At 35.2% G+C, this 72,089-nt stretch overlaps 2 long non-coding RNA genes across 2 annotated transcripts; one reads left to right on the top strand and one right to left on the bottom strand.

Moving 5' to 3' along the window:
• The first annotated feature begins 14,528 nt into the window (after positions 1-14,528).
• Positions 14,529-23,338, top strand: LOC129277360 (uncharacterized). Its single transcript, XR_010295919.1, has 4 exons — positions 14,529-14,743; positions 20,426-20,534; positions 21,362-21,556; positions 22,730-23,338. It is a non-coding gene; the product is annotated as an uncharacterized LOC129277360 (long non-coding RNA).
• A 9,999-nt stretch (positions 23,339-33,337) lies between these two features.
• LOC129277841 (uncharacterized) lies at positions 33,338-56,825 on the bottom strand. Its single transcript, XR_008586199.2, has 8 exons — positions 56,686-56,825; positions 55,961-56,097; positions 49,373-49,529; positions 47,778-47,948; positions 42,070-42,226; positions 41,146-41,306; positions 40,252-40,407; positions 33,338-39,440 (listed from the first exon to the last, which is right to left on the bottom strand). It is a non-coding gene; the product is annotated as an uncharacterized LOC129277841 (long non-coding RNA).
• Positions 56,826-72,089: the final 15,264 nt, after the last annotated feature.

The following is a 72,089-nucleotide window of genomic DNA, read 5'->3' as shown; positions in this document are numbered from 1 at the left end:
TGAAACTTGCCTCACCTATACTTTCAAATTTGTAGTACAGTTATTATTTTAAAAAACCTCCATTGAAACTTGCCTCACCTCCTTTTATATTGGCTTCACCATAATACAGTTTAATTCTATTTAAAAACCTCCATTGAATTGTCTCACCTTTTAAATTGGCTTCACCATAATATTCACGTAAGGTATATTCATTCTTTTTTTTAAACATCATTGTTACTTCCCTCACCTCGATCAATTGGCTATATAATACCTTTTATTCTACACTATTCTTCCCTTAAAAAAAAACCCTGATTGTACTCCTGCCTCCCCTGATCTGACATTTGCCTCTCAACGTATTAGAGTGTTATTATCTCTTTATATCGGAAACTTCGTTTTACCGAATAGCAAGTCTTAGACAGCATGGAATACTACCAGCCGATGGTACACACACACACGTTATTTGACAACTGTCTCTGGAGCCAAAGTTCCTTGCATGATATATATATATTATATTATATTATATATATATAATATATGAAAGTTCAAAAGAAGAAAAAAAAATCGCTCGCGCTTCGCGCTGCCACTTTTTATATGGGGCTTATGAGATTATTTCATATTTATGTTATTTTATAAGAATAAAGCTAATAAGTGACTGATTGGGGAAAATAAAGGGCCCCATCCCCTATTGGCGAAAGTCATATCGATCCACCCTTGTTATGCATACACACATACAGAAAAAATGGTGCCCCCCCCCCCCCCCGCGGAAAAAAATCCTAGCTACGCCACTGAAAAAGAGGCGCCAATTATTGTCTCGCTCTGCTATGTAGGCGAGAAAAAAAATTATGTTCTGCATGTCCTATAGCGACTTTTGTAACATGTTTTAGTAGGGGGCACGTAGGCAATTCGTCAATATTTTAATGAGTAATTCGTGAGCTCCACGAGCTTAGCACTCCATAACTCTATTCCTAACAAAAGTCGCTCTTGATTATTTAACGCTAAGAAACAAAATATGAATATAAGAGTTGTGAATTCTTCTTGCAGGAAGGGAAGCATTCTGCACTTTGACAAATGTATGAGAAGCGTCTGATTTTAACTGTTGTTTTTATATTGCTTGCAACACTTAAGCCACTAATCCCAAACGGATTGGAAAATATAATGTTAACAAGTGGAATATAATATTATATATAGGTCCCATGTTTCAATTGGACGGTGAATGGAGTACACGGCCAACAATTATATAACTTTAGCAGTAGTGAGAGTATTATTCTTCAATCTGAGCAGATTGAATAACCGATTCTCTTTGACATTTCTGTTAGTTTCAAATTACATTTTATACTGACACTGTTTACATTTTGTACTGATACTTGATATTTATCAGAAGAAATGAGGATTTCTATTCTTAGCTGAATATTCTCTTGTTATTTCTCTATTGGAAAGCCGTCTGAGTAAAAATCGGTCTAGTAGTAAAGTCACTAGTTACTAGTAAACGTTTTGCATGTTCAAGGTGGGTAGACATTCATACCACAACGCATATCATATTCCGAAATAGGATGTGCATTATACCACCATGTGAACTTAATTGTGTATGGATATATTAATATATATTATTTACATAAATGTTGAAGTTTGCTTGCAATATGTAAAGGAATAAATTAAACTTTCATTGTAATGGTGAAAGTTTCGGATGCGTTTTTTATTTTTTTGACGAATCCTCAAATACTCAAATAACTGAAATAACTCTATGGTTTATATCGTTCCTATATTTTCGTTTCATGTGGTAATGCGTAAAAGACAGCTAGATACAGTTGATGATACGAAACCTTTTCGTACGTTGCCGACCTACAGTGGGAAATCACGTTGTATTTTTTTAAAGCGAATTCCACTGAAAATCTATTTGGAGTATATACAATTTGAGCAAGATTATAAGATACATAACCTTTTGATACTTGATATGATTGTTGCAAGAGCGAAAGAGCCAGTGGCGTAACTACGGGGGGGGGGCATGGGGGCACGTAGCCCCCCCCCCCCCCCATCGGCTGGCCAAAAAAAAAAAACGGGGAAAGGGAGAAAAAGAGGGAGAGAGGAAGAGAAACGTAATGGGAAAGAAGAAATTATTAATTTTATATTATATCATAATAATGTTATATCTGTATATTACATAAATAAACATTTTTTGTCTTGACTTTAAGAAACATAATTTGCTCAGGGGCTATGTCTTCATTGTTCTTGGTGCTCGCATTGTATGTTTAACTAGATATAATAGATCTTTTTTTTCGGAATACTATAGTTTTCTAGTAAATTTGAGAGACGTGACGTTGTCAAATCAAGTCAATATACACCAAATATGTTTCCTCGCACTTCGAGCTATTATTGTTTTATGTAGTGACATACGCTTCTTTTTCATGACTACTAAAAGTGATTGCCCCATTATAAGGTCTTAATGTAAAACATTTCCTGTCCGTGCTTACGTTCGCATTAAAGGATTAGTGAGATATGTCTGCTCTTCATGAATACCTAAAATCAGTCCTTAAATGTCCCTTTTTCTGATCTGAATATGAAAAAATCTTCAGCTCGCACTTCGCGCTTGCATCATTTGGTTAGTCAAATACGCATGGTCTTTCTGAATTCCTACAAACGAGCTTTAGAATGCCCCTCTTCTGGTCTTAATTTCATATATTTTCATTAGTGAGATGCGTATGATAATCATGATTACAATAAAAGTGCCTCATGTGTTTAGATGCAATTCTAACCAAATCAGCAAGCATTTGGCACTCGTAATAGATGACTATGGTGAGGCATGTATACTCTTAATGGATTCCTTAATAATAGTCCTCAAAATATATCTTTTTCTGATCTGAATATAAAAAATTTGCAGCTCGCGCTTCGTGCTCGTAGCATTTGCTTAGTGAAATACGTATGGTCTTAGTGAATTCCTACAAACAAGCCTTATAATGCCCCTCTTCAGGTCTGAATGTCCTAAATTTCAGCTCGCGCTTCGTGCTCGCAATATTTGATTAGTGAGATGCGTATGTGACTACAAGTGCTTATTGTGTTTAGATATAATTCTAACAAAATCAGCAAGTGCTTGGCACTCGCATTAGATGAATGTGGTGAGATATGTATACTCTTAATTGATTCCTAAAATATAGTCTTTAAAATGACCCTGTGTGGGGTCAATATATACACAAATTTCTGCTTGTGCTTCGCGCTCGTATTGGTTGTTTAGCGAGACAGGTATGTAACAGGTATGTAACTGAAATGGCTGTAATTGATTTACACGATTATTTAATTAATGTTTTCAATAAAAAACTTTACTCTATTGGGGTATTCTTAGACTTGAGCAAAGCTTTCGACACCATTGACTTTTCAGTACTTATATCAAAACTTTATAATTATGGAATAAGAGGATTACCTCTTCAGTGGTTTCAAAGTTATTTATACAATAGAATTCAATATGTTTCTTTTAACAATATTTTGTCCAACCCATTAGAGATTTCATGCGGCGTGCCCCAGGGGTCAATCCTCGGGCCCCTCCTTTTTCTGATATATTTCAATGACCTTCCTTTTTGTTCTGATAATTTGAAATTCATTTTATTTGCTGATGACACCAATATTTTATTTACTTCAAATGATATTACTTCTCTATATGACACATTGAACATTGAATTATTGAAAGTTTCGAACTGGTTTAAATGTAATAAATTGGTAATTAATGCTGATAAGTCTAACTTCATATACTTTTGTTCCCAATATCGTCGTTTATCAGCAGATATCCTCGATTCATTTAAATTGGAAATGTCAGGAAACTATATCAAACGTGTTACCTCAACCAAATTCTTGGGTATTATACTATTGATGAAAATTTATCTTGGAAAACTCATATAGCTCAAATTAACAAAACAATATCTAGAAATGTTGGTGTCATCAGCAAACTTCGCCATGTCTTGCCTCAATCCGTTTTACTAATGTTATACAATACTCTGACTTATTTTACCGTATCTCAGTTACTGTAATATTGTTTGGGCAAATACTCATCCAACCAAACTCAAATGTTTATACCTCCTGCAAAAGAGGGTCGTCAGAATAATTACACTTTCTCATTATCAAGCCCATTCTAGCCCACTATTTAAACAACTCAATATATTAGATGTATACCAGTTAAATGACTATATGTGTGCAATTCTCATATTCAAACATGTAAACACTCAACTTCCTAAATACGTATCGGATATGTTTGTAAAGAACAGTTTAATTCATACTTATAATACTAGAAACAGGAATCAATACCACAGATGGAATGTGAATACAGAATTTGCTTTTTATTCATGTAGGCATCATGCTCCTATAATCTGGAATTCACTCCCTACATTTATAACCTCTATTTCATTTTATAACAGATTTAAGCACAATGTAAAGCTATATTTGATCAAACGTGACTCTCGTTGAATTTTAAATGATTTTTGTCTTCTTTCCTTTCAATCCCCCCCCCCTGCTTTTCATTCTCTCCTACCCTTTTCATGTATGTTTGTTCTGGGTTAGTCTTGGTGCAAGACGCAATTCATTTTTATTTACTGAATATTTACTGAATTTGTTCTCCGCTTTTATTAATTGTTCAAATATTGTGCAAGACTTGCTTAGTAAGGGAGCTGTCTTGACAAGACCTTTACGGTCTTTTACAGCTATACCTAATTTCAATACTTTTCTATTCAATATGCATGTACATACCATTCAATTACTTTATTTTATCTTGAATTGCATTTTTTATCCAATGTGTTGTTATAAAATGTTTTTAATATTGGAATTGAATAAATTTGAAATGAACTGAACTGAACATGATAACAAAAATTGGCTTATAATGTCCCTTTCTAGGTCTGAATGTCAAATGTTTTTGAGCTCGCGCTTTGCGCTCGCATGATCAGTGAGATACATATCCGTTTAATGGCACAGTCCTTAAAATGTCTCTTTTAGGTCAGTATACCTTGGAACTGAGTGCGCTTCTCGCGCTCAATAGGTTACTCAAATTTTTTGCTGGTGCCCCCCCCCCATACCGTGACCCACGGTACGCCACTGGGAAGAGCCAATGTTTGTTGAATAGAATTGACAAGACAACTCACTGTTTTGAATGGATTTCAAGCGAATAACAAAAGATTATAATATATTCAAACACTTACAGATCTAAGTAGGCAGTGCACTCCCAATTAGTAAATGCTGAGTGCTGACTACTGAGTCTACCTCAACTTTATAATAAAAAGCATGTATATCTTTCGAAGAATATATTACCCAAAATAAAACATTAATTTTCTTTCATGCAGAATATGCAATTTAGTTATTGCACAACCAGTGTTCATACGCGGCGATACGGGGGCGTCATCCCCATAAGATTTTTCAAGCCCTGAAACAAAATGTAGAAAAGAAAAAAATGGGAGTACCCAGAAGAACGAAGTATATACAGTGTAAGAGAGGTTTCTGTGTGAAGTAAATAGACATTACCCATTCGGCAATGGGAGTCAATATTTTGGCACGATTATTACTTGACTTGAAATTAGGGCCCCCTAAGAAATCCTGGATCCGCGCCTGGCTCCCGCTCACATAACTCTAGCAGGGCCTACTCTGATGAGAAGTTAAACGAGATTGAAAGCATCAAATGGTTCAAATAGAAATCGCTCGCGCTTCGCGCTCGCATTGATTCTTTTTAAAAAAGTGATATTACATTTATTCATGAACATATCATTATAACCATGGTTCAATTGCCTCTTCTTCATGTGCCGATGAAATAAGATGATTAAACACGCATTTAAGGCACTTATGATTGCCTGGGGGAGGGAGGGGCCGCTATATTTTTCTGAAAAGTACACAGGGGCGCCAAAATCAGGTCGAATTTGGGCCCCCTCCCTATGAAATCCTGGATCCGCGCCTGGGTGCTGTATCCAGGTTCCATCAAGATTACGATACTTTTACGACATAATACCAAGCAAGTGATGGAAAGATAACTGTACAATGTATAGTACAATAATTTGTAGAGAAAGCTAGACTTAATTCATATAGGGAAGACATTTTATCTCATCCACCACCCTTTCATTTTCAAAACTATTACAGGGGTGAGATACCCGGATTACATCAAGATTAATACAGGGAATAAAACTCTGGTAGTGATAGAGAGATAAAGAACAACATTTAGGAGGCAGAGCTGGATTCCATATCTTTCTCTTTACCCACTGCCCTTTTAGACGGGTCAATATATGGTTTGACCCAAAACAAATTGCAACAAATGATTTTTCAACTGTTTCTGCCAGTATTTGACCTCGGGAATCACATACTAAAAATCTACAAAAATCTGCATATGGGAAAGTAGTTATATTGAAGATGGCGTCCAAGATGGCCGCCATTCATTGAAAATGGATACAACTCACTAATTATCCTCCCTAGAATCCTACTTCGGTTCATATTCCATGGTCCAGTGGCAGTGGCAAACCTAGGATTTTCCAAAGGGGGGCAAAACCCTCCGTCCGCAAAAAAAATTGACAAGCAAAAAAAAAGGTTTTCAATCACAAATAAAAGATTTCGTACCAGAAAAAAATTGACAATGAAAAAAAAAAGGTCTTCAAGCTCGTCAGGGGGTCAATAAAGGTCATCATGCTCGTCGGGGGGGGGGGCAAAAAAGGTCTTTCAAGCTCGTCAGGGCCGGGGCAGGGATACGTCCTTTGCATGGGTTGTGGCTCGTCAGGGGGAGGGGGGCAGAGTGCCCCCTTCCCGTAGGTACGCTAGTGTCCAGTGGGTTAACGTATTTATTGATAAAGTTAGAGTGAATATTAGCACTCCCGTGTACCAGGAAAATCCAAGATGGCGCCCAAAATGGCTGCCGTAGGCTAACTACTGTTGTGCCTATCCATCAAAATCTATTGATTATGTTTGCATCTAAGACTTCTCCACGTCTTGTCATCAGTGTCTTCCGAAGACAATTATTAGTCGAGTGACCGCTTCGGTCGATCGGCAGCCTCTGAGAATTAGATTGACCATTTCATCGTCATGAAGTATTGCGCTCATGTTTGTTTTTGTTGTGCTTTTGGGAGTTGATGATGATTTAGCAATTAGAATTAATGGTCGCGCGGACGTTCAATAATCGATATTATTTAGTGTTTTTGCCAAATTGCGGTCTGTGCAGAAGGCTTTGAATTCATTAATGAGAGTGACGTAAAACTCCAAGAAAAGCAAGAACGAAATATGCAGAATCAGTTAAAAATGGTTGGTTTTCTTTATGCCATCTGACAGCAGAAGTAAATCGCCTGTATCGATCTTCAACTTTTTCTCCTTTTTCTTCTTCTTCGTGTTTTGATTATTTAAATGCAAAACTTTTTTCCACTTTATCCATTTACATCTGACCTTAACTTTGTTTTCAAAGTCAGAGTTCTTATTTTTCCATTGTCTTAAGATATGATTAAACACTTTGCTATTGAATGCGTATGATTTATATTAATTCATTTCTGCTCCATACTTATAACAGGGTGTAATTTCAAAAAAGTATATATTTTCGTTTTGTGAAATCGGGCTCTCGCTTGAACATCCCTTATACATGATACGTCATTTTAATTTACCATTATTTTGCTCTCTACTGCCCTCTACAGGTGCCTTCGTGGGCTCAAGCAACGGACAATGCACATGCTCAAAATTGCGGCTTGCTCACCCTTCAATACACAATAAGCGGACTTCCTTTGCCTCTTCTCTCATCACGCTCGTAGGTTCCTTGAACCGCCTTTGTGTATCGTGCTTTGTATGTTGTAAGTTCCCTTTCTGTTCGTTTTTGCTTCAGTACCTCTTCTCATTCATGCACGTGACTGTTTATCTGTTCCTGAACGGGACTTGTATTTCAGATTTCACTGTTCCTGTTATAGACATTTTAATGTCTTCTAAACAAAAAAATGCGTTTTCTGATTTTTCTTTAATATGGCAAATTCGGTAGATACACCATTCAATTCAATTAACGATGATGACTTTCTTGACCTGTTTAGACCACCATTAGTAGAAAGTGAATCAAACATAAATCCCTATCTTACTTCCTTTGAAAATCATGTTACAGACAAATTTAATTCATTGTCACAAGAGTTGAATTATGATTTTGACACTGATAACCAATTTCAAAGTCCATGTTCTGAATACGTCACCCATAACCAGTTTAATAATGTTGTTAAGGAATTTGATTACTCCTCTTTTTCTCTTATACACCTTAATATTAGGAGCATTAACAAACACTTTGATGAATTACGGTTACTTTTAAATAATACCACCATGCAAACATTTTCAGTAGTAGGTTTAACCGAAACATGGCTTTCTCATGATTCAAGCCTTCCATTCGCTCTCGATGGATATGATTTTTTAGTTAACAACAGACAAAATAGGGTGGGTGGGGGCGTTGCGTTATATGTTTCACAATCCTATGATTATGTAGTTCGAGACGAGCTTAACAGCATGACTGATACAATTGAATCTCTTTTTATTGAAATTACTATCCCTAACAGCAAAAACATTATCATAGGTGTTATATACAGGCCTCCGAGTTCGAATATCAAATCATTTTTAGATCATCTCTCAGACTTAGTTAAAAATCCAATTTTTGATAATAAAAATTGCTTTATAATGGGCGATTTTAATATTGATTTATTAAAACAAAATAATGTCACACAAGATTTTTTGGAAACATTTTTATCCGCTTCTTACTTACCTTTAATATCTAAACCCACACGCATAGTCAATGAATCCGCTTCTCTTATTGATAATATTTTCTGTAACGTTCTTCCCCCACCCGATTCCTTCATATTACTCTCTGATATCACTGATCACTTCCCTGTCTCGACTAATTTCTCTTTAAAAGACAGATTCAATAACATATATAGCCGTCCATTAAAACGAAGAATAACACACGAAAATATAGCTCGTCTGGGTGCTAGTTTAGACGATGTTGATTGGTCTTGTGTCTTTGATAATAATGACGTAAACTTGTCCTTTGAAAATTTTATGAACATTTTTAATTTACACTTTGACACTCATATTCCAAAACTTAGAGATAAGACATCTAACTACAAAAAATCACCGAAGCTCCCATGGATTTCCAAATCGCTCTTGCGTTCGATAAATAGGAAGAATAATTTATATTATAAATATAAAATGAAACGCTCTGAGCAATCCAAACTTAAATATACTTGTTACAAAAATACATTGACAAAAATTATACGTTTAGAAAAGAAAAGATATTTTACTAATCAGTTACAACTTTACAAGCGTGATATGCAAAATACATGGAAAGTTTTAAAACAAGCAATGAATATATCAAATAACAAATCTAATATTACAAAAATTAGATCTGGCGATGTTATTTTTGAAGATTCCCACCAAATTTGTAGTATCCTGAATAATCACTTTTCTTCAATTGGGGAAAATCTTGCAAGTAATATTCCTCCCGCAACAAAACACTTTTCTGAATTTTTAGGCCCACCAAATTCTAGTTCAATGTTTCTCGCTCCAACTTATAATCAGGAGATAATTAATATTGTCTCTGATTTTAGTTCTAAAAAAAGTACAGGACATGATGACATCAATAATTTTCTTCTTAAGGGGGTAATATCGTCAATTGCGGATCCCCTAACTCATATATTCAATCTGTCACTTCTTAACGGCATTGTCCCCGAGAGCATGAAAATTGCAAAAGTCATTCCCTTGTTTAAAAAGGGTGATAAATTAGATGTTAATAATTACCGCCCTATTTCTTTGTTATCTACATTGTCGAAAATACTTGAAAAGATTATTTATAAAAGAACTGTAAATTTTTTCAAATCAAATAATATTCTTTCAAATTCCCAATTTGGATTTAGGGAAAAGCATAGCACCACACATGCTTTATTGAGTTTCATTGAAAAGCGGCACATTCAATCGATAAATCTTCTCATTTAATTGGTTTGTTCCTGGACTTCTCCAAGGCCTTCGACACCATTAATCATGATATTTTACTTAACAAATTACATCATTATGGAGTGCGTGGGAAGGCCTTGGAGTGGTTCAGGAGCTACCTCTTTAATAGGAAGCAATATGTCTTTTTAAACGGTTGCAATTCTCAAATGAAAAAAAATAATTGTGGAGTTCCCCAGGGTAGTCTTTTAGGCCCGATTTTGTTTATAGTTTATATTAATGATTTTTGTAGATCATCAGATGTTCTTTCTTTCATTCTCTTTGCGGACGACTCTAACTTATTTTTTTCACATAAAAATCCTCTTCACCTTGCTAATATAATCAACTCTGAACTAGAAAATGTTACCGAATGGATAAGAGCAAATAAATTGTCACTAAATCTTCAAAAAACAAAATACATGTTGTTTAGCAACTCCATAAATACACTTCCTGTTGATATTATTTTGGATGGAACTCCCTTGGAAAATGTATCCCATATTAAGTTTCTTGGAATAACAGTCGATAATAAGCTCTCATGGAAATTTCACATAGATAACATATGTAAAACTATTTCACGCAACATTGGTATAATTAACAAGCTTAAATTTTGTTTACCATTATCGTCCCTGCTTACATTATATTCATCCCTTATATTGCCTTATTTAAATTATGGAATTTTAGCGTGGGGTAACACACAACAAACACTCTTAGACAAATTACTCCTATTACAAAAGAAGTCTCTACGTATTATATGTCACACGGCATATTTGTCTCATACTGACCCATTATTTTTTTAACATAAAATATTGAAAATTAAGGACTTATATTTGTTTAATCTCGGTCAGTTTATGTATAACTATAACAACAACAACCTCCCAAATGTATTCAATTCAATGTTTCCAAAAAATCAATCCATTCACAACTATCCAACAAGGCGATTGGGTGAATTTCATTTACCACTTTTAAGAACTTTGCGGGCTCAGAACACATTTATGTATGATGGACCGAAGTTATGGAACTCACTTCATAATGATATAACAAATGCAAAATCTTTGAACTCTTTTAAGACTAAATTCAAATTATCTCTATTAAAACCTTATAATATACTCCAAAATTAAGATTAATTCAAGTCATCATTATTACTTTAAACTACAATTAAAACATAAAATAATTATTATCCTTTTTTTTTATTAAAAAAAAAAAAATCTGACACAAGTCCTTCTCAAATGTGCTCATTATTGTGTCTATCCTCTGCTCAATTTTCTCCTCTCCTGTCCGCTTATCCGCCTTCCTACCGGTTATTTGTTTAACGGCATCAATCACATTTTTCGTGCATTATATTCTTTCCAGGTTATTTTATATATTTTTTCTCCTTTACACACATCATTGAATCCAGTTTGCTTGAGTCCACGACGGCATGTGTTCTAACTACGTACAGCAGCACCCATCCATCTTCTCAGGGCATTCTCCCCTTTTTTTCCTTCTCTTTTTCTGGGGGGGGGGGTGGGAAGGGTAGATATTTTTAGGACCGGTTGTTTTGTCCTTCACCAAACTATATATTTTTGATAACTTTGTATCTATTTTGTGAGTATTTCCCTCACATTTATTCATTCTTTTCTCATTTGATTATCTGTATTTATACTTTGTTATTTTTTTATTTGTTGTGTTATCTATTTCTTGAGGGGCCCACATTGTACAAGCATTGCTTTTTAGTGGGTCCCTCCATTTCCATCTTAATTTAATTTCTATTGAAAAATAGTATACATATTTAAAACCTACAATGTGTTGCCCAAATTGTCTAAGTGTTTTTTTTTCACAACATATGTATTATTAATTTTGTTTGCAACGGATACAAATATTTATGTTTATATATGGTATACAATTTGTTTTTGTTTTGATGGAAGTGAATAAATAAATTTGAATTGAATTTGAATTGAATTGTTTTTTTGTTTTTTTTTAACAATCTCCTCATTCTTTTCCTATTCTACTTCTTCTTGTTGTTTTGTAGTCATTAATTATTATTGTTGTCGTTGTTCTTCTTCTTCCGCTTCTCATTTGTTCTTATTCTTCTACCATAAAAAGAATAGCATACTTCTTTGCTTGTCAGCACATCAACACAAAACAAATTGTCAAATCTGACATTTTTTCAGATGACAAATGTTGATATAACGCCTCCCAGGTCATGCAGGTGTACATTTATACATTTACAAATAGTAGCCAGAGATATAAGAGACTGTTCTCTCTCTCTCTCTCTCTCTCTCTCTCTCTCTCTCTCTAATATATATATATATATATTTATTTATATATATACATACATACATCTTGTTCGATGATATGGCCCTTCTGACATCTCATTTCACTTGAAAATAATGACTAAAATTTTCCATACCACTGCCTTGGCGACGAATGAAAAAAAGGAAAGAAGGAAAGGGAAAATAAAAATAAAACATAGTGTTGTGTATACTCTGAATTAATTTACTCGAATTAATCATTAAGGCACACAATTCAGTTTTCTAAAGCAAGTTTAAGTTTACATTGACATAATGGCTGACATGAGACAAGGGGTGGTATTCTGATAGCCATGATTAGTTAAACCACACTTATATAGAGTGCAAATTGTCAACTGATTAATTCCTGCTACACAAAACTTGTCACACAGTTATTACAATTGCCACAAATATTGAAGAAATATTATGAAGCTCAGCTTTCCACGGAAGTGTGATTTCAAATTCTATTTCAGACCAGGATTATCAGAATACCATCTAAAATGTCTAGAATAATAATTAGACTGACATATAGACAGGGGTGAATGCTTTGTTGATTTGTCGATCGATTGAATGGCAGACTGACTGACAGGCAGAATGTCTGACAGACAAAAAATCTGACAGACAAAATATCAGACAAACTGACAGATACAATTATTGACAGATAAATTGATAAATATCTGACAGACTTTCTTACAGACTAACCGATTCATTGATTTGGTGATTGCTTTGTTGATTTGTTTAATTTATTGATCGATTGACTGCCAGACTGGCTGAAAGACTGACTGACAATATGTCTGACAGACAAAAATCTGACAGACAAAATATCTGACAGACAAAAAAATCTGACAGACAAAATGTCTGACAGATGACAAACAGACAAAATATCTGACAGTCTGACTTACAGATAGAGAGACAGGGGTTGATTGATTTGTTGATTCGTTAGTGGATTTATTGATTGACTAACAGACTGGCTTGCTGACTGACAGAATGGCTGACAAACAGAATGACTAACAGATAACATGACTAATTTATTGTTATACTGATCGATTACTGATTGATGTACATGGTCAATGCTACTTGCATTCTATCTTTGTTCACATTTGCATTTATCAATTAAATTAATAAACTTCATGATATAATTAGTAAATACAAATTTATTTATATTTTGTTCTATTAATTCATTTGCAATCAATAAATTGGGGTTATTATCAAACCCGCAAACCTTTCATATTTTTTCATGTATCATTATTCAATTATTTAGAAAATTTAGCTTCTAGGTCTAACTCTAGAAATTTCAGCACACGCTTCGCTCTCACAAGATAATCGAATCTTGTGATGGATTTTGACATAATGTTTAGATATTTCACCCTTTTTCCATTCCATTTTCTTTCTTTACCCTTTTTTTTTCTTGGTGGTGAATCTTTGTTTGCCCCATCCCATCTGCCCGGGGGGGCCACTTACATTGACGAGTGGATACCATGCGCGACCAAAAAAACACGTAAAAAGGATGTCTTTTTCACGATAGGGCACGTTACGTACGTAACGTGATAAGGGTGTCAAAAACACAAAAATAATGAAAAAAGGGTATCTATTTCGCTATAGGAAAATTACGTGTTTAGGGTCGAATTCGCGGGGATGATAAAACAAAATTAAAATGTTTTATAAAGGATGTCCTTTTTGCCCCAACACTTCGTGTTTAGAGTCCGATTTGCGCGAGGTGTAGAAGGTGGGGTCGTACTAAACCAAGTAAGGTAAAGCCGACGACCGAAGGACCCGTAACAATAAAACATTCCTGTACTTGTTTAGGGGTTCATTTCAGGGAACATTTGCCAAGAGTATCGTTTTGTTACCAATACTTGTTAAGGGTAGGGTTTCACACGCCAATACTTGTTAAGGGGCGCATTTTCAGAATATGGAAATTACGTGTTTAGGGTGCTTTTCGAGACCCCATGGTCGCGCATGGTATCCACTCGTGAATGGAAGTGGCCCCCCCGGGCCCATCTGTAAGCCAATGTGACCCTTTGATATCTAGTAATAGGCCTATTGATGTTTTGTTTTTTCAACTTGAATATGAAACAAATTATAGAGGCCAATGCAAACCGCCAGTCGATTTTACATGATTTCAGTGATGCATTTGCTTTCTGCTCATAAATATTATCATTGATCAAAATGAAGTCCAAACAAGAAGCATGGAGTTTCTTCAAAACGATGCTGACAATCACTGCTAACCCATAAACAATACGCCGAGTGTTCATTCACAATAGGTCCATGTGGTATATGCACTGAGGCGAATGAGCAAATAATGGCGGGAAATTTTGAAAAGCTGATGGGCAGCCGAAAGTGAATGTCTTTTGTCGACGGGAATGCAAGCCATGTGACAACAGTAATGGCGTATGAGAAGGCGCCTCAGCGACCATGAGGACGGCAAATTTATAAACAGCGGGAATGTGTTCTCAAATAATTGGACATCAGACAGATTTTCTTTTCCCGATATTACTACGTACATGGGAGGAATAGACGGAAGCTGCCGTGATTTTAAACATGATTTTGGTGATGACAAGGTAGGTGAAATAATTATCTCAATATTCTCCAAGGCAAGGAAGGAGCTAATGTCAAATCTTGCTTGTTCTGTTGTCCACATAATGCACTCTTTCAATGAACATGCACGCGAGTATAAAAATCGCAAAAATCACGGGTAAATTTGACACTTTTTACCAGCCTATAATCTGTGTAGTGAGTTGAAATAGGGTTCATAATCACCATATCATGAAAATACAATATTTGTGGCAATATTCAGGGTTGTGAAACGTGACAAAATGTTTGTTTCAGTAGTGTAATCTGAAGTCGAAGCGAAATTTCTTGTTTAGGGTCCATTTTTAAACTGGTAGTGTCCAACTTGTGATGACAAGCGACCCCCTGTGAAATGTTCAAAACGGTGATAAAACTTTTGCTACATTTTAAAAATGGTTCAATGCGATCCACTTGTTCCTACCCTTTTATCAATGACGAGAAAATATAGAATGTGTTGTTGGTGTTTGTCAATATCAATTAAAATGCTAGTGTCAGTTAACATGCAAAATTTAAGAAAATCTAACAAGATTGAAAATAACTTCACTGACATATGGCACAACCTCGTTGCAAAATGACAAACTGTCAGTCATGGGTCATCGATCGAAAGGGGGGATATATCGCCCCCAATTTTTCAGGTGGGGATGGCCTGTGTAAAAATCCCCAATAAATAAATAAATTAAAGTCGAAGATCATATTTTAATATGATGAAGAATCATAAAGTATAATCATGATGATACTAATATTATTATCATAATCGTTATTATAATAATTATATTGATAATTATTATCATCATTATCTTAATAATGACATTGATGATTATTATGATGATGGTTGTGATAGTTTATCATATTTGGGTTTTTACATATATAAGGGACAAAATGGGCATCAATCACGCAAGGGGGATATCCCCTTTCAAGCGGTGGTGGCGATCAAAAATAATATTTATTATGAATCATATGACAGCATCATCATTATACGAAGAGTACATGTATATGCTGACCAGTAGCGTACCGTTAACCGCAGGAGACAAAGCATTTGGGGGCACTGCATTGTCTGTGAACAATGCTTTGCCCCCCCCCCTATGCTTTGTCTCCTCCGAGTCACGGTACGCTACTGATGCTGACGGTTCGTAATGGTGATATTGATTGTTGTATACATGCATTTTTTTCTCTGAATTTACTTATTTATTGAATAAAACCATTCCTTACAGATATTGTTAAAAACAGATTGATAGAGTAATAAAAACAAATCTAGGACAAAATAGAATAGCATTTTCATACATGACATTATCGCTTGGGGTGCATCCGCGCACCCTTTTGAATGTCACTTCAATTTTTTTTTTTTTTTTTTCTTTATCCCTGTTTATGTTGCAAAATAAGTGGAGAACATATACATTTGTACATGACTGTAAAAAGAAATGAGACTTGAAATTTAGAAGAGTGCATAAAGGGTTAATTACCCCTAAAACCGATAAAATTCCTTAAAATGGCTAAAATTTTCAGGTGAAAAAAAGCTCGGGATTCGGGCTCACATTGATCTAGTACATGTACATAATACCCTTAGTCTTCATGTAGATATAAAGCTAACTAGTACTTAAAACTGTAATGTTAAGGACTACCCCCGGTGGCGTACAGATGTGGGGCTTGGGGACCAAGGAAGAATTTTTGTTTTAATATTATGTCAAATTCTATTACATTATTAGATTTTTTTTGCATTGAAAAAAAAAATCAATGCTGCCTTTTACATTCTGTCTGGCCTCTCAGAATTCTAGACTCATTATTCAATTAACAAAAGTTGGGTCGGTCATCCCATGGCCGTACGCGGAGCGGGGGAGTTGGCAGAGGAGCAGCTACCCCATCCCGCGGAATTTTTTAAAATACTGAAAAAAAATCACAACATTAACAAGAAGTGTGCACGAAATCCTTCCAAATCACTTTAGAAAATGCAAAGGCGCCTAGTGACAAGTTCGGTCGCTTCGCTCCCTTTCGAGTTTCTTTGAAAATTTATACCCTCCCCGGAAAAAAATCTGCTTACGGCCATGGTCACACCCCCCCCCCCCCATCAGCCCACCATGAATACCGATCGACACCCATGGTATCAGAAGATTTTATATTATATGAAGAAGTTAAAGTACATATTAATTTTTCATCATTGAAAGTGGGTGTCTTTTTAAAATGAATTATTTCATACATATGTTTACAATTATTGCCACTTTGCCAGTAGTGTACTGCAGGAAACTTCGAATTCGATTTACAGCTGAGATGATATTAATTAGATCCACGGTTGTCATAATGGCAAACTTACTCGATTGTAATTCTATATGAAACGAACCTAGGAAGATATAGGAAGATTATGCGAAGTACTTATAAAGGCCAAGTCCACCACATTAAAAGATGATTTTAATGAATAAAAGAAACAAAAGAAAAATCATTAAATTCAGATTGAGCTTTAGGAAACTGACATTTTTAAGTTTCGCTTGATTTCAAGTAAACAGTTCAATGCATATCATGGTTAGTATGCAAATGAGGGAACCAACTTCACCATTCTTTATTTCTTTGTAATATATGATATGAAAATCTTAATGTATTTTTTTTTCTTGAAGTATCGACATATGATAAATCCAATGTCAGCGGCAAAAGTCATCATTAGGGTGTCAGTAACCTGAAAAACACTCCAAGTGGTATTCCGGGTTGAAAATGATTTTAAAAAGAAGAGTCAATTCACTTAGCAAATAAAAAAATAACGAAGTTAATAAATTCTTAACTTTATCAACGTTTTGTGAAAACATTCACAAGTATATGCACACTGTTATGAATAACCATTAGGTGGGCTGATGATGTCATGCCCCACTTTTATCTTGTGTATTACATGAAATCATAATTATTTCATATTTTCATACCTGTGTGTATGATATGTTTTTCTTGTAACAAAACAAGTTGCTGTAATGACTACCTTATACATCAATTCATTCATGGTGGGGAAAATATGAATGAAACGATATCAAATACATAATAAGATACAAGATATTACTAAGCGGGCGACATATAATCATCATCTTCCTCATTGCATATTCACCATGACATGCAAAGAGCTGTATTGCCAAAATGCAAAGTTTTTATTTTTTTGTGTTTTGTGTGTCTGATTTTTTATGATGTATTCAAATCATATTATTTTCAGCCTGGAGTACCCCTTCAGCCAAAGGTCAAGATTTTGTAATTTCAAGATAATTTTGAAATTATCAGTAAGTATAATGTTAAACCTTAATAGGGGTGATTAATCTGGTAATGCCGAATAGGCACAAGAAATTCATGCATTTTCTTTCGAAAAGAAAAAAATATCAATAAACGTAGACCTCTGATGACTGTATCGGTTTTTATTGTTTCATGAATGCAGGATTGCATCGCGTATGCTTCGGCCTTCTTTGACGAAGAGATAGATGAACTTCCTCATAAATCACCAAGCAACCAAACATCCATGTATTGATATGCAGGTAGCAACATCCATACAGAATTCAGACAACATCTAAGCACCATATCAACTAACCAGACAGCATCCTGGCACAACACCAAGTAACCAGACAGCATCCAGGCACCAAACCAAGCAACCAGACAGCATCCAGGCACCACACCAAGCAACCACACAGCATCCAGGCACCACACCAAGCAACCACGCAGCATCCAGGCACCACACAGCATCCAGACATCACACCATGCAACCTGACAGCATCCAGACACTACACCAAGCAACCAGACAGCATCCAGGCACCAAACCAAGCAACCAGACAGCATCCAGGCACCACACCAAGCAACCACGCAGCATCCAGGCACCACACCAAGCAACCACACAGCATCCAGTCATCACACCATGCAACCTGACAGCATCCAGACACTACACCAAGCAACCAGACAGCATCCAGGCACTACACCAAGCAACCAGACAGCATCCAGGCACCACAACAAGCAACCAGACAGCATCCAGGCACCAAACCAAGCAACCACACAGCATCCAGGCACCACACCAAGCAACCACACAGCATCCAGGCACCAAACCAAGCAACCACACAGCATCCAGGCACCACACCAAGTAACCACACAGCATCCAGGCACCACACCAAGCAACCACACAGCATCCAGGCACCAAACCAAGCAACCACACAGCATCCAGGCACCAAACCAAGCAACCAGACAGCATCCAGGCACCAAACCAAGCAACCACACAGCATCCAGGCACCAAACCAAGCAACCACACAGCATCCAGGCACCAAACCAAGCAACCAGATAGCACCCAGTCACCAAACCAAGCAACCAGACAGCATCCAGGCACCACACCAAGCAACCACACAGCATCCAGGCACCACACCAAGCAACCACACAGCATCCAGGCACCAAACCAAGCAACCACACAGCATCCAGGCACCAAACCAAGCAACCACACAGCATCCAGGCACCAAACCAAGCAACCAGACAGCATCCAGGCACCAAACCAAGCAACCAGACAGCATCCAGGCACCAAACCAAGCAACCACACAGCATCCAGGCACCAAACCAAGCAACCAGACAGCATCCAGGCACTACACCAAGCAACCAGACAACATCCAGGCACCACACCAAGCAACCAGACAGCATCCAGGCACCACACCAAGCAACCACACAGCATCCAGACATCACACCATGCAACCTGACAGCATCCAGGCACCACACCAAGCATCCAGACAGCATCTAGGAACAACACTAAGTAACCAGCTCTCATCCAGACACCACACCAAGCAACCAGACAACATCCAGGCACCACACCAAGCAACCAGACAGCATCCAGGCACTACACCAAGCAACCAGACAGCATCTAGGAACCACACCTAGCACAAAGACAGCATCTAGCCACCACAATCAATCAGACAGCATCTAGGCACCAAAACAAGCATCCAGACCGCATTCAGGCACCTCATCAAACTAATGATCCTTGATGCAATCAGTGGAGGTCTAACCATTCCATCTCCTCATGTCCCTGAAGCAGGAAAGACTGGGAAGGAAGAAGAATAAAAGGGAGGAAATCATACAGGAGAAGTCCTCGTCCAGTAACTCAAACTTTTTTACAATCTGATTTGTTGATGAGATCAGTGTATATGTCTGTTGAGAAAGCATCTTTTCAAACAAGGGTGTCAAAATATAATTGCTTGTGCTCCGTTCGGGGTTCCGTGAGATAAGTTTAGTTCAGATAAAAATTATAATATCGTTTGCAATTATTGGTTATTTCAGAAAGAAAAAAACATCTCGTACATTTGTGATAACTGTCCCTTTAAGTTTGGATGACCGGAGCAGCAAGGGTGAGGGCACCAGACCCCATCATGAAGTAGCCATTAACATGTATTTTATCTAGAAGCAAATGTTTGTGACGATTTGTATACACGTTATTTTCGGGATTTTAGGTTAATTTGTAGATTTGTTTATATTTTTAGTTTGTTCAAGTACAAGAGAACTGTTGCTGAGTTAGTTTTATGAGCGTCTTTGAACGGTGTGTGCGCCGTACAAATCTACACTTTTAATCGTCCAAATAAAGGTTCATTGTATAAAGTTGTGTTCTCAGTTAAGACAACATTATTTCCCAAAACAATTAATGTTTCATCATGCTGATCTAACTTCCCCTGTCTTGTTTGTCTCCCTGCCTTATATAGCCGATGATGACAGAACAATTATCTTGGTTCTCTCACTGGGCAGTGCTCGTTATCACCGTTAGCCATCACAGTCAGTGTTGTTGATATAAAACACATCTATATTACTCAGGTAACACTTGCTTTATCCTCTTCAAAGAGTATCAAAAAATAGATCATGTTGGCGTTTCATGAAGATGTTCGTAAGTTACGAGCGATTTTACGAACCACCGGTGGTCATATATCTTGGTAACTGAAACATCACCAATGGAAATCTTGTGTCCATCATTTACCACAGTTTAACAACGATTACGAGTCGTATGTAAACTCGCTAGCAACTTAAGAACAGCTACAAGTGAAACGCACACCAGAAGAGCATTTCATAAAATAACTTGTGGAAGGCTTTCTCCGATAAGGTCTATTTTGTATGACAGTTACAGGACAGTTACCAAAGTAACATTGCTTCATATTAGCCAATCAAAATCAAGGAAAGTTGTCTGATCTGACAAAGTTATCGGCCGATAAATGTCAATATTCCCCTGTTTTCCAAAGGTGAAGCGCCCGCCAATGCAATTGACGAGACGGAGTTTGAGTTAGCCACCAGTCATTTCGATGGTGTGAATTTTAATCCCACCGCTGCCACCAATATATACACATCGCGGCCAAGACTCCGGTACTCGCGCTGCTTACGTATTGTGATATTGCAAATCAAAGATATTGATCATATACCTTGACGAGAAAGTCATCTCAACAAAAATTAATGTCACGTTAACAAAAGTGACAAGAACACTACTATAGTCTGTTTCTAGTATTCTTCTAACAAGTCATTTCCCCCGTTCATTTCAACGTAATCGTGAAAAATATTCAGATATCATTGTAGATATTTAACACTGTATAATGATATTCAAATTGATTTCTACATTGTCTTGGACTCCTACCATAATTCTCTTCTGCTTCTAGGAATTTCGGTACAGCATTCGTCACCTATACAGTACTTGCCGTTGACAATGTCAGTCAGCATGAGTAGACTTGCATTCCGACCTCCTACCGTTTGACCCAAGACACTCGAATTGACATAGATGAAGAAGCAGAAGGTGGATAAAAGGACCCATGAAAAGAACACAAGGATCAATCAAGAGAACAAAAAGAATATCTGTAAGTATCCCAATTAAATTCAGCGGAACTTGGCAATATCTTGCCATATGACAGGTGATATTTCTTTTGGCACTCTATAATTACTTGTTTGAAAATGAATGTTGAGGTTTTGTGTGCCTTCGAGATTTGGGATTCATTTTGAGAAAGTTGAGAGAATCTGTAAAAAAATTTATAATAATTTTATTTTTGTTATTTTGGTAAATTTTGTGATTGTCAGCATTTTACCTCACTCTCCATTTTCTATGGGCTGAAAGGAATTATATCCGAATGAATGATGTAAATTTCACAGAACGAAACTCTGAAAAAAATCATAAGAGTCTGATAAATACAAAGTTAATCAACTCCTATTATATCACCGTATGTCCACATAACCGTCATGCGAATGAAAAGAAATTCAAAATGTAACTTTTACCTTACAACCTATTTTGATAAAATTTTCAATGCTATGCTTGTTTCATTTAATCCTTTTATTCAATCAACTTCGTTTTATTGGTGTGGCATTTTCCTTTCATAAGAGCTCCTGACTGCAGTGACATCCATTCACCGTTGATCTAATTAAAGGGAAAGTGGAAGCTTTACCAGAGCTAACCACCCGTTAGCAATTTTGATATTAAATGTGCAATGTCAGAAATGCTGAAACATCACCAGCAAGAGAAAAAACAGCGGTAGTAGCATGTCATTCAAGACACTAGGAACGATTTTGGAAGTGGGGGGGGCTCACTTAAAAAAAATTGACTAGCAAAAAAAAATGTGATCCCCTCCCCATCCCAGCATCCCGCTTTCCATAGTTGTCCATTGAAAACTGTTTTAGTGACGTCGACTCTGATTGAGTTATGTCACTCACTGTAGGGATGAGTTATGGAGCTTGGTTTTGGGTATTTTCAAATAAAGAACAATAACTGAAAACATGTATTCAGCACTGTGCATCAACATGATGCAGGATCCTTTAAATTGATACGAGACTCCAGATTATAAAAAAAAAGAAAAGTAAATGACCAAATAAAATACAACTATGTTAATTTGCATTTATTTTAACTTCCTCAGAAAACTTGATCATGAAGTTGGCTGCTGAGCCCTTTTACCATGGTAGTTACCGTAATGAAAAGGCAGCAATTGTTGTACCGGTAACTCTTTATGAAATTGACTCTTGGTCTATTTTTTTTTCTTGATCAGCTCTGCAACTAACCTGTTGTCGACCAAGACTTCAACCTCGTTTAATTCGAGCGATTCCCGCCAAGTTCATCCTGAGCCATGATTGGAAGTATAGATACATGTAGGCATGCGCTCAAGTACACATCACCATCCATACAGCCTGGTCAGCGAGGACAGGAACAAAGTTTACCGTCTTTGTAAAGGTTATAAACTACCGTTTGTTACCGTTTCTGACAAAGCTAAACTATTAGTTATTACTCTCAATATTCATCTTTGAAGGTCAGGCCCACCCCAGAAAATGTAAATTTGAATTAATATAGTCATGCAAAAGAGAGAGTCAATGATGTCCCTATCTCACTATTTCTCTCTTTTTTATCGTTTTAATTACAAAAGTATTCTAATTTTTACAAATTTGACATGAAGGACCAACTCTACTGAACCATAAAATATTAAAATAATGGCAGTACCAGGATAGTAGACCGGCCAAAACGATTTTTTATACTTTGGACGGCAAAATGTGTTAATGCTTGCTAATGCTTGGCATCCCAGCTAATAGTCTTGCAAAAATACCCAGGAATAGCGTACGGCCGGATGCCAAGCGCAATTTTGCGTGAAAGTGTCATTTTTAGCGTAAAATCTGAAAGAATGTCGAAAATCACGCATTTTGATATTTTGACGGATTATCATCATATTTTTGATCATCTTTGATACGGAATTATTTTTATTCAGAGTTTCAAATTATAAGTCTCATAAATATGCATTTCAAATTTGAATATTACACACACACATATGGCAAAGTGAAACATAAAACCGCGATTTTCTCAAAATAAAAGTTTGTAAAAACTATCAATAGTTTGAAGTTTTTTACGCAACTTAAATTCTTCGATTTCAATTCGTTTATCCATCGAATGTATAGTAAAAATCCTAATGCCACAAATATTAAAAGAATTTTCAAGTAAGATGGAAGATATCTCATTTTTTGTTATTCAAAATGAGACAATGTGCATTTTACCAGGTGCGCATTTTGAAAGAAAATTTGAAAATACCGTACATTATGTACATAATTACATGTATAAGTACATACTCAAGCGAGTTTTTAATTACATTTTTAAATACGCACTAAAGCGAGTTTTTAATTGGATAGCACAATTTGTCAATTCTTTGCATCCCAGCTAAAAATCTTGCGGAAATACTGAATAATAACGTACGGGCGGATGCCAAGTACACTTTTGCGTGAAAGTATAATTTTTAGCGTAAATTCTGAAAGACTGTCGAAAATCACGCATTTTGATATTTTGACGGGATTTGTAAGATAATATGATTCCCTTTGATATGCGATTATTTATATTTGGAGTTTCAAATTATAAGTCTACTAAATATGCATTTCAGTTTGGAATATAACACACACATATATGGCACTATGAAATATAAAATCGTGATTTACTCAAAATAAAAGTTTGTGAACACTATCAATATTTCTAAGTTTTTTACAACTTAAATTCTTCGATTTAAATGGTTCATCTATTGAATATCGATCGTTTCTAATGTCTCAAATATTAAAAGAATTTTCAAAAGTAAGATGGAAGATATATTTTCCGAAAGGGGACATTCAAAATTTATCGGGGAGGGAGGGGGGGGCCATTTTGAATGTAAAATTGAAGATACCGTACATTATAGACATAATTACATGAATAAGTACATACTTAAAACGAGTTACAAAATTTCTGGCCACAATCGCCTCTGCCCCCCCCCCCCCCCCCCCCCCCCCGCTGCCTAAGGTCATGTGTAGAGTCCGAAAGGATTACATGGAGCTGAAAGTATCCCCTTTTCAAGATAATATACCCAAGGTATTCTGCTCGCGATTCGAGTGTATATTTTATTTTGGTTTAGCGAGATAGGCACCCTACACGGAATTACAAAAAGATGCCAAATAAATTTTCGACTCGAGCTTCGCGTTGGCATTAATAAATGAGATAAACAACTTGCTATCTGTTAAAAAAACATGCTTGAAGTGTCAATTTCTTAGAAAATTAAAAAAGAAATTAGCTCGCCGTTCGCACTCACATTGTTTAGTTAAATACGCATCCAGTCCATTATTAAATAAATGTGCATACTGTATGACCAATATTTAGCTCTTAGTGTCTCCCAATTTTAGCTCGCGCTTTGCTTAGTAAGATATTTATCTTTTTCTACATTAAAAACATGTTTAAAAATAATTCGTTTAATTTGAAATTTTCATAATAAATAAATAAATGAATAAAAGAATAAATAAATGACCCCCTCCCCAACAAGCTTTCCATTATTTTGCTTTTGTTGTTTTATGTTTTTTCTAGAATTTTTTTGGGCAAGTTTCCCCCTCCCCCTCACTTCCATGCATCTTCCATCTAAAGGCTTACGTCAGTGTCCGTAGCTCATTTTAAATTTAAAATTTATGATGACATTTAAAAAAAATACCCCCATATGGCCAAAGATCAGTGACTTTAAACGACCTTTGACCTGATGATCTAAAACTTGTGCAAGACGATCAGTAATACCTGAATACTCTTATAAGTGTCATTAATTTTTTTCTATACGTTCAAACTTATAATGAAATTTCAAAAAACGTAACATTGGTTAAGATTTCAGGGTTGATATGACGCTGTTATATCGAATCTGCCGTCGCCTCCGCCGGAAAAGTGGCCCCTTTAGTCCTGCTCTGCTATGCAGGCGAGACAAAAATTAGGTATTGCCGTGGCAACGGTCATATTTTTTTTAGACTTTGATAATCCAATAACTGAAGTAAAATCTAGATTGAAAGAGTAGTTTTAAAAATGCTAATTCAATCGTTTTATTTATACGTGAATATTTTTATGTTTTGGGATATAGATATTCCTTTAAAATTAATGTTACCATGGTAACGGCAAATTAAATATCAGACCTATTTATGAATTTCGCCTCAGGTAGATTTACGTTCAGCACCAATTCATCATGGCGGAAATAGCAAGAAGATCGAACTCTACAAAAGTAAACATAATCCTATATAATATCATGACGAGTATCGCACTTATTAACAATTTATAATTCATGTGCAATATAGATGTAATATTGTGCGCTGTTTTTTTTAATCAGAAATGCGCATCCGATAAATGTACATTGTTATCTTTCGCATACAACATAAAATGATATATCTTGCATATTATTTCTTTTCTTTTCACTATATGTGACATGACAACAATTATTATGTATTAATTAGGTTAGCGCTATAATGGACGAAATTGAGATGCGGAACACAAACATTATACCATTGATAGTTTTTCACAAACTTTTATTTTGAGTAAATCACGATTTTATATCTCATAGTGCCATATATATGTGTGTTATATGTCAAATTGAAATGCATATTTAGTAGACTTATAATATGAAACTCCAAATATAAATAATCGCATATCAAAGGGAATCATATTATCTTACAAATCCCGTCAAAATATCAACATGCGTGATTTTCGACAGTCTTTCAGAATTTACGCTAAAAATGATATTTTCACGCAAAAGTGTACTTGGCATCCGCCCGTACGTTATTATTCAGTATTTCCGCAAGAATTTTAGCTGGGATACAAAGAATTGACAAATTGTGCTATCCAATTAAAAACTCGCTTTAGTGCGTATTTAAAAATGTAATTAAAAACTCGCTTGAGTATGTACTTATACATGTAATTATGTACATAATGTACGGTATTTTCAAATTTTCTTTCAAAATGCGCACCTGGTAAAATGCACATTGTCTCATTTTGAATAACAAAAAATTAGATATCTTCCATCTTACTTGAAAATTCTTTTTAAAATTTGTGGCATTAGGATATTTACTATACATTCGATGGATAAACGAATTGAAATCGAAGAATTTAAGTTGCGTAAAAAACTTCAAACTATTGATAGTTTTTACAAACTTTTATTTTGAGAAAATAGCGGTTTTATGTTTCACTTTGCCATATGTGTGTGTGTAATATTCAAATTTGAAATGCATATTTATGAGACTTATAATTTGAAACTCTGAATAAAAATAATTCCATATCAAAGATAATCAAAAATATGATGATAATCCGTCAAAATATCAAAATGCGTGATTTTCGACATTCTTTCAGATTTTACGCTAAAAATGACACTTTCACGCAAAATTGCGCTTGGCATCCGGCCGTACGCTATTCGTGGGTATTTTTGCTTGACTTTTAGCTGGGATGCCAAGCATTAACAAATTTTGCCGTCGAATCCTTATCTAGAGCACTTTTTGACGTTTGGCCGGTCTACTAGGACAATTAAATTAGAATATTTCATATTTAATATGATAACAATAACAAAGAAATAGTGACTGGATGACGTCATCAATCCCCTCATTTGCAAATCGACCAGGACGAGCATATATGCTGTTTTGTGAAATTAAGCGAAACTTAAAAATATAATTACTTATTCGACATCCGATTTTGATTAAAGTTTCAGTGTTGTACTTGTTGGATCTTTCTCTTTTCATTCAAACCTACTTTTTGTCGGGGTGGACTTATCTTTTAATATTCAGTTTCGGATCATCTCTGGCATTTAATTCCAGTAGAGTTTTTTTTAACTTTCATGGGCAAAAGTGATAGAAAACGTATTTTACAAATATTTTTTTGATTGAATATGACGACGTACTTACGCATGTACATATATCTGAAAATATAAGTTTAAAATGTGACGAACACGAAGAAAAGCAACCAGCATTAAACAATGACATAGAAGAGCTTGATTTTAGTGTTAGCACCCGTCAGCAATTGAGAGGGGAGCAATTACAACAAATACCCCGCAAAACGTTACAATATCCTTGTACTTATTAGTCTTTTCTTGTTTCAATTATAGTTAAGACAACCAATCTCTAGTTACGTCAGCGACAGAAGCGCGCTTACATTTACCTCGGCTTGTGCGAGTTTGTAATAAGCAGGGTCCGCGGGGGCGGGGGGGGGGCTTCAGCTCCCCCCACTTTTTTCCAAAACCGTATACAAAAACGTATATATGACCCTATGATTGTGATTTTTAGCATGGTCAGCCCCCCCCCCCTTTTGGCTCAGCCCCCCACTTTGAAAACCTTTCCGCGGCCCCTGATAAGTAGGCCCTATTCAAATCAATATCACATTAGCATGTGTTATATATGCCTACATGTAAGTCGATACAATATTACACTATACTATTCATTTGCATCTTTGCGAACAAAAAATCCATGCCATCATTTCTGTAGTTTATTGTTAGTAGTCGGTTTAATTTTAGTGCTCCCATGCCCCAGTACTTTATGAAAATATATATTTTATCTTGGATGCCTTGAATGTTATGACCAGAAGCTACATGTGTAGGAAAAGAAACTTATTTTGTTTTTTCTATTATTCACAATTGTAATGATTTCATCTTCTCAGATATTACTATTGCTATGAATATCCTCGTTCATCCTCTTTCAGACATAATCTGCTGAACCTTTCATAAATGAAATGAATGAATAGTTGAAATAAATAAATAAATAAGTGAATTAGTATGAATAAATAGATAAATCAATCAATCAATCAATATATAAATAAATGATAAATAAATGAATAAATAAATAATAGATCAATAAATGAATAAATAAATAAAGGATAAATAAATAAATAAAATAAATAAATAAGATGAATTGATAAATTAATCAATCGATCAATAAATGAATAAGCAAATGAGCAGACAAATACAGTAATGAATACATGGTAATAATTTTCATCACCTTGTATTTTGATATGGTTGTTCACAAGATAAATGCAGAAGTATAGAATATTAGTTGGCCATATACTACCCCTGCCCCTCCATTTGCAAAATCAGAAAGAAAATGAAGACTGATGAAGGCATACATTTAAATACAGATTGGTCTGGTCGTTAAGTGAGTAAATATTATTTCTTGGCATGGATTTCAAGACATGGTAATTTCTTTTCTACGTGTAGGAATTCAGTAATGGTTTATTTCTGGAATGTTTTATTAATGTATTTAAAAATATATCAGCTTTAAAGGAGCAGCGAACTGAAAAAAAACATTCATTGACTGTCTGATATACATAGCTAGTTTGAAAAAATAAGATTAATCTTTACTTGTACTAAGAGAAACTAAATGTTTATTTTTTAGAGGGGAGTACTTGTTACTAAGTTACATAATTACTACTGTGTGCATTTATTCAGAAGTAATTTTTGCATGTTAGCATTCACCCTGCATCCTTCACCCTGAAGAAAATTTTGTTGCAAACATAGCAGAAAAATAAGTAAAAATATATGTGAAGGTTTGAGAAAAGTCTGTTGAAGAGTAAGAAAATTATTAGAATCTTAATTTTGGGATTTGTGACGTCATAAACAAGCAGCTGCCCCACATGTTAAGTAATATAAAATGCATGAATTTCATTTTTTAATAGTTCCTGATGACTAATTTTTGTTTTCTTTTCACGATAGGGTGCGAAATTATTTGTCTATTGATATACAAAAGGTACAGTAAAAAACATATTCAATTTTCTGAGGAAATTACATTTCATTGATTTTTTTTACCATTCGCTAAGTAGGAATGCTGCTCGCATTTGACGTCACAAATCAAATAATTGAAATTCTAATAACTTTTTAACCCTGGATTTTTCTCAAACCTTTGGCCATACTTTTTTTAAATTTTTTCTACTATTTTACAAGAAACTTTTTTCAGGGTGAACTTCCCCTTTAAGTAGAACAAGGATTGTTTTACAATCAGGGTTTACTTCGCTGTCTCATTTGACTAAAAATGAGATTGCTTTGTTTTTCCTCAATTTATGTGTGTGTTGTCGTTTACAAGTGATTAGATATTCATTTCAAATTGTGAGGCAAGAGGACAGCCACTTTTTATTTCTTATGGGTCCATTCTTTTAATTACACTTTCTGCCAGATTCTTCTTTTTTTTTAGAAAGGACAATTTGGGCAAAAATGGATTTGACAACATTGGAACATCTATTCTTAGTTTGTTGTATGTAGACAAGTCTTATCGTACACACACACACAAACATGTTAATCAAGTAATGTCTATTAACAAGAAGTACAAAAACACCAAATTCAGAGAAGATATTTTTACTTTATAGACAGAATTGGCACCTCATTTGGGGTTGATAATCATAACAAAATCAAATTATTTGTAGCTTCCGATCATAAAATTATTTGAAGCTTTGATGGTTTTTAGTTTTAAATTCTGCATTTCAGTTTGGTTGGTAAAACAATGCCTCATGTATACTAACGATATAGATCACTTTCTTAATGTTCTCTTGCCGGTTGCTCTAACAGTACTGTCCAACAGCTTGTCATCATAAATTTGATATTACAATTCAAATGTTTCTTATCATGAACGGATTTATATTTTTTCAAAGTATACTCTGATTGTATTACAACCCATAACAGGAATAAAATGCTTATTATAGGTTTTGAACTTGGATAGATTTGAGGAGTAGAAGACTCTAGGTGGTGCAATTAAGGCTGCTAGATCGTATCTGCTTAAGGTTATCAAAAATAAGGTTTGTTAAGAAATTATGTATATTATTTGAAAATTGATTTTCTTTTGTATTTCCCCAGATCGTCCAGGCAAAATAACGAATTTTAAAGTTAAGCAAAGGTATCATTATCAGAGGAATTATATTCATCGGTAAATTGGTCTATCATATTCTACCTAATTTCTGAAGTGCACTAGAAAAATCTGAACTACAGGTATCTCTGCAAATAACATATGTTTGCAAATAAAGTACCGAATTGTGACGTCATCAATTTTTACTTTTTGCACATCAGCGTTTTTGATACCATATTTTTGTATAGCATGATAAACTCCTACAACATTTAGAACCAGGCCAATATTACACTGACTGCAATGTGGCTAATTTTGCATTCATGAGGTGATATCTAAGGCCCTCATGGACCGAATCCCTCCAAATTTTGGTCCAAAAACGCTGAAATGCTAAAAAAAGAGATTTTTGTGATGTCATCACTTCAGTACTCTATTACATTATTGGCCAAATTTATTTTTCCTGGACGATTGGTTATTAAATGATCATATTACACCTCCTTTTGTTACTTGTGTTTATTATCCCCCTCTCTCTCTCCCATCTATCCCTCCCTGTCTTCCCCTCATCTCTTCCCTCTTTCTCTCCCCCACCACCATCTTCAGGGGCTTTCACTCGGTTGCGCGAGCTTTTGATTACACTTTGCAGACAATAGTATTGCTCGTTAACAATAAAACAACTAATTGTGAAAGCCCCTCCATACATCCGGTGAACTTCATGAAATGTATGGCCAAATCAAACCTGATTTTGACGATTACTTCAGCAAAACGAATGTTACAAACTTCCGATTATTGATTTAAAACCTTTTATGATAGATGCAAGAAACATTTGAAAATTTTGAAGACATTGTCCAAAGAAGATGACTTCTCTTTAGCATTGTCAGTTCCTGTCTTGTAACTAGTATGTTTTTCACACCCTTTTAGTGAATTAATAATTATCAAGAATACAAATCAAATGTGTGACAAAATATAGAGCACATTGTCAGAAAATACTCTTCAAACAAATCTAAAATTTACATTTTGTGAAGTTCACCTTTGTAAACATCATACACTGTACCTGTAATGTTGCAAAATGTATTGAGTTGTTGGCAATTAAGAACCTTTAATACTTTATGAACATGAACATGGAATAAGAATGGGTCGATTGATCAAGCATTCATTTGAGTGGATATTGCAATATTGCATAACAGAATAATAACTTAATTCCACATGGTTGCTATGGTATAAAAACTCAATTCATTGAAAAGGGAAAAAAATTGCCATCAATATCAATCCATTTTGCAACATTTACCTCCCACACTCCTCAAAATTATTTGGAATCCGCAAGTCATAATGTGACATTGTCCTTGAAAGTACTCTATAAGCTGAAATTTTGCGAGTCAATCACCCATAAAATTGCCCCCCCCCCTTGAAAATGAAAAAAATGGGAGCTGAATGAATTAAATCACTCAACATTAGATGAAATAAAAACTGCACCTAAAAAAGAAAAAAAAAATCATAACGCACCTTGACCTTTTAAATTCACTATCTGCGCATTGTACAGTACCCATGACAAAACTAAGAGCTGGGGGTCAAGAAAAATGTCACATTTGGCTTGCAAATAAGGGTTCATTGACATTTGCTCCCGAGACGATTGCTCTTCTAGAGAAAGATCCTTAAATGAAGCCAATCCTACACTGAAGAACTAGAACCCATGCCATAACACTAACCCCATTAGAAAGGAGCAATTGACCCAGTAGCAAATGTCACATTATTACAGAAAGGGGGGGGGGGGGTCACAACAGATAGAAAAGGTGGGGGGGGGGTGGTCACAATAGATAGATGAAGGGAGGGGGGTCACAAAGAATAGGAAAAGGGGAGATGACAATAGAAACGGGGCAGGCACACAAATAAGCATCACTAAAGAACAAGAATTGTTCATTTACCAAGGGATTTATTTCTCAAAGAAAAAAAAAGTGTAAAAAAAAATGACCAGCAGCCAAGAAGATTCATTCAAGTAAGGAGGTTGCCAAAGCAGCTGACCTCTCGATTCAATGGAGCAAACCCCAAACTTCACAAAATGGCCAGCAGCCTGATCCGAGCTGGGGGTCTTCCTGCCAGAATCACACAATACACTGTACATGATGCCACTACTGCGAGTCTGATTTTCAAGTGTGCAGGGCGGGGCACTGGACACTGTCATGCATGATATACCCCATCTCTAATGTAGGTGCTTTATTTTCAAGTTCAATGATACCCTGCATAGCTAAGGGCATGGAAGACAATGCATTGATTTTCCAAGCAATTTTGTGTTTGTTGGGGGGGGGGAGGAACTTTACCCACATCCTCTACATTTAATTTGCCCCATCCCTACCTTCTCTCCCCCACCCCCCATCTTTTCTCTTCCCTACCATATGAATCAGTGTGTTAATCTCCTTTGTAGTCTTGATTCACCCTTGGACAATACTATTATACTACATTGCCTTTAATCTGCTCCCTATCTTATTACCCCCCCCCCCCCCACCTCCTCCCCTCTATTTCCCCTCTTTCTACAAGTTTACCTGTGAATCCACCAATTGCATTCTTTCTTCATACCTCCCTGTCCTATCCATCAAGGGGAGCATTTCATGAATATTCATATCAGTGAATTTCACAGTCAGATGTTATAAGCTACTGTAAATCAATACATCTGATTGGCCGAGAGCAAATTGTGATAATCACTGATGAAAACTCTTCATGAAATGCTCTCCATACCCTGTCAATCTTTATTTCACATCCTTTCAACATTTATTCTCCATGACTGATATGTTCTAAATTTATTATAAATTTATTATATACATAAAAAAGATATTTGAGTATTATGATTAATCATTGTCACAATCATTTGTGTTTTTTTTTTATTTACATATATTCATCATTTAATTGTATTTTTAAAAATAATTTTTCAAATTTTTCTTTATTTTATGTCAGTTTTAATAATCTTGTATTTATTCATTATTTCTAATTACGTATTTTTCATTTGATCTATATATATATATATATATATATATATATATGTATATATTTTTTTTTTTTCTGGGGGGGGTTTCAAATGAGCAAATGGAAGATTTACAAATAAATACACACTTTTCTGTACATGATGCAATTGAGTTCCTATGAACTTCAATGAACACAGCATTTTGGTGAAGGAAAAAAAAAACTAAAGGGAGAACAATTTTATTTTTTTATTTTTTTTTTGTTTTTTTGTCAAGGGGACACCTAATGTTTGTGCTTGCATACAGTATTCACCACGTCTTTCACATAACTCTGAGAGATAAGGCAAGAGGCAGTTGGAAAGACATGGCTTGTGAATCTAGACCTAATGGGTTAAATCCTCAACATAGGCTCGTCCAGAGGATGTGCACTTCATAATCCCACAATGGTTTAATAATGGCCTATCAATCATAACACAACAATGCATGTATTCTAGTTGTGAAGCACAATGTCAAATTTCAGAGACGCCACCTTATCAAATGTCTAAATTCTTTCCAATGTAGTAAATCATTCCTTCAGCCAAAGGGTCGATAAAAAGCAATGTCACATTTCAGAAATGACATGATAAAAAGTCTGAAATTCCTTTCACACTGGGATGTAGGAAACCACTTCTTTGGCAAACGGACAATTAAAAGCAATACCAACTTTCAGAGCTGTGCCCTATAAAATTTCCCAGACTGGTTCTGAATGGATGTAAGCAAACAATTTCTTCTGCAAAAGGGACAAAGACAGTTGGAACAATCTGCCAGGAGAGGTCATCCAATTACACTCGTCTACAAAAAGAACATTAGGCTAGAATACCGTGCAACACAATCTATGTGAGAATACTGTTGACGATCAGAGAAACCTCCCACTCTGGCTTCTTCTCACAGGAAATGTCACCATCCTTAATTCACAGTGGATGAATCCCTAACTAGAACCAATTTGTTTAGGTTTCTCCATAAAACAGTGCTAGTTTGGATGAAATAAGTGATCTAAGCCGAGTAGAGAACTTATGTAAATTTGAAGACACCTTGATCACCAAAATAAGACATGCCAAGTTACATCAATGCCTTCCACAGTAAAGAAACCACTCTAACCAAGTGAAAAAATCTGAATTCTTGTTGACACAGGATATGACATTAAATGTTCTGAGAAAAAGTATCAGGCGATTCAATGATTGAAAAACAAGTGGAAAAAACATATATTGGAGAATTCAGAAGGTTGACTATCAGGTAGATCACTGCCCTATCCGCATATCAAAATATGAAAGAATAGCCAAACACCACCTCAAGTCAAGCCCCAGGACCTGGTTAAGAAACTCCACCTTCCCTGAGGTGAAAGACATGCAAGTTCCAATGAAAGATTTTTAGATGAAGGGATACAGATGTCATACTGGATCGTTTCAATGTGAGGTCAAAGTTGGGGATGAGACTAAAAATGATCAACTAGATCTAGATTTACCAAGAATTTTTCTAAAGACACAACAAATCGGCCAACACACTCCTCCAAGATGAATACCAAAGAAGTCAATTCCAGAAGACAAAAGTTGAGATAGCATGAGCCATAAATATCAGAGAACCATCATGTCTCTCAATTATTATTCATACACCACCTGCAACGGCACCAGAAATCAGTAAAACAATCAAATTACCATTTGAACGTCCAATAGAGAATATATGAAGTATGAGCTGGAAAAACTCCATTCCTTCAGTCAGTACTTGGGGATTTCCAAAACATTACCAGACACCAGATACAAATATTTCACATGCAGTTGAAACACATTTCCAGAATTCAGGTATGCTCTTTTCAAGCAGCCATCAACATTTCATTTCTGCCCTTCTTTGTGTAGACGCAAGTGGTTAATTAGGCCTGGGTATATTCAAAGTGCAACCAGTCCTTAATCAGTCTTGATCAATGCCTCCAAGTCGCAAAGCCGTCTCAGCTACACTGCTCCATTTATGAAATTAGACATCCAAGCAAAAGGCCAATAACAAATATCGATGAGGGGAAATATGAAACAATGAATAAGCAACACTCACAAATAATTCCTTGAAAAGCAACTGAAAATTTGACATTGCGCTCCTGAAGCTAGATTCAAGACTAACATGTATTGGTATGGTTGATTTAGCATTTTGTCCCCCTTTTTTATTACACATTGTGGAAAACCATTGAAGCACACAATCCACATAACAATTGGTTAAAACTCAATACTTTACTTTTGATTTTAAGTGAATACATATTTTGGGCAGACGAACCGATATTGGGTCACAGATCACATCATTCCAAGCAGCAGTCCATTATCTCTACACATTGTGTGATAACGTGATGAATACATGCTTGCACAAACATGAGTTTTACAGCGAACGGGGAGAGGATCAACAAATTTTATTCAAATTAGTCCGTCCAAAAAAATTAACATGTACAGAAAAGTGAATTATATTGTAAAATCTTTAGTACCACTTTTTTCATGTGGTTCTGCATTTAATTTCAAAAATGTAATTGAAATCTGTTAACAGAATCACAAATTGCCTTGTTAAGAATTTGCTTAAGTATTTATAGCACGTTATATCAGTCATGGTGAATATCGTGTTGAGAGGGTGTGAAAAAGATGATTTCAGAGTGACAGCTACAGCAGATAGTACACAGAGGTAAAAGAGAGACTGCAATTAATGGATGAACAGATAATGCTAGTATTTCAGAGGTGAAACCAAAGAGGAAAGTGAAACATGAGGGGGGGAGGGTGGAGTAATGGAAAAGAATTTAATTCCATAGTAAAGAAAATGTCATGAATTTAAAAGGTGCAATTCAGATATTTTAGCCAAATACTTCCATAATGGTTATTGCAATTAGCATACCATAATAATTGCTGGACAACCGTTTGCATTGTCTCACATACTCCAGTCTACGCAAGATATCATTGAAATCATCAATAAAGCACTTACATTGTGGAAGTTGTATGCCATGCCCAACAGTGTCCAATGCCCTTCTATGCACACTGAAAATCAGATCTGTTGGTAGGGACATCACTCATTGTGTGATTCTGGCAGGAAGATCCCAGCTCAAACCAGACAGCAAGCCATGTTTGTGAGGTCTAGGGCCTACCCCAGCAATCAATGAGGTCAACTGCCATGGTCCTCCAACTTGAATGAATCTTCTCGGCTGCTGGTCTTACATTTTATTCAAGAAAGAAGAAAAAAGTTTGAATACAAATCAAGTATAGTTATAATACAGACAATAGTAAATTACAAGGCAGGTCCAAGCTATCTGAAACATGACACAACAAACTAAAGAGGTGTTTCACAAAGATTTAAGTGTGAGTGTGATTCAATTCACATTTGAATTTACACTTGCATGTGGAAAATAACAGGTCACAATACTGGTTGGATCACGTTCAAAGGAGTCATGCTGGTGCACATGAATCAATAAGACTGCACATTAAATATTGCGTGCACACTAATACTAAGGCATGACTTTTGAAATTGTATTTTTGTGAAACACTTCTCAGAATTGCTTTGCTAGTTTCATAAACATTTTAAAAATCTAAAGTAATCAATTAAGTAATAAACGCTTTCAAACACTAAGCCTACATGTATATACAGTGGGATGTTTGTTCTCGAACAAAAAGAAAATATTAGGGCCATGAAAAATTAAGAGAAACTAAATAGTTTCTGAACTGCTACAGTCAAAGTTAAAACATTCACCATTGCCAGACCTACAATAACACACATAAAATTTTTAATAATAACCTCTTGGCCTTTGCCATTGTGACCAAAAATTATGTAATGAGATCCTCACTCACATATGCATTCATGAGCAAAGTTTAAAATTGATTCCTAAATCAAATCCAAAGTTGTCACAGGGCAAGTGATATTTTCAGGTATACAATGACCCAATTCTTTGCTTATCACAAGAACAAGAAGTTTTGGGGTACAAATTGATCTCTGTGACCTATGACCTCATAACAACCATATCTATAAAGTCATCGTCAGTGATGCCAACCCCTTGAAAGGAAAGAAAAAGGATTTTTGGTGTAAAAAGAGCATTTCTTACTTTCTCCAATATCTGTAAAACATTATTTTGAGTAAAAAGGTATTTTCATTTGTATCTAAGCAAAATTTATTCAAAATTGAACTGAAAAATATGCCTAAATAAATAGGTTAACCATAATAAGACTAGGTTATTTTTGAGGCTGGAATGATGGAGAGCTAAATTCCCCTCTTAAAGATCTCGGCAGATGATTGTGCAACTAAGATGAAAATCAATACACATGTCAACCATGATATAACCTACAAAATTGTATACATGATTGTTTGAAACTTATTCAAAAATAATGCTAATTAATGCACAAAATCAAAATTTTGGCTTGATTCTATAAAAAAGCTCTTAAAGTACTGATTTTTTTGTTTGGAGACTCTTTGTTGGATTCAGATCAAACACACAACAAAGAATAATTGTTATCAAAATACTCTCTTATGTATTCTATTTTTTTGAAATTTCGGATGTATTTCTTTGTTTTCGGTTATTTTTTAACGATGCAAAAGTAAAATTAATGACACAGTTATGAATTTTGGCTAGAAGATAATTTGCATTAGATTTGTACAGTACATGAAATAATTTTTTTCTTTAGCAATTTGATGTCTCACATGCAATTACACTTTTCATAATTTTTTAACTGTAAACCCGGGGGTTATAAATTTGGTCTCAAAAGTTGCGCAAGGTTTGTTTGTTTTTTAAAGTCTTTTTAGGGTTAGAGATTAATAGCACCACACATCACTGGCGTACCTAGGATTTTCCAAAAGGGGGGCAAATTTTCTGGAGGATATTTCATCCACGAAAAAATTTGACAAGCAAAAAAAAGGTCTTCAACCAAAAAAAAAGGATTTCTTACCAGAAAAAAATTGACAATAAAAAAAAAAGTCTTCAACCCCCCAAAAGGATTTCTTACCAGAAACAAAATTGACAAGCAACAAAAAAAAGTCTTCAGGTTCAAAAGAAGGGCACACGTCTGTTTTCATTGCATTTTTACATTACATATTACTAATTTGGATTCTCAAAAGTGGGGAGGGGGCATGCCCCTGGATCAGTTGTGATCTATTGGGAGGGAGAAATGTTTGTGTTAAAAAATTCTACGACAAGTAGATCCAGGGTAAAAAACCAGAGATAAAACACAAAAGGCAAAAACTCTGGAAAACCTGTGGATCCACTTTTGCAGACTAGTTAACACAAAAATTCTCCACAAATAAATACAAGACTTGATTACCAAACAATCTTAAATCTAAGCCTCACAATACTTGCAAAACATTTCCAACATCATGCACAAATTACATGTACTTTTTTCTAGTAAATATGCCCTACATTGTATGAATCCATTAATAAAAGAACAAATAACTTACAGATGATAGCTTGGACCTGCCCCTTGGATCTACACAAAACTTATTATAAAACACACGAAAATGGGTTCATGAGTAGCAAATGCATATACCCTCACTGGCCGTGTATATTGTCCTATTTACATGAATCACTGATTTTTGATAAATTAACTTTTTTGTGTGTTGGAGCATGTTCTGAATTATTCAAATGTTGCCAAAATTTTGGTATAAGAGGTTGAAAGAAACTGCCCACTTTTTCACATGTCAAAAATGTCTTAAATGGGAAAAATACATATGGCAAGTGAGGGTAGAGTCGGGTATTTAATGATAAAACATGTTTTGGATATATTTTAAATGATATTTGGTTCATTCAATTTGTTTGATAGTAAATAAATTGTGGATGCCCATTTACTGGACTAAATGCCCCTCTATGTGTCCTTGGAAACTGTTGCCGTCTTTTGCAATATTGCCCGTTTATGATTTAATAAATAAGAGTTCCCTATAGAAAAGTGGCTGTAAAATTTGATTTGATATTTATGTGAAAACAAGCATACCCAATATGCATAATTGTATTTTTGTATACAACCTCCAAAGAATATAAAGGAATGTACAGATCTAACCATTTGGTTTTGAAACTATGACAAAATACCAATACTCATCCAGACATTTCGCATAGATGACGATTTCAAGATTGGTGTCATATTCTTGTCTCTGGTACACAAGCTCTCTCATTAATGCTGGAAGATGGTTCACACAAGATAAGGGATGCAGCCATGTTGTACACTGAGTGATATGACTGCAGATATAAAGTGAAACCACAAAATATTATTCTAACAACATATTTCCTTTTCATAAACATTCATAGTACATGTTAAACAAAATTAATTCAGACTTACATTTGGACTAATGCACTGCCAGTATACTACACCAAAGCACTTTTCAGAGCGATTTAAATTACTTGGGGGATTTGTAGCAGTATATACAGTATCATCAACACCTTACAAATCTCACCTGATTTCTGTGTCATCTAGTTTATTGATTTGAATATTTCAATGAAATGGATTGTGTTTGTTTACACACATACAATTCTAAATTAAAGAACCAAATTTCTCAAAAATGTTTCCTTCTGAGAAGAGCCTAATATATGCAGATGTAGCAACTGAAATAACTGATATCACCTTGCAGAATCAGAATTTGTTTTTTGTAGGATGGTTCAGGGGCATAGTGAGGAGGCAGTGGGTGCTATTGCAAAACGAAAGAAAAACATGATGGAAAAGAAAGAGAAATATGAAAGCAATGGGAGAAAAGGAAAGAATGGGAGCATTGTCAATGTTTGGTGTATTTTTTCTCAAAAGCATAAAACAAGGATAAAACATTTTCTCTCTCTCTCTCTCTTTTATAAAAAAAATGTATCTGAAATTGGTTAACCATTTGATGACACAGTATTTGCTCAATCTATTATGAAACATCCACATCTTGTGTGAAAAAGAAATTCTTCTCCCTGTACACGCATCTACTCCTCTGTTTCACAAGGTATCTTTAAGGAGCCTAGGTTTTTTAAAAAGTTTTATGTCAAGTCCAATGCATTTTTTTGGATCATAACTCACCTACATATCAATAACTGCTCACACTATCCATTCCATGTAGATGATGATTTAAAGATTGGTGTTATGTCCTTGTCTGTAGTAAACTAGCTCTCTTATTTATGATGGAAGATGATTCACACAAGAAGAGAGATGCATCCATGCTGTACATTGATATGACTGCAGATGAAAAGTGAAAGAACAAAATATCATCCTTAGTATCTAACAAAATTTCCTTTTTAAAAACATTGATCATACAATCAAACATTTAATTGTGAAAGTATAAATATTGTTCCCTTTTCCTTCTAATTCATACAAATAATTCCTACACTTGTGGTCAAAGTTGGTAAACTCCATCCTTTCTGCCACAACTCCCCATAAGCTACTTCTCCTGCTTTTCACCTTATTACTGGACAACCAAATATTAATTCACTCTGAAAGTTACTCATTGAAAAAGATGCAGGCATAAATTAATGCTGTAATATATCTGTACAAAATAGTTAGTCAATTGCGATGAAACTTCATTCCATGTCCTTGGCTTGCACATCCATCTCTTGTCCTGTTTTCCTAACTTAATTTGACATTTTGAATGTCAATACAGTTTCTTAATCATTCAAAATGAGGGGTGGGATATGATTCATAAAATTATTCCTAAATTGATGAATCACAGAGGATTCTGCAGTTTGCAGAAAAGAAAAAAAATTCCATGCATCATCTCTTTGTCAATTTAACAATTATTCTTGCTAAATATAGTATGATACATTCATGTTTGGACAAGTTAAACGCTATGTATAGGAAAGAAAGTCGTCTCCATGTACACCGATCTGCTACTCTGTTTAAGTTAGATATGATTACTGTGACTAAATGTTTTAAAGAGTTTTATGTCAAATCCAATGCCTATTTTGGATCACAACTCACCTAAATACCCAAAACTGGTCACGCCAGACATTCCATGTAGATGATGATTTCAAGATTGGTGTCAGGTCCTTGTTTCTGGTAGACTTGCTCTCTCTCTTTATGCTGGAAGATGGTTCACAAAAGATAGGGGATGTAGCCATGTTGTACACTGAGTGATATGACTGCAGATGTAAAGTGAAAAAAATATTATTCTAACAATACCTTTTCATAAACATTCATCATCCAATCGAATATGTAATTAAGAAAGTATAAACCGTCTTCCCCTTTCTAATTGATAGAAGAAATTTTTACACTTGTCAGAATTGGTAAACTCCATCCTTTCTGCCACCACTACCCATAGGCTATATTTCTCCTGCTTTTCACCTTATTACCAGAAAACCAAGTTTTAGTTCACTAAGGTTACTCATTTAAAAACATGCAGGTATAAATTAATAAAAGAATGGAACAATTTTTGTTTATCAAACGTAATAAGATTTCATTCCACGACTTCTCCTTCTCTTGTCCTGTTTCCCGACCTTAATTTGACATTTTGAATGTCAATACAGTTTTGTAATCATTCAAAATGAGGCATGGGATACGAATCAAAGAAATCTTTCCTAAATTTGACAAACCAGAGGATTGTGCAAAAAAGGGAAAAATTCTTTACTTGCATCACATCTTTGCCAGTTTTTCCACTCTATTTTTCTTCATAATCTTTGAGAATTATTTAAAATAAAACTGGTGAAGATGATAAAAACATATATGAATTTGGTTAACAATTTGATGACATATATGATACATTCATGTTTGGAAACTTCAAAGGTTCAACACTGTGTGCAGAAAAAAATGTCTTCTCCCTGTTTCACATGTTACATATGTTTAATGTAACTAAATGTTTAAAGAGTTTAATGTCAAATCCAATGCCTCTTTTGGATCATAACTCACCTAAATACCAATAACTGCTCACAGACATTCCATGCTGATGATAATATCAAGATTGGTGTCATATCCTTTTCTCTGGTAGACTAGCTCTCTCATTTATGCTGGAAGATGGTTCACACAAGATACGTGATGTAGACATGCTGTACACTGAGTGATATGACTGCAGATGTAGAGTGAAAGAACAAAATATTATCCTTAGAATCTAACAAAATTTCTATTAAAAAACATTCATCGTACAATCAATCATTGCATTATGAAAGTACGATTCGTCTTCCCTTTTTCTTCTAATTCATAACAAAAAATTTCTACACCTGTGTGATTTGAACTTATTATATAACACCGTCAACACCGTCAACTGGTCAACTGGAAAAGAGCTCTTTATTTCACTCTTTTTTTCATCCAAACCTGAGACATACCTGAGATACTAGTATCAGCATATTACGAGAAGGAAGGTAACAATTAAGTGAATTGTATTTCATGTCGAATTAACTTATTATACTGACATTGAAAAACATTTCTGTGAATCGTGAACAATTGGGCCGCTAGTCGCGCCGCATGTGGTCCCACCTATTGCTTTTGCTGTTTGATGATTGCGTACAGTACTGCCATACAATTCACGCCTTGTCGAGAATTTATGTTAGATGTCAAGCGGCTAGTGAACTACGTGTTATGTGACAATGGCTGCTGGAACTTGTAACACTGATGGCTGTAATAGTAAAACTAAAGGAAAGGATTCTCTGTGTGTGAATTGCCAAAAGGCAAATAATAGCTCTACAGGTAAAAAGCAACATGTGATTTTGAGTGAAATACTGATGTATGTGAATGAACACAGGCATTCGGCAACCAAGGAAAATCTTGTGAAAGTGATGACATGCAACTTTGCTCATGCTGAGATTGTTAATGCTAAGGATAGGTTGATTCAGGACTTTGGTGAGCTCATTTCCTCTGAAACGAAGAAAAATCGTAAAGACTCTCAAAATAGATCAGAAAAAATGAAAGTCTGTGAGGATATCATCGATGCATTATCAGATATTGATGAGAATGGAGAATTTGATCTTATCTGTGCCGCTGTCAAATGGGCCAAGATTCCTAAGATAGATCCTGAGAGCATATCTGATCTGAGTGTTGCAGAGAGGCTTGCACAAATTGAAGGGAAGTTCAAAGTTTTTGAAAATTCACTCTCTGAGATTAAAGCACATCAAGTTGAAATGGATGACAGGGCGAATAGATCTAGACCTATACTTGTAGATCTAGACGAAGGTCACATGGGTATGAGTCAGAGTAATAACCAAGAAGTCACTGAAAATAGACCACTTCTGTCTGAAATTGTAGCGCGTGGAAGTTCTACAACTACGCCCATGAGTCAGAAGCCAGCATCAACGTCTGCAGGTGCTGTCAATACATCCCATGTAACGAGTAACCAAAGCAGTCATACTTCAAATCAGAGGAGAGTGGATGATCGACTGACTGATAATGATGGGTTCAGATTCACTACTAAGCAGCAGAAAAAAATTGTTAGAAAGGAACAGACAACAAGAAAAAAGTCTCATATTTCAGGTAACTCAAAAGACGCAAAAGGACTGAGATCCACTCCTAGACCCAATCGCGATTTTTTTTCGTGTATAGAGTACATAAAGGAGATAGTGAGAAACAACTTCATGACTATTTAACTGAGAAGAATATTGATGTAGTAAAACTTGAAAAAATAAGTCATGAGGATGCGAAGTTCAATTCCTTCCACCTCGTGATTTGTAAAGATAACGCACTAACTGTGATGGATCCTAGCTTTTGGCCAAGTGGGATTAACATTAGAAGGTGGAGTATGAGACAGGAAAGAAAGCCTGAAGAAGGCACTGAAAGTTGATTGGGAAAACAACAAACAAACAAACACTGAATTCAACTTCACGGACTCTAAAAGTCAGCTTAAAATTGCTAGTTTTAACTGCAAACATTTTAAGATCATTGGACCAAAATTTGACTTTATACAAAAGCTTATGTTGCAAAATGATATTCTTTTTATTCAAGAACATTGTTTGTTCTCCAGCCAGTTATTCAAATTAAAATGTTTAGATGACGTTGAAATAGTTGGTAAAAGTTCAATGGATGAGAATAATGTTCTGCATGGTCGTCCTTTTGGTGGGTGTGCTATTTTATATCGTTCTGGGATGACATGCAATTTTCAAGAAGTAAAATGTAGAGATGATAGGGTGTGCGCAATACTTCTTAATTTTAACGATAAATGTAATATGCTTCTTTTTAATGTGTATATGCCTTGTGATGGTAGTGGTGTTGATATTGTTTATGATGATATTTTAAGTGAGATAACACAAATCATTTATCGGATAAATCCTATGCATATTATTGTTGGTGGGGATCTTAATACAGATTTTGGTAGAACTTCTTATCATTCCAGGGCATTGAAAGAATTTGTGGAACTTTTTGACATGACAGTTTGTATTGATCTAAATATTGCAAAAGTGCCTTACACATTTATAGGGCCTCATAGTACTTATAGGATTGATCATTTTCTGGTTTCTTCTGGGCTTAGTAAATTAGTGAATAGTTGTAGTATTGTAGACGAACATCTTTTTTCCGATCATTGTCCTTTGTTGGTTGAGTTTGATTTAAATATTGATTACTTTGACTATAGGGAGAGATCATTTAGTGTGAAATATAATTGGGAAAAGCAGATATGAACTGTATTAACAAGTATAAGAAACTCCTTGATGAAAGACTGAGAAATGTACAGTATGATAAATCAATCTTAACATGCAAAAATACTGCCTGTATGGAACATGTAGAAGGTATTTATACACTGTACCATGATGTTATTTGTGCTTGTAAATCAGCTTCAGCTCCTAAAACCAAACCACTGAATAAGGAATGTGACTCAGGGAACAGTAGTAAAAGAATTCCTGGATGGAATGAGATTGTTGAGCCTCTAAGGTGAGAAGCATTATACTGGCATCATAATTGGAAAGCATGTGGAAGACCACACAATGGTCACATTGCTAAACAGCATAGACTGTCTAGAGCACAATACCACAAAGCTGTTAAACAGGTCATTAGAGATTCTGAATCTATAAGGACTGAAAAAATGGCTGAAGCTATCAGTAAAAATAATTTTAGAGATTTGTGGAAAGAGGTTAAGAAAATAAAAGGAAGGAACAATTTTTGTACAAGTTGTGTTGACGGGTGTTCAGATGATAAAGATATATGTAATATTTTTCAGATGAAATATGAGGAACTGTATAATAGTGTACCTTATAATGAGCAGGAAATGGAAAAAATGAAACTTAAAATTGATTCTAAATTAGTTAACCAAGGAGGCATTGACTTTGTAGTACAAGTTCATGATGTAAAAGAAGCTGTAGAGGGATTGAAGCATGGCAAATCAGATGGTGAAGAAGGCTTAGTTTCAGATCATTTTATACATGGCACCACAACACTAAATGTGTGGCTCACATGTTTAATGAATTGTATGCTTGTGCATGGTATTTGTCCTAATAGTTTGTCATGTGGTACAATGATTCCAATCCCTAAAGACAAGAGAAAACTTCTAGGGTGTTCTGATAATTATAGGGCAATTACCTTGGGAAGTATTGTAGGTAAGATATTTGATTCTGTGATTTTGCTGAAGGAAAATCTGGCATTGACTACTTCGGATTTACAATTTGGGTTTAAGAAATATTCATCGACTACTCATTGTACACTTGCAATGTTGGAAACCATTTCATATTATAATTCTTGTAAAAGTAATGTATATGTTGCTATGCTTGATGCATCTAAGGCTTTTGATAGGGTTAACTATGGTAAATTATTCGGGTTGTTAATGAAAAGAAAAATGTCTCCTCTGATTCTTAGATTTTTAATTAATATGTACACAAATCAGGCACTACAGGTAAAGTGGGGAAGTCAAAAGTCTACTAAGTTTTCTGTAAGTAACGGAGTAAAACAAGGAGGAGTATTATCTCCAATTCTGTTTTCTGTTTATGTGAATGATCTTCTTGTAAAACTTGAAGAAGAAGGAATTGGTTGTAGAATTGGTAATTATTTTGCTGGATGCTTAGCATATGCTGATGATATCACTCTTATGTCTCCAACAAAGAAAGGTTTACAAACCATGATAAAAATATGTGAGAACTTTGCCACAGATTTTGATATTACTTTCAATGGATCTAAAAGTCAATTTCTTGTCTTTCCAACTGGTGGCGACAACAATTCAAGGGAATATTCTGTTGTTATTAATGATACTAATGTGTCAAATATCAATAGTGGGGTTCACTTAGGTCACCATATTTCAACTATTGACAAGAATAGCTTGGTTTCATCAGCTAATGCTAAATTCTGGAAAAGTTTTAATATTCTCAGATCTGATTTTGGTCATATTAAATCATCAGTGCAGTGTTTATTATTCAAACAATATTGTTGTAGTTTCTATGGAGCATGCTTGTGGCAATTAAGAAGCAAAGCTGTATTGAACATATGCACCTGTTGGAGGAAAGCTCTGAGAAAAATTTGGAGAATTAATAATATGACTCATTGTGATCTGGTAGCTTTACTGTCTGATTGTCAACCTCTTGAGAATGCTTTAAGATATAGATTTCAAAAGTTAAATAACATAACTGTGAAGACTGGTTCGGGATTCATAAGAATGGTTTTGAAATATGCCAAAAGGAACCCTTTTTCAACTTTTTGTGATAACTTAAATGAGGTGCAATATTTTCTCAGTGAATGTAATAAGAGTAAGGACTGTGATGTCCCAGCATGTAAAGAACTGGATGTGAATGTTCTGAAAGAACTTATAGCAGTAAGAGATCAGGAAAGTATCTGTAACACGTTAACAAGGGAAGAAGTGGGTCAGTTGATTGAATTCCTATGTATTTCTTAGATTCAATTTAATCTATCTTATCTCCCTATATTTTATTAATTGTGATTTATTGTGTACAATTTGTTTTGTTTTGTTCTCTCTCTTTTTTATAGAAGTGCCACATAAATATGTTACATGTATATTATTTGGCGAATAAAGATGATATATATAAAGTTGGTAAACTCCACCTTTTCTGCCAGCACTCCCCATAAGCTACTTATCCTGCTTTTCACCTTATTACTGGATAACAAATTTTCGAATCACTATTAAAGTTACTCATTAAAAAAGATGCAGGCAAAATGCTGTAATATATAGAAAAAATTGTTTATCAAATGCGATGAAACTTCATTCCTTGTCCTTGGCTTGCATATCCATCTCTTGTCTTGTTTTTTACCTTAATTTGACATTTTTAATGTTTCTTAATCATTCAAAATGAGGGGTGGGATGTGAGTAATAAAGATTTGTCCTAAATTTTATAAATCACAGAGGATTCTACAGTTTTCAGAAAAGGGGAAAAAATAATTCCTTGCATCATCTTTTTGTCAATTTCCCTCTCCATTTTTCTTCATCATTTTTGAAAATTACTAAAATTAAAAATGTTGAAGGTGCTAGAAATGAAAATGAATTTGGTTCACAATTTGATGACACATCATGTTTGATAAATATATTATGATACATTCACACTTGGAAACTTCAGAGGTTCAATGCTGTGTGTAGGAAAGAATGTCTTCTCCCTATACACTCATCTACTCCTCTGTTTCACATGTTAAATACGTTTAATGTAACTAAATGTTTGAAGAGTTTTGTGTCAAATCCAATGCATGTTTTGAATCATACTCACCAAAATATCAATAACTGCTCACACTATCCATTCCCTGTAGATGATGATTTCAAGATTGGTGTAATGTCCTTGACTCTGGTAGACTACTGTAGCTCCCTAATTTATGCTGGAAGATGGTTCACACAAGATATGGGATGTATCCATACGCTACATGTACATTGAGGGATATGACTGCAAATGTAAAAGAGAAAGAACAAAATATTATTCTAACAACATATTTCTTTTTATAAACATTCATCGTACATGCAAAAACAAAATGAATTAAGGCTTACATTAGACTAAAATTAATGCACTACTGGTATACTGCACCAAAGCACTTTTCAGAGCGATTTAAATTGCTCTAAGGAATTGTACCGGTATATATCATCAACAACACCACACAAATCTCATAAGGAATTGTACCAGTATACATCATCAACAACACCACACAAATCTCATAAGGAATTGTACCAGTATACATCATCAACAACACCATACAAATCTCATAAGGAATTGTACCAGTATACATCATCAACAACATCATACAAATCTCATAAGGAACTGTACCAGTATACATCATCAACAACATCATACAAATCTCATAAGGAATTGTACCGGTATATATCATCAACAACACCACACAAATCTCATAAGGAATTGTACCAGTATACATCATCAACAACATCATACAAATCTCATAAGGAATTGTACCAGTATACATCATCAACAACATCATACAAATCTCATAAGGAATTGTACCAGTATACATCATCAACAACATCATACAAATCTCATAAGGAATTGTACCAGTATACATCATCAACAACACCACACAAATCTCATAAGGAATTGTACCAGTATACATCATCAACAACATCATACAAATCTCATAAGGAATTGTACCAGTATACATCATCAACAACACCACACAAATCTCATAAGGAATTGTACCAGTATACATCATCAACAACATCATACAAATCTCACCTGATTTCTGTGGTATTTAATTTATAGATTTCAATATATGAATATTGCAATATACATGTAATGGATTATGTTTGTTTACACACATACATATCCAAATTTAAGAACAAAATTTCCAAAAAATGTTCCTTCCTGAGAAGAGCCTACTTTAAGCTGATATAACAACTGAAATAATGTATAACTGCAATCACCTTGTCTATCAGTAATTTTTTTTTAGTGGGAAGGTTTCAGGGGCATAGTGAAGAGGCAGTCGGGGCAGTTGCAAAAAGAAAGTAAAACATGATAAAGGGAAAGAAAGAGAAATATGAAAGAAAAGGGAATACTGGTAGCATTCTGGTTATTTTATTTTTTTTTTGTCAACAGCATAAACACTTAAATTAAACACTTTCTCTCTCTCTCTTATTTGATGTAAAAATGTACATGTATCTGAATCTGGTCAACAACTTGATGACACATTATTTGCTAAATATATTATGAAACATCCACATTTTGAAACTTCAGAGGTTCAACGTTTTGTGTGAAAAAGAATTCTTTTTCCAATACACTGAGCTACATCACAAGTTAGATATGATCAATGTGACTTATGTTTAAAGAGTTTTCAAATCCAATGCATCTTTTAGATCACAACTCACCTTAATACCAATAAAGCTTTAGATCCAACATTCCATGTAGATGATTTCAAGATTGGTGTCATGTCCTTTACCCTGGTAGACTGGCTCTTTCATTTATGTTGGTAGATGGTTCACACAAGTTAGGGGATGTAGCCACGTTGTACACTGAGTGATATGACTGTAGATATCAAGTGAAAGAACAAAATATTTTTCTAGCAACATTCCTTTCAAAAAGTCATTAATCGTACCTTGAAACACATAACTATAAAATAAATTAAAGCTTACATTGAGACTAATGCACTGCTGGTAGACAATACTACTCAGAGCAATTTAATTTAGAGAATTTGTACGATTATATAGGGTGATTCCATACGTGTCGTACGGGACATTTAGAGAACATTTGACAGTTTTTTGACAAGAAAAACAAAAAATATTCCAGTAACTAAAGGTGATCATCAAGTACTACCAGAGTGTTAGAAAAACCAAGACTTAACATGACTTGAATTCACATCCTGTATAATACAGATTTAAAATAGTAATGTGTCGTACGGACGCAGAAAAAGTGGCTTTTTTCGAAACCTCAAGTTTGTACTCTAAAGTCTGTGAGTTGGACAGATAATTTTCATAGAAACTGAACTCAAATTGATATTCAATTACCCAAGAACAAACACATCTATGAAAGAAAGCAAAATAAACATTCATGAATAAATAAAGCAAATTACAATTTTCGAGAACATTGTGGCGTACGGGACACTCAAAATGTGTTGTACGGGACATCTCTACATTGAAGCCAAACTTTCTTACTTTATGTCTCTTTGACTTCTTCAATCAATTTATTTGGCTGATGATAATGATAGTCCTATCAAACTAAAGACATCCATTATGTTAACAAGTGGAATGCCTCTGGCCGTCTCACCTGCATCACGCGATTCAATATAGCAGCAGTGCTGATTTTGAAAACTACTATAACTCGCACAAGATGTTCAGTGATACTTGGTTACTCGTATTTCCACGTTTTATGAATTAGACCAATACACTTATAGAGATATGATGGCAATTCAACAAATACCCCCAACATGGCCAAAGTTCTTTGACCTTACATGACCTTTGACCTTGATCATGTGACCTGAAACTCGCACAGGATGTTCAGTGATACTTGATTACTCTTATGTCCAAGTTTTATGAACTAGACCAACACACTTTCAAATTTATGGCTGTAATTCAACAAATACCCCAATTTGGCCAAAGTTCATTGACCCTAAATGACCTTTGACCTTGATCATGTGACCTGAAACTTGCACAGGATGTTCAGTAATACTTGATTACTATTATGTCCAAGTTTCATGAATCAGATCCATAAACTTTCAAAGTTATGATGGTAATTCAACAGATACCCCCAATTCGGCCAAAGTTCATTGACCCTAAATGACCTTTGACCTTGGTCATGTGTCGTGAAACTCATGCAGGATGTTCAGTGATACTTGATTAACCTTATGTATAAGTTTCATGAACTAGGTCCATATATTTTCTAATTTATGATGACATTTCAAAAACTTAACCTTAGGTTAAGATTTTGATGTTGATTCCCCCAACATGGTCTAAGTTCATTGACCCTAAATGACCTTTGACCTTGGTCATGTGACATGAAACTCAGGCAGGATGTTCAGTAATACTTGATTAACCTTATGGCCAAGTTTCATGGACTAGGTCCATATACTTTCTAAGTTATGCTGTCATTTCAAAAACTTAACCTCAGGTTAAGATTTGGTGTTGACGCCGCCGCCGTCGCCGTCGGAAAAGCGGCGCCTATAGTCTCACTCTGCTATGCAGGTGAGACAAAAACCGTAATTGGCTGAATATTTCTGTTAATATATCATAAACAAAATAATGTGTCGTACGGGACACTTGTGTGTCGTACAGGACACTTGTGTGTCGTACGGGACACTTGTGTGTCGTACGGGACACTAGTGTGTTGTACAGGCACTTGCGTGTTGTACTGGGCAGTCTAAATAAAACAATGAACTTTTATCAATCAGAAGGGGAGCATTGCCACTAAATTTTACCTTTTTAATGAAAAGTCTTTTAATAAGTAGTCATTCAGGACAATATAATTAAGTAACCTCAATATATACAATCGGGAGCAATACATGTATGTTATCATTTTTTTTCATGGTGACAAATGTACAAGGGTTCACAGCATTTTTACGAGCTGAAAAACTTGAGGTTTTGTGTGAAGTTATATTTTAGTGAATTAATTGATGATTTCCAATACATTATTTAAACAATGAATGAATGAAACTGTTTGTGTAAATTATGGGGCTAAAATGATTATATATTTTTTCATATAAAATGTATATATACATGTACATGATATATGTCACAACTGTCACTTGTAATTCCACAAAATATTTTTTTTTTAAGAAATGCGGTTCTACTTTTTCAAACCTTTCTGCATTTCATGAAACCATATGGTTTGTATTATTTTCCAGATTTTTTTTTTACAACTTGAAAAAAGTAAGGAGTTTCAATACTGTATATAAAAAAATTAGTGATCATCAAGGGAAGTCCAAATAGTTGATTGATATGTAATTTCTTAATTTTTTTACATCATATAATATAATTCCACATTAGCATGCAAGAGGAAGTCATCTTCCAGGCTGGGATGAATCAATTATAAATGTTTTCTTTTCATGCTCAGTGACAAAGAAATTAACCTGCTCTGACCAGTGAAAATCACCAGTTTAGCTGAAGGGATTCACAAAAGAATACACCTACATGAAATCAATTAAAATGGTTAGAATCACCTATTTCATGTTTTATGGAGATAAAAAAATTATTTTTTCAGTTCATTTTATGTCAAATCAATTACTTGAATTAAAATAGGCCTACTATTTATAGTTTCAGAATCCAAATCCTGCAATCAAATGCATTATATATTGCGTGTCGTACGGGACGTGTCCCGTACGACACACACTGTGTCATACGGGACAACTTTTAATAGGACAATTATTGAAAAATGAAGGGCAGAGATTAGATCCTTATGGGATAAATCGATCACCCATAGGTCAAAGAAAGAGAAACTGTTATTGTGAAATTGCATCATCAAAAATAAAATTGTAGAAAAAACTTTTGCATTTATATGTGTCGTACGGGACATTGCCAAAAATGGGTTCGGAAAAATCATGGCTGTCCCTATTATGGATCATGAAAATGTTGTAAATATTATTTGGAACCATCAATGATACATTATTCCATTGACCTGCAATATTTACAATCTTCTCGTGCTTTACCGATAATCATTTCAGGCAGTGTTTGTACTTGACTATTTAATTAGCAAAATTATTGAAAATTGAAAATTCCATTGTTTCCCCAAAAAAAAACCATATCCGACTTCACTTTTGGTTAAAACTCATAATTTTCATAAAATTTAGGTATCATAGTAAAATATTACACTACTTATGACTTATTGAAAGCAATTTGAAATTTATGATATTTTTGAAGTTCTAGTGTGGAATCGCCCTATATCATTAAAAACTCCTCACAAATCTCACCTGGTGGGTGTTTCATAAAGCTGTTCGTAAGTTAAGAGTGACTTTAAGACTGACTGGTGGTCCTTTCTTACACGTTTAATAATCACCAATTAACATTTAATGGTCAATATCATCTACCACGAGAAAGGATCACCAATCGTTCTTAAAGTCACTCTTAACTTACCAACAGCTTTTATATGAAATGGCCCCCAGATTTTTGTGGCATCTAGTTTACAGATTTGAACAGATTTGTAGCGCCTTGATGCTTGGCATTGGCCTTAAGGCCTACTTTTTAAAAAGCCTTGGCATTGAGAGGGCCTTGGCCTTATGGATTTTGAGCCTTGAAATTTCAAGGCATTTTGTACTTTCATTTCTTTTAATATAAGTAATTATAAATGTTTCAATTGTTCTGTATATTTAAAGACACTGATGGTCAATACTACTAGTCAGCAGTAGCAGCACCAGTGGTAAATGTAATAGCAGTGCCATCAAGTGTACTTATCAAAGAATTATCATCACAACTGTTGCAAAGAAAACAGCAGTGATGAAAAATACTATTATTTATTGGTAATGTGTTGTAATTATAACTAATGATGATAATGACAATATTAATAATAATGATAATAATAATGATAGTAATAATGATTATGATAAAGATTATAATGATTTGATGACAGGAATATTTCTGACAGATCTGACTGCAATTTTGATAATTTAATACTATAAAAACAGCTTACTCTAAAGAATGATATAAGAAGGTTGATTTCTATCCTATTAGGATTTCCCTTGTATTATTTTCTTTGGCCAACAAGAATGTTTTAAGTCTTAATGATATTCTGAAAAGATTTGGTAAACTTAAACCCACTCTTCAATCTGTCATATCCAAATAGGCTATGTCAATGGCATGATGAGCCAAAAATTTGAGGGGCCAAGCATGGCATATAGAGCAACATTTCTGCCAAAAAAGTTGAAAGCGATTGAAGCAAGTGAGCAAGCAAAATTTTTCACCCTCTTACTATAAAAAAAACCTAATTTTGTGATAGATTGTGATACGTTTGGAAAATAATATCACATTTACTCTTTTTTCTTTCCTTTTTCTCCTTTTCTTAGGTTATTCTTGGTGGTGGAACTTCCTCTCTCTCTATCTCTCTTTTTTTGGGGAGGGGGGTTCTGATAATTTTTAAAGAGGCGAAAAAGAGGAATGTGAAGAGAGAGGGAGGGGAGAAGCTGGTTAGGCAGAATAACCGCAAAATCATGTTGATAGGCAGTACATCTTTCTTAAATTGTATATAATTTGTTTTGGGTCTAGTGTCTCAGACTGACAAAACAAAGTATAAAAAATGTTCACTTCTTTTTAATCATATGGTTTCATTTCACTACAGTTTCAAGAAATAAACAACGTATTTGTTCTTGTGTCAATATGGTTTCATAGTTATTTTACTATTTCAAGAAATAATCAAGATTTACCCTCCCCTAACTAAGGGAATTGGATGCGCCTCATTTATTTTATATCCCTTTGAATATAACTTTATTTTGCTAGTATTCTTTATTCCGGTTTCTTAGGTAAAATAAGTGTACAAGTTACAAAACATGAGAATTTGTTGTAAGCAGAAAATAACCCATAAAAACTGACAAGAGTCCTGAAAATGACTCATTTTCACATCAGCCATTGATATTTCATCTTGCACTTTGTGCTCTCTTGCCCTCCCCCCCCCCCCCGAAAAAAAAGTTTGAATAAAAATCAATGCCCTTCTTCAAAATCGGAAATGCCCTTTTTCCGAAATGAAATATGCCCTTTTTCAAAAAGAAATACCTGTTTTGTTGTCAAACATAATATATTTTAGGTTTGAAAATTACCAAATTTGGAATCACACTCGCATCAATTATTGTTTAGTACAGTATTGATCTTGTTCATGGTTACAAAAATGCTTAGAATTTCCAGTTTTCAGGTTGGAATATCCCAAAGTTTTGGCCTGCATATTGCACTCGCATCAATTACTGTTAAGTAAGGTACTCATTCTGTTCCCATTTACAAAAAAAATGCTTAGAATCTGAATGTCTCATTTTCAGGTTGAAAAATCACAAATTTTTGAGTTCACACTTTGCACATGTATTATTTCATTGATGAGTTATGTATCCTACTTATGAGTCATTTAATGCAGTCCTTAACAGCTTCCTTTTCTGGTCAGTATATTAAACATTTTAGCTCACACTTTGCACTCATGTTAATTCTTTAGCTGGATGTACATTTTTTTTATTACAAAAACAGCTCGGAATATTTAATTTTCATGTCTTATTACACAAAATGTCCAGAAATTTGAGCTTGTGATTCGCATTGGCAACATCTCGCAAGGATGCCCTTTTAAAGGGGTGGTCCAGGCTGAAGATATTCATAGTCGTTAGGCCCGTTTCGGGTACACGTGTACACGCACGGTCAAGTCAATGCACGTGTACTAAATTCCATCACTGTGTACACGGTAGCATCTGCATAAAGCTTGCGTGGGACTGTAAAGTCAGTGAACAAGCTCACAGCCTCACATTAATTTCTTAGTTCTCAGACACTGCACATGTTTTAATCACTAATATGTCAATATATTTCAATTAACCTAGAGTGAGTTTACTTCCAAAATCGCCAATTTAATCCACATTTATTCTGGAGACTCAAGTTTTTGTACCACACGAAATGGGTATGCTCCGGTCAGTGCAGGGCCCTAGTTAGCGCCAACATTCGTTGGATGCGCATTTTGCATACTGTACCGTACATGCATGCACAGATCGCTGCAGAATTAAGTGTAACTGAAGTTATCAATTGAATTTCATTATTTTATTGCCAATTTGAGGAGCGTGTGTTTGTAGGCTTGTAGTACATGAGTATTAGCGTATAACACGTAACTGGAGACTCTCGAAAGCGCTCTTCAGTCACTTTTAGGGCCAATTTGAGAATCACCAATTGCGACAGCGATCTACTACTCTGTTTAAACAAAAACAAAAAAAAGAACGTCACTAGATTTTTTTTTAAAGAGTTTTAGGTCAAATCTAATGCATCTTTCGGATCATAACTCATCTCAAAACTACTCACCCCAGATATTCCTTGTAGATGTTGATTTCAAGATTAGTGTCATGTCCTTGTCTGCGGAAAACTAGCTCTCTTATTTATGATGAAGATGGTTCACACAAGATAGGGGATGCAGACATGCTGTACACTGAGTGATATGACTGCAAATGTCAATTAGTGAAAGAACAGAATATTATTCTAACATTTCCTTTTCTAAAACATTCATCACACTACAAAACATGTAATTATAATAATGATAGCATGAATTGTCTTCCTTTTTCTTTCCTATTGATAACAGAAAATTCTACACTTGTGATCGAGGCTTGTAAACTCCATCCTTTCTGCCACCACTCCCCATAAGCTACTTCTCCTGCTTTTCACCTTATTACTGGGCAAGCAATTTTTAGTTCACTCAAGTTACTCATTTAAAAACATGCATGTATAAATTGATGTTGTACTTCATCGAAAAATGGGACAGTTTTTGTTTATCAAACACAATGAAATTTCATTCAATGTCCCTTGCACATCCATCTCTTGTTCCATTACCGACCTTAATTTGACATTATTGTCTTTGTTTATTCCATAAAATTCTTAATATATTAATTCTATAGCAAACTACTTAAAATCCCCCATGTACACCAATCTATCAAGTTACTCCTCTGTTTACTGCAAGTTCAATATTTTTAATGTAACTTAATATTTTAAAGAGTTTTATGTCAAATCCAATGCCTCTTTTGGTCATAACTCACCTTAATACCAATAACTGCTAACGCCAGATAAGATTGGTGTCAGGTCCTTGTCTCTCGTAGAATTATTTTTTCATTTATGCTGGAAGATGGTTCACACAAGAAAGGGTGTGCATCCATTTTGTACACTGAGTGATATGACTGCAGATGTAAAGTGAAAGAAAAAAATAATATTCTAACAAATCGTCCTTTTTAAAGAAAGTGGATAGGACATTCATCATAATGGGCTGGCTGGAGAGGTTGTCATTCCCTCTGTCAGGGAGTTTATGGATGACCTGACGATTGTGTCGGGTAACGAGTCCCAGGTTGACAAAGGCCTCCGTAGACTTGAGGAGCAGGTAGGCTGGACTAGGATGAGGTTCAAGGCTAAGAAGAGTCGGTCAGTGTCATTGAGGAAGGGCAAGGTGGTTGAGAAGAGGTTTCTTATATTGGAAACGGTGATATACCTCAGGTTTCTGAGAAAGGGGTGAAGAGTTTGGGACGTTGGTATGACGACAAGTTGAATGACAGGCATCAAGGGATGCAGATCTATGACAAAGTTGTAGAGTGGTTAAAGAAGGTGGATAGGACATTGATCCCGAGGAATGCAAAGGTGTGGTGCTGCCAATATGGGCTGCTGCCACGGATCATGTGGCAACTGCATGTGTATGAGATAGCAGTTTCTAGAGTTGAGAGGATGCAGCAGAAGATGGTTAGGTGTTCCACGGATTGTAACAGATTTGGCATTATCTTGTAGATCTGGAAAGCTAAGGCTTCCTATGGCATCAGTGGTAGAAGAGTACAAGGCTGGGAAGGTTAGGTTGGTCATGATGATGAGGGAGTCAAAGGATCAGACAATAGTTGACTCTAGGCCACCAATCCGTACAGGGAGGAAGTGGAAGGTAGAAGAGGCTGCGGATGAAGCCGTGGCAATGGCCAAGTGGAAGGAGATGCGTGGTGCTGTCCAAGTTGGTAGGAGCGGGGTAGGGTATCGTCCTGGCATAAGATGGTATAGCAAGCAAGGCAGGAAGGGTAGGAGGGATATGGTGGTTGAGGCAGTCAAGGAGGAATGTCGGTTGGCAAAAGCTGCACAGCAGGGTGTGCAGGGTGCATGGACTCGTTGGGAAGAGGTGGAGCAGAAGAAGGTCTGGGAGGTATGTGTGGATGAGGGGAATAGGACTATGCCAGAAGAGGTGGTAGTCACAGCCCTGCGGCCAGATATGGTTTTAGTGGCTAGTTCGGCACGTAAGATTGTGATGGTCGAGTTGACGGTGCCATGGAAGACGAGGATAAAAGAGGCGAGGGAGAGGAAAATGGATAAGTATGCTAGTCTGAAGCAAGAGTGTGAGCACAATGGATGGGGAGCGGAGGTACATATCGGCGAGGTTGGGTGCAGGGGGTTTGCGGATGTCTCTGTAAGAAGGAGGATCCGAGCAATGGGGTTCAGAAGAAGGGAAGGGGAGAAGTGGGTGAGGAGAATGTGTGGGGCTGCCGAGACGGGCTCGGCTTGGGTTATTCAGAAGGCATCGTAATGCTTTCTGGACAATCCAGACCAAAAGCTTCAGTCTCTGTATTTCGGTTGTTCCGCTGAACTACGTTGGCTCCACTCATCAATACATAGACTGAAGAGCTTGGAGGCCCGTACATACAGTCAACATATTTATGAGTGAACTAACGTTTTATAGGTTGCAATTTAAAACTTTGTTTAAAGCGAAATTTACAGTTTCATGGTTTCCATTATCAGGGAAATATAAGTAATTGCATACCTTGAACCAGAGTTATTGATAAAAATCCTCTGAATGATTGAGAAATCTTTCATCTAAGAAATTTTCACCTGAGCTGACGGTTTTTCTTGCAAGTTGCCATCTTGAATGACGTCATTATCGTTATTAACTTTTTAATGTCTCGATATATCAAATGTCGTCTGCTACCTGTGATCGTAGCGGTTTAGCTCGCATGTGGAGCAGATCGCATAATAATTCATATCAAAAGCAATATCGATATCACATTCATAAATTGTCCATGCACTCTCCATTCATTTGTAATTTTGGCTGCTATTTTGGGAGTGATTCTGGTGTCCAAGTCGCAAGAAAACATCGGTAAAGTACCATTTTCATACCTTTTGATATATTTCTTTGACATTTATTCATTGATTATAAATTAGAAATTGATATCTTGTAGTTGATAAATCCTTAGTGTGTAAATTCGATGTAAAAAAGCACATCGAAGTCTTGACAATTAATCGACAAAAGGGAGGATGTGATAACACATGCGAGCTCACACTACCGTCAGTGAATGGGGATAGTAAATGTCAGAAATTGTTAAAGGGGAATCCAACCCAAATGAAAACGTGTTTTTATAAGGAAAAGAAAAATCAGACAAGTTGTTAGGTGAAAGTTTGAACAATATTGGACAATTAACAAGAAAGTTATGAAGTTTCAAAAGTTGTAAATATTGGTAATCACTATACCCATGGACACTTCAAATTGGCCGCATATGGGATGTCATAGTGATGTAAGGCAAGGACTATTCTTCCATGTACTCCAATACATATTATGGCTAAAATGTCATTTTTCCCAAAAGTTTATTTCAAATTATAATTTTCTTTCATGAGGACATAAAATAATATACTACCTGGGTTATATTTAGATTACTGCCCCAAGGGAATGGGTACTTAGGATAAAACCACAAATCCCTGATAATAAAGTACATGGCCTATGGGAAAGTTGTCCTTGCCACTTGTCATAATTTACTTACCCAATTGCCAATTTGAAATCTACATAGTATTAGTGATCTCAATTTTAAAGCAGCTATAACTTTCTTATTGCTTGTCCGATTTCTTTCAAACTTTCACCATTCTGTTTAATTTATTTTTCTCATTCCCAACAGAACATGTTATGGCCAAGGCTGGATTCCCCTTTAAATAAATCCCTAGAAACAACTGTTATTCCTGTCTTATCAACGGGGGTGCTGTCCAGGGTATTCCAGGGTAGCACTGGCCAGCAAGGTTGAGGTGTACAGCACTCAAAATAATGGCCGAAACACCTGTGATCCATGGTGTGCTGCTGATGACCCGTTGACATCTGCAGAATTTAAGATCTTTCTCATTTCTAAAATGTTATTTTCTACTAAAACTAGGGTGTCCAGATGATTTTTCTATTTGTTTTATTAGGCATATCTAGGCATTTTCATATCTGAAATAGAGAAGAAATCATCTATCTAAGACAACTTACCAGGGTTAGATGTTGTAAAATCATTCAGGAAAGCTATAATTTGAGGTAGAAATTTCTGTTTTTACCGAAGAAAAAATCACCGATATTACTATTATTACGCGCGAGACCTTGAAAATCATGTTCTAGCAGTGCGGCGAAAGTATGCCAGGACATGTACCTGGCGACCAATAAGCATAGACGCACGCCAGTCGCTTCATGAAAATTGCTGCCGTGATGCGTTTAGTATGTATGGTCTATTACTTAGTTCGATCAAAATTGCATAGATTCAAGAGCGGCGATTTATCAAATTAAACACTTGTGTTTCCTGATATTTCCTTCCTTGTTTCTTTTTTTTAATGTTGTACTTCATTCCCTCGTTTCTTCCTTTCCTTTTTTTTTGTCTTTCTCTCCTTTCCCTTTTTTTTTGTCTTTCTTTCCAAATCCTTTCACTTACGTCCTTCCCGCTTTCTTTCTCTATCTCCCTCCTTCATTATTTCTTTTCGTTTCCTTGATTTTCTTTTTTCATTATGTTGTATTTAAATAATTATGTTAAATATAGAATTATATTATGAATGAAAGATATTTTTGAAATAAAAAATTAAATACTTCACTTTTCTTCTTTTTAGGTCTTTCTATTAATTTATTTGTCCTTTTCAATTTTCTTCATTTTTTTCCTTTTTTTCTCTCTCTCCGTCCTTTATTTTTCTTCTTTCTTTCATTCCTTCATTTTCTTTTCTTTTTTTATAATGCTGTATTAAATATATATTCGTGTTATACATAAAATGATATAATGGTGGAAAGATATTTTGAAATAAATAAAATATAATTAAGAAAAAAATAAATGCTTCACTAATTATTTCAGATGTGTATTCATCATAGGATCGAGCCACTGGAGGGAGATTATCTTTTTTAATATTTTAATTTTTAGAAGTATCCTTTCTTGAGATGTTTATATGAGTGTAAACTCTTTGAGTTCATGTTTGGTCATTTTGAATAATAATTTAAATTATTGAAATGTTTAAATTTATATTTCTCAACCATTTTATTTGTATTTTGATGAATATGCAATCTGGCCTTGGAATAAAATTGACTACTGAATTAGAATATCCTCCTTTCTTTATTATTTTTCTTTTTCTTTCTTTCTTTCAATTGTTTACTTCTGTTTTCTTTTCAGTGATTCCAGCTTTTTGATTTGATTTGATTTGATTTATTGATTTCCGTTTCACAACATAAGCATGATAAGTATAACAAAACAAGGTCGAAAATAATGCAAGACGTAATAAAATATACATAACATAATCTTAGATTTAAGGAACACAATTCAATAAATAATAAATAAAATATGACAATTGTATTTTAAAGTAAAACGGAGGGTCTTGCCGAAAAAAAGCAAAGCTTGTACAAAAGGCAAGCCCCTAAATAAACTTAGTTACATTACAAAAAAAATAGCATTAGGGAGAGAGGGGGAATGTGAGGGGGAGAAGAGGGGAGGGACAGAGAAGTGCAGGGTACATAACATAGAAAGAAAGCGGGCAGCAGGAGCAGGTACTTTGGCTAGTTGCAATTTTAAGAAGAAAACAGTAATAACAAATAATATTCAGTTATTCAGCATGATCTGCTTGCAACGAGTATTGCAATATTAACATTTTTTTCAGTTTGCGTTTAAAAATATTTATATTAGGAGATTCTTTAAAATCTTGAGGCAGAGAGTTCCAGTAGGCAGGCCCGGAAAAGACAAATGAATTCTTTGCAAATAGAGTTCTTGTTAATGGGAGATGATAATATTGTCGTTGCCTAGTTGGGTAACAGTGTACGGATGCATTTTTATGGAACATATTTGAGAAAATAGTGGGGAGATCGTCCTTGCTTAATTTGAACATAAATTGACTTAGTTCGAAGAGATATATGTCACTTACTTTGAGGATGTTATTTTCAAAAAATAAGATATCAGTATGTGATCTAAAGTGTGTTTGAAAAATTATTCTTAGAGCTTTTTTCTGGAGAAGTAATATTCTATTTAGTTGTGTTTGTATTGCACATCCCCAGGCAATTATTCCGTAATTTATATATGGTAGAATAAGTGTGTAGTATAGTGTTAACAAAGTTCGAGAAGGGAGAAAATGTTTGAGTTTATTAATAATTCCAATATTTCTAGAAATTGTTTTACATGTACTATCGATATGAGGCTTCCAGGATAATTTGTTGTCGATAAGGACACCCAAGAATCTGGTAGTGGAAACATTATTAAGAACGAAATTATCAAAGAAAATACTGTCTGGTAGAGTATTGATTTTATTACTAAAAAGCATGTAGTTTGTTTTCTGGTGATTAAGCGAAAGTTTGTTGGCCTTGATCCAATCTGTAACATTTGTTAGTTCAGAATTTATGATTCTAACGAGTTGGTTAATATCATCATGGGAAAAGAAAATATTGGAGTCGTCTGCAAAAAGTATAAATGAAAGTAAATCTGATGTATTTTTTATATCATTGATATAAGTAATAAAAAGAAGTGGGCCTAGTAGGCTACCCTGGGGGACACCGCAAGTAATTGGAAGAGTAGATGAAATGTTATTATTTACTGATACAAATTGGGTCCTATCAGTGAGGTAGCTCCTGAACCACTCCAAGGCCTTCCCTCTAACTCCATAATGACGTAGTTTATGAAGAAGAATTTCATGGTTTATAGTGTCGAAGGCCTTGGAGAAGTCCAGGAAAATACCGACAGTATGACAACTATTATCGATGGAAGTGGTGACTTTATTAATAAATGATAAAATTGCATGGGAAGTACTATGGTTTTCACGGAATCCAAATTGGAAGTTTGAAAAAATTTTGTGTAATTTGAAAAAAGCACTTGTTCTGGTATGGACAAGTTTTTCTAGAATTTTAGAAAGTGAGGTTAGTAAGGATATCGGACGATAGTTGGAAACGAGTTGGCTATCACCCTTTTTGAACAGTGGGATGACTTTGGAGATTTTCATGTTATTGGGGACCCGTCCAGTGCTAAGAGATGTGTTAAAGATATGTACTAATGGGTCAACGATGGCTGCAATAATTTTTTTTAGTAGAAAGTTAGGTATACCATCGTACCCCGGGCTTTTCTTATTCTGTAGATTGCTAACTATATTTAATATTTCCATCGAATTAGTAGGATTAAAAAACATGGAATTGGGGTTAGGGTCGTCGAGGAAATCGGAAAAAGATTTGTTAGTTCGAGGAATATTTTTAGCCAAGTTGTTGCCAACATTTGAAAAATACGAATTGAACTCTCTTGTGATTATATCAGTGTCGTCTGTGATAGTATTGTTTGATTTTATTTTTGTGATTGTAGAGCTTTTTTTCTTTTTGTTCAGTACATTATTGATAATCTTCCATGTATTTTTCATATCATTTTTGTAGATGTTTAATTTAGAAGTGTAGTATTCCCTTTTGGCAATACGTAATAATGTGGTAAGGGTGTTTTTATAACAAGTGTACTTAGAGCGAGAGTTTTCGCTTGGTTTAGAGATATATTTGTAATAAAGGTTATTTTTACGGTTAATAGATCGTAAGAGAGATTTAGTAATCCAGGGATGTATTGGGATCTTTTTATAATTTGATTTTCGGTTGGTAATAAGAGGAACATGGGTATCTAAAGAAGACGTTAATTTGGTTATAAAAGAATCGTAAGCTACATCAACGTCTGTGGAGTCAAAAATGGTCGACCAGTCTGTATTGTCTAAATCATTAATTAAATGGGAAATGCTATCATCGGTTATTTTACGATAGGAAGTATTATATGATTCATTCTTAAAAAGTTTATTTTTAGACAACTTCGCAAAAATTGAAAAGTGATCAGAAATATCACTAAGGACTATACCAGCTGTGGGGGTAGGGTAAGTTACATTACTAAAAATATTATCTATAATAGTTGCAGAAGTGCTAGTTACTCTCGTTGGTTTAGTAATTAGTGGTAAGAAAGAATTAGTCAAGAACATTTCGAGGAACTCTTGTGAGGTATTGTTAGTGTTACAATTTATTAAATTGATGTTGAAGTCCCCCATAAAAAAACATTCTTTATTTTTAAGAAATGGATTGATTAAAAACTCATTGAGGGTTTCCAGAAAATGTTGAGTATTTGAATTTGGAGGTCGGTATAAAACTCCCAGTATCAGATTTTTTCCTTTTGGGTTGATGATTTCTACAAAGAGTGATTCTAAAGATTCACTGGATAAAGTCATATTATTTATAAGATTATATTCGTATTGTTGGGGTATATAAAGTGCAACACCACCACCGGGTCTAAGGGTTCTGTTATTAACAACTAGATTAAAATCAGAGAGTTCAAAAAGAGAACAAGGATTTTCCGAAAACCACGTTTCAGTTAATCCAATGATTGAGTGTTTGGGAAACTGATTATTATCAAGAAATAATTTTAATTTGTCGAAATTTTTCTTGGCACTACGAATATTCAGATGGAGAAGAAAAATATCTTCTTCAAGATTGCTAGAATTAATGAAAGATTTAAAGTTTTGTTCTGTAAAATACTGTGAAGTATTAAGCTGCCCGCATGGGTCATTTGGGTCAAAGTTTGAGTTAAGATCAGCAGTATTATTATTCAGGTAGTTTTTTATATAAGTATCATAATAGGGGTTTTCTAACGTAGCGCCGTGTTGTGATGAAAGAGACAACAGGTCATCGTTGCATAACGAGCTGAATGGAAAGTCAGACAAATCAGCCGTCGGAGCTGGGAAGAATTACACTAGATACGCTAAGAATAGACATGCACGCCGCCATGCTCCTGCTCCTGTTGCTGTGCAAGAAGAGGGAAACGGAAGGAATGAAAGTATGCTGTGCAAGAGAAAAAGACAATACAAGTTTAAAGGAAGAAGAGTAAAATGGGAAGAGAAGAGATAAGAAACCCGAACCAGACCAGATACAAAAACGATCATTACGACTATGTGAATGTTGTAGGATAGAAGAGAGGGAGACGAGAAACAAATGAAACATACAAGATAAAAAATGAAAAAAAAAAAGAAAAAAAAAAGAAATCTAAAAAAGGGATGTAATTGAGAACGCTACAGACAAGGCCACGTGATAAGGGGGGAATAAGAATACTTTGCATTTCTCCCCTTAGGAAATATAAAATCGTTGATTATACCTTATGAAAACGATAACAATTCAGCAGATGTTAGATGAAACAAGTTTAAAAATCAGTTGTTAAACAGTGGAAACGTTCCTCACTATTTATGCACAACGCTGTCCACCACAATAGCCTCACAGTATTAACTGTATTAGTGTATGAAATCTTAAAGAACAAAATATATATTTATCAGTAGTAAACAACCAATTAAAAGTTCATATAGCAAACAACAATCAAAACAACGCTTTCACTGAGTAGTCATGACATATTGGATAAAAATAAGCCTATTCCAACAATCAGTGCTTTGTTATATGTTAACTATGTAATGACAGGAAGTTAAAAACCCCAATTATTGTAATTTTTGTCTGTATGCAATTGACAGTAGAGCAAGACCAAAATAAGTTGTTGTGTGGGTAGCGTTGCAAACAGTAGCAAAGGTATTGGAGGTCTGATTTATGCCTCCGGACACACAAAACGTACTTTCACACGTTTTGAATAGCGTATGAATTGACAAGAAAATTCATATAGAAAAACGATGATAACTTGAACCAGCTTCTTTTTTTTTAGGGGGGGGGGGTTCTCGTTCAGTTACTAAACGCTTTCCAATCGCTGTCGTGTTATGCAGGATCGAATTCAACCTTTCCGTCGTTATGCAATTAACTGCAACTAGTCAGAAATGAGGCCGTTGAATTCTAAGTGCAGTGCATCTACAATGATTGGAAGTTAAACAAGTATATGGGCTACTACTGTCATGATAATGCAATATGGTAATTGGTGAATGCTGCAGCTGACACAATGTCAAATATGCTTGAGAATCTGGAGCAAGGCAATTAAGGTACCCAAGAAAATTGCTATCTCTAGAGAAACATAATGAAAGCAATATTAGATTCAAAAGGTAATTTGTCGAAATTGTAAGCATTGTAATAAAATGCAAGAAAAGCATGCATCATTGGGAGCTGCCACATTCATCCAAGAAACGATATGCACCTCATGATTTGCTTTAGCAACCGTTTGTCTAAAAAGAATAAGGGCATACTGAAAGCATTCAGCTGACTCGACTGATATAGCGAATAAAATACTCAAGTATTTGGTATATTGTTCGAGTAATTGCATACATTAGACATGTTAAACGGATGGATACATGTTTTCATAACAGAAGGATACAAGGCCTGACAAGTTGATTCCCAGAAACGGACCATTCTTGATTTTTAAAAAAAGAGAACAGAATGTTTGCTAGCACCAAGTTCAGATTGTCATTGGTTATGTAATTAGATATACAAAATCTACATCAACGAATGTTACGTCGTTGATCGAGGATCAAGCGTTGCGTGTCGAGAACTGATCGCTATGTACAATTTGAAATACTCAGGGAAAGGAGATTATGACACGTAATAGTGGGGGGGGGGCGGGGGCGGGGTATCCGCAAGAGTGCGATATACGAGTTTGCATAACCAATATTGTAATGTATAGGTTTGGAAAATATAGAAAAAAATAAACTACTAGCATGTTGTCAGGTGAAGTCAAATATCATAATCTGCTCTAATCACTGGAATTAAACCAAGCAGTTGCTAACTAATATTGGAGAAGCATGACCAATGACAAATGGTAAAGACCTGGTATCAAATTGCTAAAAATTGAAAAAATGGGGGGGGGTACACCAATAGAAGAAAGGAAAAGAGGCAGGAGTTACATGCAAATACAACTTAAGAGAAGTAATTAGTTGTAAGAAGGGTTGGTAAACTTTATCAGCTAATAATCAACCAGTTGACCTCAGAGGTATCAGACTCATTTCATTAATTCGGTATAATTGAAATTCAAATTACAGTATATGCTACCTGAACTGAAGAGATGAATAAGGATTTGCAAGCGGTGCCCTCTTGCAAGCTAATATTTGGCATGTCCGAAACCACGTAATATAATTTCTTGTAATAGATTAGTGAGAGCTTTGGTTTCTAGATTTAAACAAAAGAAAAAAAGAAGGCATTCAAGAATTGGAAGATTGATGCATATAATAAATATAGTATATGGAAAAAAATAATCGTATCTGCGAGCAGACATTGCCTTAGGTTATGGCAGAGGTAAAAAAAAAAAATCACCTCAGTAGGCAATTACGTTATGTCAAGATTGTCATATACACGTAGGCACGTGATATATAGCCTGGACATAAATTTGTAACTTCTCATAATAAGATTGTGAAAGTTTATCAGCTTATAAGAATCTGTATGCCTATAATATTCATCTGATCATGATTAAGTGCAAAAGTTGGTATTAAAACGTGGTAGATGCTATAGCAGAGGAATAGGGAAGGTAACATTTGGTTTCAATCTTGCCTTCTTGCAACAAGCTATTTTTCTCTTTTGCTCTTGTTAAACATAATTATTTGTCCAGCTCCAAAAAAATTGATACAAAGAATATATTTAGTTGATGTATTTTGAAAAATGCCTGCCTGAAAGAGATAGTCTGAATCATAAAAAGGTATACTTCGGTAACAAAATAGAATGCATGCTATATATCTTCAACGTTCATATTTGTAAAGTTTATATTGAAACTATTCACAAGCATGAAACAGCTGCAACCTGAAAAATGCTATACCTGAATCGTAAAATGTGTAGTTCAGTTTCAAATTACAATGCATGCTATCTTCAGCTTTTATATTTGTATACTTTATAATAAAAATATAGCATGAAACAGTTACAGACGAAGGTGTTGAGCAGACATGGCAGAGTGCTTTTGACAAAATATGTTGCCTATCATGCTTACTGTCGAGACTGAGTAATGTGCTATTGTAATATAACATTAAGTTAAGGAAAATTGAGATTTCGCCACCTTGTCATGACACTGGCAACGAAGCAAAACTGAACTTGAGGTAATTGTTAATTCAGATACTACTTAATCTATTTATGTATAACAAATTAAACAATATAATAATTTCGACAGAATGATTTAACGTTTTTAGGAAGACTTTCTAATCATTCTAAATTCAGGTCACCTTGAGCTGATTATAAAGTAAATAGGAAAAAAAAAATAGCAAAGTTCAAGATGATTCATTTACATTTTAGCAGCATTGACCAGGTATAACAGAATCATTTCTAGATAAGTGAGCATAGAGGAATCCCTATCTCCTTGATTTTCCTTTTAAAACATAATAGCATCAACTTACTCTCTCCAGACAGTCCATTCGCTAGTTGATGCGTTGTTTCTTGAGGCTTTTCTGGCTTGTAGAATAACCTTTGCTCCTATCACTTTGATTCTGGTTTGCATTTGTTGAGATTTTCTCAGGTTATATGCTTGTGATGCTAACTTGCTTCGCTCTCGCTTCATACTCGGAGGGAGATCACTCCTGATTGAAACTTTAGCGAAAGGTGAATCAACGGGAAGACGTTGACGTCCTGGATTCTCATAGGCACGAAGGATTCTGTCGCGGTCTTTCATCAGGGCGAAGCGGACGATGATTGCTTCAGGTCGCGGGGTCTTGGTCACTGGCGAAATTCTGCTAGGGAGGCGGTGTGCGTTGGCGAGTGGTATCTTCGAAGCGTCTGCCGCGGGAATCCCAAGAAAGCTGGAGAAGACCTCACTTGCCTTCTGGTAGACATCTTCGTTGGGTGACTGATGAACACCATACAGGAGAAGGTTTGCCTTTCTGTCGTGGATCTCAAGAAGAAGACATTTTTCCTCCATATCTTCACGCATCTTCTGGATGTCGTTCTGTACCTTGGGTAGCTGGTCTTTCTCAATGTTCGATATTCTCGATGAGGAATCTGACACACATGATTCAAGCATTTCAACCTTTTCTTTTGTTTCAGTTAGGCTTGATGTTAATCGAGTCAAATCCGTCAAAATCCGATCAAACTTACTGTTCATTTGAGTTGTCAACGCACGTATCAAATCTTTGATTTCACCGATCTCCGCTGCCTTGTCGGGTGCGCCCGTAGTTTGCCCGAGGATCGGGGCGCTGGCGTATAGAGACGGTACATCGTTGCTCTGCGCTGCGGCTGCCACGCCCAGGCTCTCCCTTGGCTTTAAAACCGAGGAATTTATGTCCTTTTCCCCACTGATTTCCTTCTTTTTCTGACGTGTGATGACATTCATGGTAAATACTTATCAGGTCTGAACTCCAAGTTGAATATATCGAATGTAAAATCAACGAAAATATGAGTTTTGTCAGTTCAAATTCGGGAGATCTGGCGTGCGTGTGCGTCCTCTAGTACATCCGGGAATTTTTGATTGTGTGCTGCAATCTCCCGAATGAAAAAAAATGATTATGATGTGCCAGAGGAAATTAATCAAAGAGTAATTCAAAATGATATTGGGTCATGTTGAACAAGATAAAAATCAACTGTGAAAAAAATAATAAATGTGATTACATGGTTCATGATAAGAAAAGAATAATAAATGATAATAATGGTCAATTATGTAAAATAGTAAAACTTTGTTGCGAAATGGTTTAACTTTGTTTTGACAGATTTGTTTCTGAGCAAGTGAACTATAATTTCAGGAAAGCATTTTATTGAATTAAAAACTTATTTGCCCGACTGCAAGGGCAAGTAGGCCTACTCCAGATTCCATGTAGCAGTTTATATGAATCAAAATTTTATTTTCAAATGACGCCGGGACACTCCAAGAACCAGCATGACTTAATTAACATTTAAAGAATGATTTTATACATTACACCATAATTATATTTCCACACAAAAAAATTATCAATGATAAATTAATAAACTAGTTTGGCGGACGTTCTAAACACCCCTTTTTGGTTGATTACGCTTCTGACAATAGTGTTGAACTGGATATATCTGATTAATGATTGTCATTAGTGATACCAACTTTTCAAAATTACGCTGGTTTCGGTGTACGCCTATGACTCAAATCAAAACTTTCTTTTTTCTTTTTTTTTTTTTTTTTGGGGGGGGAGACCGATTAAAGAGAATTAAGAAACAGGAAAACACATAGAGGGGAATTGAAAATGATGTAATTAATGATTGACTTAATGAAAGAGAGGGAGCCGGGGGGGGGGGGGAGATGGTGAGAGTGATGGCAAGAATCAAAGGGAAAACACCTAAAGACATACAAATGAAAATATAACAGCAAGAGAGAGAATTATTCAGTGCCCATTCCCTTCATGTCGGGGGTAGATCTTGGTAGCTTAATTCGACGTATTATTCATGGGTCCTAAACTAATACATTTCCAGGCTGAAAGCGGGAATCTGTCCTGTACAAGGTTGGCCGCCTGACCATGGCCGAGGAGCGGGGGTCTAAAATCAACAACCAAAACAAGTAAATATAACAAGAAGCTAGTGATATAGCGCCATGATAGTGATCATTTCACAACAAGAAAAGAATATAAATCCAAAATAAGCATACTTAGAATGTAAATTTACAAAACAAATATGATACAGAATTCAGATTTTCGCATGATACATTAAACAATTATATTAAAATATATCGGACCAGAAAAGTTCCATTTAAAAAAAAGATGGGCCTCTTGGTCACAGCTCTCAGCATGCAGGGGGGGGGGGGGTCATACCAGTCATATTCAAAAGTTTTTTTTATAGGCCCATACAAGGATCATCATGTATAAGGAACCCAAGATAACTCATAGAATTTTGACTTTCACAAATTCATTATGAAATAACAGAAGTATCGGGATTTATTCACATGTAAGCACAAAATGAATAAATAAATAACAAAAACAAAGTGACAAGCAAATCAGACAACTAAAAATATAAAAAGATCGAAGGTCGCCAAAACCTGGGGCACCCCTCCAATCCCCAAGCCCCTCCTCCGGCCTTTCTATCAGGTAGGTCTACCCCCAGTCAGATGCTCGCCTAAAAATTGACTTTGGAAGACAAAATCCCACGCAGACAAAACAAATTGCAATATGACAATCTATCCCACAGCCGAGGTTGCTTTACTGAATCCTTGCAAAGAAAGTAGTAAATTGCCTTTGAATTTCACATTTCATTAAAATTAGAACAACACAGAATTACTAAGTAACACATCTCTTATATCACAAGCATTCATTGCGACGTACACAATTACAATACTTTGCGCAAACATATTTGATATCAGAGATTTACGGCTCACACACACTGACGCAGTAACGTCCCATGCGTACGTAGGTCACACTCCAGCGCACGTTCAATGCACATGCACGCGTTGGATACATACATGTAGATACACAGTACACATCTCTGGTTCGATCAGATGGTTAGATACTGTCATTTTTCATTAAGTTGTAGACTCATGATACAGGCTTTTCATGGGCACCATGTCTACACTCACATCACGGCACACAAAACCCCAATTAGATCAAAATAGATTTCGTTAACGCACATAAAACGACTGTTTGCGCAAATCTAGTTACGTAAGATTACATCATCGTATCGTGGGATATGATGAATATTCATGAGCTGATGACGTCACAAATCAGTTTTTCGCTTTGCGCTTGCTTAACTTTCAAATCATTTTGCTAAATTTAGTAGTTTTAAAATGATTCTTAACCCATTTTCTACCTTCCAACACCTGCCGAGTTTAACAACTCTTAATAGAAAGTTATCAAGTTTTCATGCTTTAACTCTTATTCAAATGCATTACCCGAGTTCGGCATTCCACGGCAGGTTCAAATTACTTTAGTCTAGGGGTGGCTATTTAATTCTTATTTTCATCAAATTGCAGTAGCCAGTGCAAAAAAATTTAGTCTGTCTCCCTCTAGAAATTTGGAATGCGCCGGTTTTATTCGACTTCCGCAAATTAGCAAAAAATTTGGCTCCCGAAATCCTGAAAAATCAGAAACAACCTTCATGACTCAGGTAAAGCTAACTATCATATTCGTATATTTTTTTATAGTATGGCAGTGTATCCTATTTTATTTCAGTGCTTTAAAAATGACAACTAGAGGAAATACAATCAAGAAAAAATCGCACTTGCTATTCCAAATATTATGAAAATGATTGGCAAAATGATTACCGGTAATATGATAAAATTATTTTATATTTACCAACCATTATCTTTGCATCGCACTTGCCGCATACCCCTCCACGAAAAACAATTATTTTCGTGCGCGACAAATTACATCATGATTCCGGACGCGCGCC

This window comes from Lytechinus pictus, chromosome 15, assembly GCF_037042905.1.
Source record: "Lytechinus pictus isolate F3 Inbred chromosome 15, Lp3.0, whole genome shotgun sequence".
NCBI classification, from domain to species: domain Eukaryota; kingdom Metazoa; phylum Echinodermata; class Echinoidea; order Temnopleuroida; family Toxopneustidae; genus Lytechinus; species Lytechinus pictus.
The sequence above is the reverse complement of the archived record's forward strand: the minus strand, read 5'-3'. Positions and strand labels throughout refer to the sequence as shown.